Source organism: Colias philodice, chromosome 1 (genome assembly GCF_061535455.1).
Source record: "Colias philodice isolate Cphi_HAF_F1 chromosome 1, ilColPhil1 Martin Lab GWU primary, whole genome shotgun sequence".
Taxonomy (NCBI): Eukaryota; Metazoa; Arthropoda; class Insecta; order Lepidoptera; family Pieridae; genus Colias; species Colias philodice.
In genome coordinates this window covers 12,051,043-12,106,767 of record NC_143086.1, presented here as the reverse complement: position 1 = coordinate 12,106,767, position 55,725 = coordinate 12,051,043, and the positions used below count along the sequence as shown (strand labels likewise).

The window sequence follows — 55,725 nt, the reverse complement described above, 5'->3', positions numbered from 1 at the left end:
ATACCTCCCTATATTATCAACATTATCTAGTAGTTATCTACCTACTAATTCATTTTGTGTTTTTTTTAACATTAGAAAAAAAATGAATTAATAATTAATAGCTAGTACAAATGTGAAATCCACTATTAAGTTTACGTTATTATTATTTAGTTTTTAATTTTATTTAAATTCTAATGTGAGATGAATCCCATAGTTACCTTAGTTCACTCTACCAAACTGTTTCAGTCAACTAAAAACTATTTCGCCTAAGTTATATAAACAAATTGTTTGTTACATGAATAGGTACATCTATATTTATTAGATACTAGCGGTCCGCCCCGGCTTCGCCCGTGGTACATATCTACGTTTTCTCTACATAAAAACCATCCTCGTACTTCAAGGAATATAATAAAAAAAGAATTATCGAAATCGGTTCAGCCGTTCTCGAGTTATGCGCTTACCAACACATTTTGCGATTCATTTTTATATATAAGATTAATTAAACAAAGTAGACCTACAAGGCTTCATTGGTCCAACGGACAAGATAAGATTTTGAGCGACTGAGTACCAACTGTTTATTGACAGTTTATAAACTTATACTTAATCTAAAAACAACTTATTTGAACGTGCAAACTTTACCGTGCAATAAAAAACGAACAAAATTGTAAATTAGGTATTATGACATAAATAAAATTCATAGTTGGTGTGTAGATAATTATATGGAACTAAATACCTATTAATAAGTGTAAAGCGATAACATTTTCCAAAAGTAAATATAAAAATTGAGTTTTCATACAGAATCTCAAATGTCGTAATAGAAAGAGTTGATCAGGTATCAGATTTAAGAGAAGGTACTAATATTTGATTCGGTATTGTCATTTAGAAACCAATATGACCATTGACCACATTTGTAGCAAAGCAAACAGAGTTTTGGGCTTTATACTCAGAGTTGCCAAACCATTTCAATGTCCATCTCGCTACAGTTAATAATTATATCGTATAATAAGTGACAGCAAAATATGATGTTGTTAAATTTTGTTTTGTTACATACTGTGTTTTTGCTGAAATAAATAATTTTTCATTTTCATTTTTCATTTTCATCTTCTTGGATTATTCTTTATAACTCTCTTGTAAGAAGCATCCTTGAATACTGTTCGTCGGTATGGTCACCAATATATAATATACATATTGATAGAATTGAGGCAATCCAGCGACGATTTGTAAGATCATTGTGTATTAGATTAGGTTTAAGGAATAGTATTAAGGCGTATGATGACAGACTTTTAAAATTTAGCATGGAAAGTTTGAAGAATCAGAGGATTAACTCCGATATTTGTTATATTCACAGGATTGTCAATGGTGCCCTGCATGAGAATTTATTAGATGAAATAAAATTATAAAAATAATAACGATATTTTCCTATATAATTTGAATCAATTTAGGAATAAAATAAAATAGATATTATCTAATAATTAAAATGATGAATAAATTTCAATTTTTTTTAATCAATTAAAATTATTTTTGTTATTTCAATGAGTACCTACCTAGGTACTTTTTTGTGTGATATGTTGATAAAACATTTGTATTAATAATAAAAGTTGGAATAATGTATATCTACTGTATTCGCTTTTTATTTTATTGTATTGATTTAAATGTTGTACGCAGTTTTAATTGGGATGTAATTAATTAATACCTATTAATTAATTTAGTACCTAAGTTAATGTAAATGTTTTTGGATTATATCCTGTAACTGTGCCTTATATAAATAAAAAAGAGAACGTAAAAATATTCATGATATTTTCTTAATTAACGAAAAGTTAATATTATACCTACTAGCTTTCCGCCCGCGGCTTCACCCGAGTTTTCAAAGAAAAACCCGCATTGTTCCCGTTTTATCCTATTTATTTATTTATGTGTCTATGTGTTAATCCAAGTTCTCTATGTGTGTGCAAAATTTCATTGTAATCAGTAGTAGACCGTATTCCTTACCTAAACTTAAATCTTGATATCATTTTGTCGGCTTCAATTATTTTATTTATGTTCGGATCTAAGGGTTGTCCGGCTTGTATCGTCGCGAATCTTTACTATTTTTGCCCGAATTGAACATTATGTGGAGACAACTAGTTTCTACTAATAAAATCTACATGCGGTATTCTTGCACCCTTGCGTAGGTACCGACATCGAAATCAAAATCTTGTATGTAGGTAAGCCCATCATCTATGAACACGAGGAGAAAATCTTTTTCTTGTGACATGATGCTATGAGACTATTTCAGTCTGTTAATATTCTTAAATATTAACGCTTAATTGATTATGCTTGAGGTCTTCTTAAACCTTTTAACTCTATTTAATAACGATGATAAAAACTTTCTGTGTCAGTGATTCTTTGATTATAATATTCGATTTGTATTCTATTGAACAAGAATCTGTGTGTACTTTGACATCGAGATTTGTCCGAAAATCGTTAAGAAATAAAGAAGCAGACGTCAATCGATTTTTTTTTACTTTAATTTCTCCACGGGTGTCCGTATGCTCAATTGCTCAGTGCACCAATCCCACTTTGCGTCTTTTTGATTTATAAAGGGGCTAAGACTTAAGAAAAGCTAGGAATAATCTTTCTAAAATATCTCGCGAACCTTAACGTTCTTTTGACAATTGTGCAAAGGCAAGAGCCTTTTTTATCTGACGAGGCTACCGTTCGATGTTATGAAACCTAGGTATTCATTTTGAGCAACTTGCATTTGTTCCAATTCAATGAAAACTCTGCGCAAGCGAGACTTTTAATACTCTTCTTAAACAAAAGAACGTAAACTCTTATGATTTTGAAAGCTCGAGAACATCATTGAATATAAAAGAAGAAGCTATGAAGTCACGTAATTTATCTAGTCCTTGGTTACAACAAGGGCATTACGAAACCTCTAAGAGCTAGCGCGCACGAGCAACTTTGTCTCCGCAACTATTTTGTCTCTCCACCCATGGGCTAGTATGAAAGTGCGCGCAGGTAGCGACGCAACTCCCCATACAATTGATGGGAGAGACAAAATAGTTGCGGAGACAAAGTTGCTTGTGCGCGCTAGCTCTAACGTTGAAAGAACTATAGGTTGTACTCGTGTTGTAGGTATTCACAAGTCTTATTTCCATTTCACCAAATTCGTGTTTTACTTTCAATAATGGATCTCACAGGATGAACATCATTAAAATCATTTAAGTAAATCCGTGTTTATAGATTCAAAATTATTGTCCGCAAAAACAAATATTTCTATTTTAAATTCAAGAATATTATCCATAATCTAACTACATCCGGCTCTAGTAAAAACATCTCGACCTGTAACTTCATCCCAGGAAGTACTCGAGAGTCTACAATAACCAAAGCTCATATAATTTGCATCATTAACAGTTATGGGTAATGCTGTACGGGCGAATTGTTCATACAGTGCCAATTCCTGTTACGCGTGTGTATACAAATTCTAGAGGCAGTCATGTTATCAGCTATCCTTTTACAAATGAAAAAAAAACAAACGGACCCGCTTGTAAACACACATTAACGGGGGTATGCGTAGCGACCGTTGCTTTGAAAAACAAATCTCTTCTATATGATCAAATTTATGACAATAAGTGCGTTGTTGTACTATTTCTTAAATATTGAGCGGGCCTTTGCTATTCTTATCGATTAAACTAACTGATTTTGTTTCATAGGCGAGATTTACAGTCACGATTGTAATGACATGTGAACTCACAGTTATAGCACAGAATACATAATAGTAGCTAAACGCTACAGAACGGACACTCTCCGCCTCCCGCCAAAATTAAACTTACCTCACCCCCGCTCGATCAGACATAAAATGGGCCATATTTTTCTGCAAGGACGATACGCAACGAAGATTGACAACATTAATCAAATTGACTTAAAGTAATTTTATTATTTTGGATTTGTGATTATCGTTTTTCGTAGAAAATGCTTAGATATTGTGCTGTTTATTGTTTAGATATTGTGTATTTCATCAGAAAAACGCGAATTTTTTTTACGCTAGTCACAAATGTGCCAACCATAAAGCGTTAACACACACATTTGCAGTCTCTACAGTGTGACTGTCAAAACGATCATTTTGTATGGAGTGTCCGGGGTGTGGTTATAGCAAACAATTTGCAACATGCGACGCATTGAATGATTTGTGCCAAAATGTCTATCAAGATCCACAAAATCAAACGGCGTGTTTCATAATAAATCAGATCATCTGCAATACCTTCTACCACGAATTTACCTTCTACCACGAAACTGGTAATATTAAATAGCTTTTATCAAAATATATTAGAAAATGTAGCAGAATCCATTGTTCAGTTATTTGAGATCTCGATTAAAATATAAGCTTTTCTTGAGGAAGGTAAAATAAAATATATTATGTAGTTTTTACTTATATTTTGATTTAATTTCGTTCATCTTTATATAAGATATTTTATCCTAAGGCTAGAAATAGAATTTAAACAATAAAAAAAAAGAAAATTACTTAACATGTAGAACGATATCAGAAGTATACCTAAGTATATCTAGAAATATTAAACACGAATCCAAACACCAATAGAAACTAATTTTATCACATACATTTAAAACACAGAGTACATTGAATATACGGGTATAGAGTAAACAGTGCTAAAAATGAATGGGCGCCATCTATCGAGCGATGTCCGGACTATTACATATAAATGTATAACTATACCGCCTATAACTATTATTATAGGTAGTTTTATTATATAACGCTATTTTTATCTTTTTCATAAGGATTTCTGAATAAAACAAAATATTATAAGTATTATTATTTTTTATTTCTATTTCTTCTATTACAATACAAAAAAGCTTGTTTTTGAATAGGATCATTATTATTCAGTTCCCGACTGGTACCGTCCAAGATTTTATTTGTACATTTACACCACCTATACGTAAAAAATCGGCTTGAAAAGTCGAACATAAATTCTATCACATCTTTTTTATGATTTGTACACTGAGCAAAGCTTGTATTAATTAATACATACATCAGTGTTTTAATGTAAGCATTTAAGTCGTTAATTTCACTTTTTTTTGATAGAATGTAAAATGTAACATCCTGCATTTCAGAAAAACATCTCTTTAATTTATCGTTGGGATAAGTTAAATATTGTTTATTTTTCTTGTATTCTCTCCTTCTTATATATTTATTAGAATCGGACTTATCAAAAAAATCTTTTACACACGACTCACAATTTTTGAAAATTTTTTTTGCTTTGCTTAATAAGTATCCGGATACGTACTCTAGCTGAGCCTTTATTCTGGGATCCCTTTGCTTAATTTCGTAATCAATTATTATGTTTTCATTCATTAGATCTTCATAATCAATTTCGCATCTTTCGTTATTAATTTCATTTGGTGCAAAAAATATGTCATCAAATGATTGGAACACATTACAAAAATCATCTTCGCAATTCGAACCCGGAGAATAATTGCTACTCAAACTACTAACTAATAAGGAGGCAAAAGCTACTTCAAAGTTAGCACACGTAGGCGAGTTGCTTCGAATTCCATGACTACGTATGTTGCCAAAAAAATTTTCAAGGGGATCTTGATTGAAATGTCTGCACCAAATTGATTTGACATTATATTCACTGAAAAGTTTTTCTCGCAGTAGTTCCATATTTTCTAAGGTATGTATCCAATTATTAATGGATGGAACGGTACCAGTTTTTCCATTTACGCTTATAAATTTCATTGTTTTTAAAATTCTTTTGGCTTCAGTCCACAGTTCTTTGTGGGCTGAATTTGGTGTCACACTGGTCAGCAGGTTTTTGCCACTTCGATTTTTTGCATTTTTATTGCTTCCATTCATGGAGTCAAATAAGTTATCAATAAAAATAATAAAATCTGCAGTATTTTTCGATTCTTCAGACAGTATCCCAATTTCTGTAACAAAAAATAAGGTTTTGTTTAAAATGACATTTTTGACTAATGATGAAGTACATCAAAAATTCTGTAATCCAATCAGATAGCCAGCTTGCTTATCTATTGGTAATTTTTTTCTATTTAATTTACTCTAATTGCTCTGTAATTGTGAAAGTGAAAAGACTAACTTTCGTATTTATCCTTAGGCCGGTTGCAGAGCTTCACCGACCATCAGTGCGTACGTCAGTCGCGCTTGTCATAATATGTATGGAAATTCATAAAACCGTTCATAGCTAGACCGACCATAGGGCGTATTCAGAAAGAAAGCTTGAAACTTATAAGCGCTTATCGGCGCTTATAAGCGCTGATCGGCGCCGACAAGTTTGTTGAAACTTGTTGGAACTTGTCGGCGCCTATCAGCGCTTATAAGCGCATGTTCATATATTTTCCTGCGCGGGTTACCAGCGCTTATAAGCGCCGATAAGCGCTTATAAGCGCTTATAAGTTTCAAGCTTTCTTTCTGAATACGCCCATACGCACGCATATTCCATACATATGACAAGCGCGACTGACGTACGCACTGATGGTCGGTGAAGCTCTGCAACCGGCCTTAATGATAATATAATAACTTAATGATAAAACCATGGGGGAAATTAAATTACTTTTTCGTATGAATATATGTATGTACCTAGTGGTTCATATTTATAGGGGTGTTTATATGTCTCATTAAATGAGTTAAGCATCAAGGGCATAGTGATTTTTCGGATCAAAGGCCAATTTTGTATGGGAGCACCAATTTTTTTTTCATATCAGAAAAGTAGATCAGTTTCATGGGCTCATCAACTCTTCTTAAGTACTGCTTGAGAATTTTGTTACACCCTGTATACACATGCTACTCTTTTTAGCGAGAAAACGTCTTATTGCTATGAGAAAATATTTAAACCTCACGGCGGAAAGCTAGCATAAACAAAAAAATAATTAGTTTATAAACTTACCAGCTAAATAGCCCATTGTTTTCCCAACAGTTTGACTGAAGAGTTGAGCAGCGTACTTAACTTTCATTTTCGGTATTTTTTCTTTCAAGCAATGGCTTTCTGTCAAATTTTTTATAATTTTTAAACCTTTATATGTAGGATTATTGTGGTAGAGTTCCACAATATGTTCCCACTTGGCAACTTTACTTTCTCCATTTATTACATATTGTAAATTTTTAGTGAGCAAGTTGTTTCGTAAACCTTTCAACATGTGTGGGACATCATACAATGGGATAACTACTTGACCATCAACTGTAAATACTTTCTCTCTTAAAACTTGATTTCTCCTCAAATGCTCTTCTCTATTTGCTTCTATAAGGCTATTAATTGCAGCAGTGTTTGAGGTGCCTTGGTCACAAACAGTCGCAACAACGACAAATCCAATAAAATGAAGCTTTTTTATTATAAGTTCTATTTGCGCTGCTAAAACCTGTTTCGGTGTACTACTTGAGCAGAATGAATAATAAATTGGCTGCTTGTAGTTTCTGACTACTCCTCGTATCATGTACACTAGAACATGGTCAGCAATCTGTTTCTTCGGTTCCCCCACGTAGTTTACAAAGCCAGTAACTTTATCCTTTTTTCTGTTGTAATCAAAATGTGGGGTGAGAGCCATTTCATCAAAAATAAGGGTGCATAATTTTTCACTATCCTTCATTTTTTGCACTTTTTTTTTTAATTGATCAAATATTTTTTCATTAATGCCCGGTCTCAAAGCAGCTCTTGAAATCATTCTACTTAAAGTCATTGGGGAAGGCAGAATAAACATCTTGCTGAGCCATTTGTAGCATTTTGGTCCACGCTTATAAACAGAAAGCGCCATTATTTTCTCCTCTTTAGTAAATCGTCGCCCCATTTTAGGCTTCATAATTTCACGAAACTGCATAATAGTAAAAATAGCAGCCAATCTTTTGAATTTGCTGAGTGCATTTTGAAATGCTGTATTATTGTAAAGATTGTTAGCATTTTTAAGTCTCTGCTTGTATGAATTGTTTTTTTTCTGTAGTTTCTGTATCTCCTTGTACAAACGTGGCCCATCATTTGTTGTATGTTTCTTAGTGCTTCCTGGAAAAAAAAAGTTTTGAATTAATATGAGAAGAAAGGAGAGATTTAAGATTTTTGCCAAAGATAAAGTGTTCAGAGGCCACCACCACACACGTGTAGAAAAAAGCCTTTAGTAATTTTTTTTTTAAAGTTGAAGCATCATGGTGTAATGTTAATAAGCAGCTAATGAGCAAACACTTTCTATGTATGTAGTTGTATCATAAGAGGAATATGGTATTGATACAACATCTCAATACAAAGTTCTAATAAATTGTGATTTTTTGGCTAAAGGATGATAATTTGAGTAAACAGCTAAATAAAAGTAAAATTATGAAAAAAAATTCGCATACAAAAGTTTTTAAATAAGTTCTTAAACTTTGAAAATTACATTTCATATTAATAGGGAATGGAAAATAACCTAACACTAAAATTATGATAAGTTTCCCTTAAAAAGTAGTGTTTGTTTTACTTAAATAAAAAAAATCTTTTTACTAAAGTTACCATAAATATGAATGAATGAATGAATGAATGAAATATGAAATAGTGTTATATTATAACATAAGTCAATGTGACCTGATTTCACCACTTCTGCCGTAAATACATTTATCTAGGATAGATATTATGTATGTAAGTAAATAAATTCCAAGAAAACTTACTTTTCGGAGTTTGGATGTTCAATTTAGTTCTGGCTTCAATTTGAGATGATTGCTGTTTTCCTGTAGTTAAAGAAATGTTGGTTAGTTTATAAATAAAACTTTGTTTTATTATCAGGAATAAATTGTTATACCATATCACATGTTGTATGAGAAAATTTCTCCATACAAAGTTAAAAAATTGTGATTTTTAAAGTGAAACTTTTATTACATCGTCTCAAACTTTTTGGTCTGTGTAGCGCATGTCGCGTGTATCGCGGCTGCCGAGTAGGTATACCTACTCGGCACGCGACATGCGCTACACAAAGCAGTGTTCGGAACCGTTCGAACAGTTTCACTTTTACCGTGGTTTCATAAAACCACACAACATTTTTTTTTCTAAGGTCGGAATAAATACCTTTCTAAGGTTTAAGAGTTCTTAAGGGTAAACAATTACATTCCATAATAATAGGGAAAGGAAAATAACCTATCTAACACTTGTAATATTGTGATAAGTTTCCCTCAAAACATACAGAAATGGTGGGATATAAACTAAACTTTATTTTATTCTCAAAAATAAATTGTTATTCCTTCAACTTATTGATATTAAATGTTACAATAATTAAATAATTATTAATTAACGACAGTTTATAAATATTAACTATGCATAGCAATTATCTATCATTTCAAATATAGTTAAAAAATGTTAACAATAATATGACATATTTCACAGATAACATCGCATGTTGTATGAGAACATTTTTTTTGAAAATTCATAAGAAGTAATTCTTCAGATTTGTTTAGTTTAAGTGTACCTAGATCAGTCCATTGAAAATTCATAAGAAGTAATTCTTCAGATTTGTTTAGTTTAAGTGTACCTAGATCAGTCCATTGAAAATTCATAAGAAGTAATTCTTCAGATTTGTTTAGTTTAAGTGTACCTAGATCAGTCCATTGAAAATTCATAAGAAGTAATTCTTCAGATTTGTTTAGTTTAAGTGTACCTAGATCAGTCCATTTTAAGTATTAGTTGTCTATTTTAAACCAACGTCAAAAAAATGAGAAGGAGGTTCTCAATTCAGCTGGTACCTATATTTTTTTTGTTACTCGGATCACAAGACTTTCAGGATTGATTACTTTATTACTTTACTCAATATTTTAAATAAATTATGATTAGTAATAAAAATACAACAGCTGACATACCTGATGATGAAGGCAATGCTGCTGAAATTTCTTCAGTACAGCAATGAGAATCTTTGGCAGTTGTAACATCAGCCAATGGAACTGTTTTTGTAAAACCTGTAAAAGATTTTAGTACCTATATTACCTATGACGTAGTAAAAATAAATGATAAAATACATTGCAATTACAAGATAAGCCATTATGTATTAATGAAGCAAGAAATTAATTCATCAAAAGAAGTTCAAACTTTTACAATTTCTCAATATGTTTTGGAAATTGATGTAATTTACTACCTACTTATTGTTTTAGGTACAAAGTAGTACAAAAACTATTTTTGTATATTACTTAAAAATTGGGGGCCCCGAGAGTTTATAATGGTCAAAGTTTATGGCTACTTTAAGGCACCTTGTTTCATGTTTGTTTTCTCTGTTTTCCATGGCACAAGATATGCTTAGTATGATATAACAGGACTTGATGCGGATTGAGTACCTAATTATTTTTAAAAATAAATTATAAATAATAAAACAGCTGACTAACCTGATGTTGAAGGCAATGCTGATGAAATTCCTTCAGTATAGCTATAAGCAGCTGCAACATTTGTAACATCGGCCAATGGAAGGCTTTTTTTAAAACCTGCAAAAAAGTTATAAGTTAATAAGGTACATACATATATTATGAAGTAAGATATTATATATGATGAAATACAGTGCAGTAATATGATAAACTGTTATATTATGTACTAATGATGCAAAAAATAAATTCATCAACAGAAGTTCAAAATGTTATAACTGACTATTATTCAATATTTTTTTGGAAATTTATGTACCTACTTACCTACTTATGTTAACTCAATAATTATTTTTTCTCTTTTACTTCAAAATCAGGGGCTCTGACATTATTGGTCAAAGTTAGCCGATAAATAGTTTTATAGAGATTTATTCTGTGCAAAAGATTCGCTCATAATAAAATAAGTTACATGTCAAAATAAAATAAGATCGTCAAAAATATAAAATAACAAAAGAATTAATAAAGTATATAGGTAAACCACCCTATTATTGGCACTCTACCAATTTATTGGCATGCTCCAGTTTTTTTAAGAAAATTAAGATTTTTTTGTAGCCAGTATAAATTTTGTAGTTGAAATTAATAAGTAGCGTATCATTCTTTACTCAACTAGCTAACAATGTTTTTTATTTCTTAAAACATTGCGGCGTATCAACCATCTGTTTGACAAGCCGGGACTTGTGTGGCAAAAATATTCAAAATATTCGTTTTTTACTAAGGTAAGAGCTATCATGAACTTAAAAGAAATTGCAATTCCGTTATGTTTTTCTTATGCATATTCATTTTGTCTTATTATTGAATGTATGAACTGCCTTTTTTAAACATTATTTTAAAATTTAACAGCCAACTTTTAGTTATTTGTGGTATGCCAACAATTGGACTGTTTAAAATCTGTTTATCCATTTTATTGGCACACAAAAATGTTAATTGAAACTTAAAAATTACTTATGATGTCATTCAATCAGAACTGTGATTTAATCGTAAGCTAAAATTGTTCTATGTTTTATTTAAGTAGGTTTTTTGGTTGTCTAAAACCATATTTAAAAAATAAGCGTTCCAACTGAAATGGTATGTTCCTCTACAAATAAATGTGACACTTCTTTTAACAAAGTCTTTTATTTTGTTTATTTCAAAATTAATTTCTGTTAATTTATGAATGGTAAAAATTAACTTTAAGATGTCATAGTACACACTTTGAAAGCCCTACTTAAGATCTAGTAAATATTTTTCAGTCTTGAATAGTGACAATAATTGGAAACAATCACTGCCAATAAAAGGTTTGACTATGCCAGCAACTGGTATTTTTGGTTTTTCTTTTAAAGATTCACTATATTAAATAAAGAGATTTAATTTAAAATTGAAAAGTACTTTATAATATTCTCCATAGATTAGAATACCAGTATAAATGTTTTTTTCTTAATTAAAACATAATTGTACATGCAAATTTCACCGGTTTTGTGAAGTAGCTGCTTAAAGTGCCAATAATTGGGTGGTTTACCCTACTTAACAAAAATAATTATAAAACTTTTTCTAAATGTTTAGTCACCTGGCAAATACAATGAAGGGACAGCATTAGGACTAAGCATTTTGCTTCTGGTGTGATACTGAATTTCAAAATGTTGATGACAAATTTTGCGATATTTATAAATATATGCATTATCCAAAGCCAAAATTTCGCCTCCAATTCTATAAAGCCATATCCGGAAACGTTCCATGTCTTTATCTGGATTTGGAAACTTGTGAAGTATTTGTGTATCCGAACCTGAAAGTATAATTTGATGCATTATTATTAGAACTAGTAGCAATGTAAAGGCAATAATATATTATAATACCTAATAAATATTTAATTTATCATACTTAGTGTAATTTTTGTGCAATAACCGAGAAAAGTTTAGTACTAACAAGTGCTGATTTTATAAATGATGAATTTTATAGTTGAATAAAAAACATCAAATTATTCTTATACCTATATTACTTTTCAAATGATTCAAGAACTAAACTCGAAAACACTAGATTCACATTCAATTTTGAAATAGATAAGTAGGTACCTGTAATCATTTAAATTAGTTTTGTGTGAGATTGAGCATGAGTATTATCAATTTGCCAAATTAATAGTAACATTTCAAAGGCTTAGGGTTAAGGCATATAAAATGTACATATGGAAAATAGAAATAAAAGTAGAAATATAAGTTATTAGTGAAAATGTTTCAATGTAGGTAATTTTTGTAATTTTTTGCCTTTTTACCATGCCAAAATAGGGTTTGTTTACTCGCTGAGCGTTCTGATTGGCTAATAAAGGTTAGTCGACCAATCAAAACTCCCGCTACTTAACGAAATATGCACGATTGGTGAAAAAGGCTAAAATATGCACTAACGCCGTAATTAGAGAGATTTATGCATTTGCATATGCAAATAATTTGGAAAATCCAAAAGTGCACGCCTCATAATTTTTTTTTAATAAATATTTATTAATTATTATTTTTGTTTATTTAATAACAATTAAACCACATCGAATCAGACCCTGAAAAATGAAAGGGTTCTATTCCTGAGCATACTCAAGCGTTAGAGAAAAAAAAAGACTCGATTAGTAAAGTATTTCGGTCGCTATCGTGTTAACAAGAAAAAGGATCCGCACATACAGACACACGGACGTCCAAGACAGAACTTTTTTAAACTGTTTTTTAACTAGTTTAAATAACAAAAATGACATCAAACATATCATGAACGTTAAAAATAGTGTTTTTTCTTAATATGTGTGTGTATGTATTATCTTACAAGTGCAATGTATGATACATAAAGACATTTTAAGTTTGAAAAATCAGATGTTTTGCGCGAAGTGACAGTAGTACCCACCTCAACGCTTCGCTTATGAGGCGTGCAATATGCAAATGCATATAATCCGATGTCTAGTCATAATGTATTGCATAACAATGTGCTAGACATTAAGTACATCAAATAGCACTTTTTAAGGTAAATGCTTTGATTTTACGCTGATTATAAGTATAAGTTCTATTACTTTTGGCTAGGATGATAAAAGTAGAACATCTTGACAAACATAAACTAACCTAACTATCAGCCCGTGAGTAGCAAAGCCTAAACAGCAATGTATTTATTTGAGCTACTTATTTTGGCAAATCCAAATAAATAACACGATTATAGACTTACCACAGGTCGGCACACAGCACTTTTTCTCGGCAGCCATAGTGATCAGAAATGAAGTTGAGATCAAATCCAAAACGAAAGAATCAAAGTCCGGAGTCAAGCCTGGGGTCACGATTTTCAACAGATACATAAAAGTCCATAAACACGCCAATTCGTGGGGATAAATCCGAATAAACATAAAAAACACCATGAACGATTCCAATGCGCAAACGCCACGCAAACGCCGGTAAACGGAGTGAGGGAGTGAGGGGGCGAGGGGCAATAAACATAAAACAAACATGTGTCAACTGTCAACTGTCATCTGTCAAAAGAATTTGTAAGGCTGACATCTGTTGAGCTATGTCCGAACTAAAATGAACCAACATAAATGTACTGAGAGTGAAATGTTCTAGCTGAAAAGACCCTGATTTAAAATCTATAAATGTTTCAAGTGTATTGGTTAGAAACATATCTTTGAGGTAACTCTTAAACATTGCATGAAATTTGATTTTAAAATTCCAATTTAAAATTAAATTTACCTTAGAGTTAGACGAAATAAAACAACAGCACATTCACAGGAATGAACATTTAATTACAATATCCACATCGAACGAAGTAATTGACAAATATAAACTAGTCTATAGAAACAAGACAGCGATATTCCTCGACAACGTACGAACTTCCCGACTTCACTTACACTAACAATTTCACATCCATTTTACGCCGCTACTATTTTAGATATACAATATAAAATCAACCGGCAATATTGTTATTCATCCAAAATTATATTCTGTGGTAAATAACGGCGATGTCACCGGTCGTTTCACAAAATGCCTTCAATTGTTCTTAGTACACATATTTCAATATAGTACGAAATATAACGTTGACGTTAAACAAATGCAAAATATAAACATTATTATTGAATAAACAATCTTGAATGAAAATATATTTTATTGCAAATAGTTATGTAGCGGTAGTAGAGATGGTATGTTATTGCATTATTGCTTTATATAACTGTAAATGTAATGTATAAAATATGTAAAAAAATATTTTAGTGACCTTATTGCAATATTGATATTTTTATGATATATCTGCTTTTTAAAATATAGATTTTAATATATACTATAAGAATAATCCGATAGTAGGTAACTATTAATCTATATATTAGACATAATATTATAAATAGCTTATTAAAATATGACTTTGTTGCAAGACTTTTATATAATTAAAAGTCTTGCAACAAAGTATATAAAAGTATAAGTATATATTTCTAATTTGTTTTTCATATAATAGCAACTTTTTGATCCCATAAGTATTAAATACATCAGAGAAATGTTTCTTTTATACAAATTTTCCCAATAATTAATGATAAATAAGTATATGAAAGAGCTGCATTCAAAACACTATATTCATGCAATCATTCATAATAGATCTTGTTTAAATACAATTATTGATTACTATATTTAATATGTTTTACTACATCTTTTACATACATAAAATGTCTATGTATTAATATTCGTTTTTTTAAATATATACCAAAGGTATAATGATTTATCGAATATAAAACATATTAATATATTTCATTAACTCTACACATATACTATATTTAATACTATTATAAACATACACATAACATATTCTATACTATAAAAACATACAATTGTACATTTAAAATGTTACTTTTATGTTTACAATAAAACAATCGATGTAAATAAATAAACATTCATTGTAACGTTATAACAAAAATATACGTCAGATTTTACGTTCATTTTATATTAGGAAAATATTTCTTCGCAAAAAAATACTCCAAAGAAGAATAATAAAGTATATCATTTAAACAACAGAAACAAAACATGTGATAAATAAATTGATCTTATCAAATTATTTAAAATTTAAAAACTTTGCGCAAAAATTACCTTTTAGTTGACAGGATTTCATTAATGCCCAAATAAAAACATTGCAATTATATTTTAATTAGGCGATAATCTGTATCACAGACGTTAAAGTCCTTTTTCCAGAAGATTCTCCAGTAACACCATTGAGATAATATTAATAATGGAGCAGACACCACGAACAAAATCTGTGCGCCAAGATGGCGGCGCGGGGCGCGCGAATGACGGCTAGACAGTCATAGATTATGCGATGTCACTGACTCACCGCTATAGAGGCGACACTTTGTTTCTTTCTGTCTATTTTATTGGGTGCCACTCCTTACATGCACGTTGACTTGAAATTTTCTTTGTACTTACTTAATATTTATTTCAGATATAAACTGACTTTACTACGCGGGGCTAACAATATCTGGCATATAATATAGGATGAGGAGGTTCAATATGGGCTATGGGAAGTTTCATTCCTTACAAATTGAGCCTTTTTTAGAAAAAAAATAAAAGCCGTGTAAAAATTGTGTTTATTTATATTTAGTTCATCATCCTCAGAACATGTTCCCGGCTCAGAAATTGCTTGTATTGTTCCAGTACTATTGTAGCACACCTTCGGCTAAAATAAATATAATAATAATAATGTTAGTGATGGCTAAAATAATATTTTATTTGTTATACAAATCCGTAAAATTTTATTATTATTACTAACATCAATACAAGGAACAGCAGACTTCTTTAGAATACGCCTTCCCGCTTTTGTGGTATATTTATCCTCATCGCGAAAATGCAATGAACAGATGCTAGTTCTATCGGATGGTAACCAGGTTTCTTCACTGCGGTTGTTTTGGACAAATTTTACCCATTTTTCCCTTTCTTCACGACCCAGACATGGAAACCTTGAATAGAAAAAATATTAATCTCTGAACTAGCGGTCCGCCCCGGCTTCGCCCGTGGTACATATTTCGCAATAAAAAGTAGCCTAGCCTATGTTTTTTCTCAGGGTCTAAAGATTGTCTGTGCCAAATTTCATCAAAATCGGTCCAATAGTTTATGAGCCTATTTATTACAATCAAACAAACAAACAAAATTTTTCCTCTTTATAATATTAGTGCAGATAAATAAATAATAATAAAGTCAGTAGCTTATACAATATCAATTAAAATTGATTAAAATCAATTAACAAAAAAAAAATTGGTGATTAAGTAATTGATTTTCATATTTCATGATTTCACCTTTTTTCAATTAACAACCAGTCTATGCTTTTCTAAATATGTAAAATTATTATTTTATACTATAAAAATATACGCCAGCAAATATTACTAACAACACTTATTTCATGCCCAATGTCATATCTTAAATTTTTAATCTATGACAAATGACGCAAAATGTCGCCCGCCAAAAATTTTGTTCTAACTAAGTTTTAAAAATTATTATCTAATTACTTACTGATTGAAAAGTTATTCCTTTGCACTTTTCCGTATTATTTGTATTATTTGTGCAATATCGTAACACACACGTAGGCATATTTGATGCGTTTCACTTTAAAACAAATAAAAAATGAGCGTGACGTTCGCGCCAATGAGCGAGCAAGCGACTGAGTGCAGTTACGCCACATGACGTATGTTGAGTGGAACATAAGTGGTGTAGGCGGTATCGACTCCATATTAATATTATCTCAATGAGTAACACTTCCATATTAATTTATCTAAAGGGTGAGAAATAAAAAATGAGAAATTATATTATACTATCATTCTTTTCTACAAATATTGGCTCAGTCGAACTGAGACAACGCTATTATGAATCCCTACCTTTAAATAAATATTAAACATTTAATATTTAATCTTAATAAATATATATTTGAAACGTGTGTAAGTAGTAATTACACAAAATATATTTTATATGAAATTGGAAGTGGTAATAAAAAACTTACTAGCTACGTTAAGCTTAATATATCATTTGGCTTAAAAATAGACACACAAATGATTATTGTCTTTCGTCCTCATAATTATATAGTTCTATTCACGTGGCGTGTTCGTGTTAGGTTTGTTGAAAACAAAATGGCGGCATTATGAAGTGGACGAGCTTGCGTTGTCTTCTGGCGACGGGAGAGGTGCATCTTCCTCGTAAATCATCACTAGTTTACTGTATTCGCGCTTTCTCCGGCGACACTGGAAATGTTACACTCTGTTATTCTATACTAATATTATAAAGCTGAAGAGTTTGTTTGTTTGTTTGAACGCGCTAATCTCGGGAACTACTGGTCCGATTTGAAAAATTCTTTCGGTGTTAGATAGCCCATTTATCGAGGAAGGTTATAGGGTATATATCATCACGCTACGACTAACAGGAGTGGAGCCACGGGGGTGAAACCGCGCGGAGCAGCTAGTTTAGGATAAATATGGTTGAAGGTCGAAGGTTGCCCGGCAGAAATGGTTTAGAACCATAAGGCCGCCATTTGTACATTAACAACATTTCAATCTACCATTCAAAGATATCATGTAAAGTAAATAATATTATTATTGTTGAATGCATAGAGCATGTAGCTCCCTCAATAAAACACGAGTCGTATAAATGTGACAACCACGTTTTAAATTATTCGTTGCCACATTTAATCCATCAGGCCCCGGAATCACAGACACAATAGAAAATCTATTGTGTCGCGGTCGGATCTGGCCTCTCGGTGGTTGAGAGGTTAAACGACAGCTATAATATTTAGATCTCCTTTGTTAAGGGAGCATTAGGATTTTAAGATTGGACAACTTTGGTGGGTGACATACCTGGACCTTAGGGCTCCTGGCGAAGTTCTCTTCCCCAGAACTGCTGGAGCTGGTGAGCCCTTCCTCGAGCGTGAGCCGCGCGGCCACGCCCTCCAACTGAAGGTCCAGGTACAACTGACCCAACTGCTCGTTCACTAGTGTTGGCTGGGAGAGGAAAATCGATATAATACAAGAAATAACTGATGAGAACTTGCAATTTTACTTTTAAAAAAAGACGGGTTGCACTCCGGGAGTGCCGGCAGAAGTGAAAACTTGATTATTAACGTTCAGTATGTTTGATATTTTGGAATCGTATCCGTCTTACGCATGGAATATAAGGGCTAAAAAAAAATCCGTCTTACGCTTTTTCGATCAGGCCACGTGTCCTGACGCGAGTTTAAGATTTTATACCCAACGCCGCTAAAGAAGTTTTCACTTCAAAATTTTTACTCTAAAACTTGTACTTTAAAGGAACGAGCAATTGCTCGTTCCTGGTAAATCCTTGTCTCCACAAGGTTATTTGGGAATATTGCATTATTGTCTACAATCTTATAAATTGAAATGAAAAGAATGCGACGTATATTAAGACAAATAATATAGTTATTTGAAAATAAATAATAATATTTTAATATTTCCGCTATCTTTTTACCTTCACTCCCAAAAAATGTGCTTAAATAACTCATATCATAAGTGTTAAAAATATAAACTCACTTGTTCTAAAGTCTCTAGCCTCTTCTTATCGCAAGATAAAACCTCTTCCATTGGCTTGGGTAGCACTTGATATTTGTATATCAGCTCTGATGTCACACATACCTGAAACAATCAAGAAAAAATTGTTTAGTATAATTATAAATAAATAACACTATTTAAAAAGTATTGGCTGGACGAATCTTATTATTTGTATATCAAAAAGAAATTATAATATATTAAATTATACAACTTACATGTTCCATCCATGGCGGATCCATTTTCCTTCGGGCTACCTTTTTGGCTTGCTGACTTTCATAAGGTGGAATGGGATCCATCGACCGCTGTTGTAAAAAAAAAAACTATTATAAAGATTTCCATAAAAATCTATAGAAGAACAATATTAAGTATTTTTAAATATTAATCTATCATTACAATACTTGTTTGTGGTTAACCTAAATCTTCTTAGTGGCAAACCGGAATTATTAAAATTTAAAAATCTCTTTATTCATTGCAATCATAACCATGCCAAATACCAATATTGCCTACCTTCTTAACATCACTTTCTTCAGCGCTGCCAGATTCGCTCTTAAAGAAGTTAGAATAGAATGAGGAGTAGCTGGATTCCTCGTCAGTCTTGTCGATTGTGGCGTCGCTGTTGCCGAGACGCTCTTTGCCCTTGCTTTGGTTCTCTGTAGCTGCATTTGCACTCTGTTGATAAACACACATTTAGTACCGAAATTTCCCGACTTAACACTAACACCCAGTGACACAACATTAACTCTTACAGTTATACCTCTTACGAAGATGCAACGCTGCTGAACCTTCAAATCAATATAATTAACTTATTCTAAATCTGTTATAACGTACATACAAGATACACAATATGATTAGAAGTAACAAATTATACTTGCGTCCAGACAGTGTACCCAAAACCACTTCACCTTAGTGTCACCTAGACAAAACAATACTTGTAATATTGGGCTGTAGTGAAAAGTGCACTTTATAAATAACTTATCTATGTATATATAGAAAAAGTATAAACATTTTTTTAAGTTGTGTTATAATTTATGTATAATTATTATCAACTTATTTGCGCATTCATCGAACTTTTATTCAAATAACTTAACTAAGCAGTAACATTAGGTAAACTTAACATTTTACTCATTTAAAAAATAATACACTCTTAGAAAATAATTAAACGTCTATTATCTATTGAATTAATCTTTTCAAATCAAGTTTCACTCTTTGATCCAAGTATAAGCAAAGCTGAAAAAAGATTATAGTGTATTTGTATCATATATTCAAACGAAACCAGCTAGCACACAGGATATTACTTCACCATGGCATTTCGCCGACGTACCTTTTAATGAGGATAATTATTACTATTATATATTTTAATGAATGCATGCGTTTTTCACAAACAATCATAATTAATTTTGGTAGCGGCAGGGCGGCTGTTATTATAAAATTATTGTTATTTTTTTTAATAGCCATTATTTATGGTTTTTATTTAAGGTTTTATTTCTTCAGAGCGCATTACTATTGATTACTACAAAATAGCAATTTCAAATAGCACACAATCACATTGTCAAAACAAGAACTAGCATTCGAATCCTTTTGTGAATTGTAGTCTAATTCCAAGTCGATTCCTTAATCCTTATCATTGATCATATTCATATTTTGTCAAACTACCAAATCTTCTATTATAGCACCAAATAAATCACCAAAAGACATGGATATTTAAAAGAGAACTGATTTAAATGACAAAATACGTTACACAACCAACTTCACTACGGAATAGGCAAATGGTAATCTGCATCTACCTATAGGTCGAATGAGCTACACAAGCCCTTTGTTTTGTCGGTCACAATCCATCAAAATACGTTCAAAGACATACCAGATTAGAAACGGCAGCCGACGAGTTACTCGTGCCGCTGCTTTTATATTTATTAGCCGCGACCGCTAGCTGTTCCGCCCGTTTCTCTCGCCAGGTGTCCGAAGGAACCAACTTGCTCTTCGTTGGGAAAGTGAGTTTACAAGCCTGCGATGCATTGCAATTGTGAATTTCACGCTATGCACCCGTTCCGTACCACAAATAGGATATGCAAGGATAAGCGTTACATGCGAGTAGCCAACGAACAGTCTGTATGCAGCTTTAATAAGAAGGTGTTATTTGCACAGCTTCAAACGCGTATTAGTCAATAGATTAGTGGGTTTAAAAAAACAATACATCTGCATTTCATACCATGCTGGTTAAATAGGCGGCGGTTACGTCCATTGTTTCGCACTAAAAGCGTAATAGGAAAAGTAATGTTCAATGAACCCACTTCAGACAAATACTGGTACGTTTATATTATATTATGTTAACATTTAGGCATAACAATTTCTATGCAAACAGCCATAGCTAAGTTATCCTTAAGACAGAAATAATGTCATTATTTCATTAAGCAGTAAATGGCCCATTGCATTCATTTTACAAAATTAGTCAATTCTAAGACAAATAAAACGAAAACCACACCGGCAGAGTACCAATAAAAACAGACGAAACCCTTGCATGATCGTAAAATTTCGTATCACAGACACGTTCGTCAACTACCACCACTGTAAAATTGTTTAGAGAAACGCAAGCAAAGCCAATGATAATAATTAATGGATGATGGTATGCAGTGAGTTATGGACATGTCATAGTATACTTCTCTACTACTATGTGCTCTTTAGGTGGATCCCCTTTGGTCACAAATTGTCACTATATTTGCCGCATCTTATACCTAACCGATGATTATTGTATATTTTTTTATTCGGTTTATTTATTTTTTATTACATGTTTTTTTTTTCTTTTTTTAAGGCATTTGGCGATGTTAGTTTGCCAGTATCAAATTAAAGATACTTATTGCGTTTTTTTTATTATTATTGGCACATAGCATGCGTATATGTCCAAAACATTGGTTCATCCATTGACCATCGTTCTGAAATCCTTCTTTAATTAAAGATAGGATAATCAGTTTCAGGCTTTAAACGCTTATACATAATTAACACTAATATGTTCACCCTTAAATAAAACGTACTTAAAAATAAGCATATGCTCAGCAACAAAAAAAAACATAGCATATGAAGTCGACCTAAATTCTAGACATGTACGCGTCGCTTTACGTAAGCTGTGATATGTATGAAGTTTGTGCCCTTACAACTATTATACGCGGCGAATCTTGTGAGGGATTTAAAACCAGGCTCGGGCGAATGTGTAAAATGTATTTACAATTATAATATATAAATACTATAATTATTCCAGTTATATGCCAATGTAAATATGCAATATATATGTAATTTTAAAATAACTACCATAAAGTTCAAACGGAAATAATCTGCATTTTCTGTAGCTCTAACCCCTCTAAGTTCAAACGAAAATAATAAACCAAATAAATCCATTTCTTTTGGCGTTGAAATGTTTGTGAGGTACAATAGCGGACATGTCTTTATTGAAAATCTAATAATTTAGTCACTTTCATTTCCCGTTTAATATCCGAAGATATCGCCACAACGAGTCCAAATTCCTCACAAAACCGCCGCGTAGGGTGCTCATAAACTAGAGCATTTATTTGTAACAGAACATCGAGCATTAACCATTCAATGTTATCAAAATACTTATCAAAAATTTCTTCTTTATTGTTCTTTCGGATCCTCGATGTTATCTTACAATCTGAGTAAAAAAACCAATCAGCGTATTGCGGTAACATTTTACTGAGCAAATGTGAACGCAAGGTACCTACTGCGAAATATTACAATTTAATGTACACTCGCTGCGAGCACTATATCGAAACGGTCAAACATAGTTAAGAATGTTACATTATATATAAATTGATAAAATGCTCTAGTATATACCCGACGTTGTACTGCAAGTAACAAAAAGAGCCTCACCTCCTGGTAGTTCCCGCTGGACAATCCCAGTGGGTGCATCGCCGCGTTCATGCCTTGCGCGACGAAACCCGGCTGCATCGGGTATTGCATACCCATTTGAGCGTTTATCGGCGAATACATGAACGGCGATCCATATACCGGTTGACCGTACATTACATAGGGCACTGAAAGTTACATGGACAATCTTAACGATACCATACCACTTTATTTAACTCAAACTTATATATTTTATAAATAATTTATTTAAAAGTAACAAGCGCCAAATAGAACACAATCAACAAATAAAAAACACATACATGTCACTAGAATTACAATTGAAACATGTTTACGATAAGATTATAATATTACGCTATTTGTGGTATGAATTCTAGAATGTTTACTTCAATAATCGGCAGTTTTAAACACGTGTAAATGAGTTTTTAATGAATAAGCAATTATTTTTTTATTAATTATGTTTATTAGCTATTAGTTAAAATTCATGTCGGTGTTATATAACATCGCCAATATAATAAATGCTAAAAGCTACTTTATGACCGATATCATAGACTAGCTGTGCCCTGCGGTTTTACCCGCAGTGCTCCACTCCTGTTAGACTTAGCGTGATCATATAATATAGCGTATAGTATACCTTCCTCGATAAATGGGCTATCTAACATCGAAAGAATTTTTCGTATCGGACCATTAGTTCCTGAGATTAGCGCGTTCAAACAAACAAACAAACTCTTCAGCTTTATAATATTAGTATAGTTTTAAAAAAGTACGTTACTTTTTTTAGATTAAAATGTAAATAAATAACTTACTGGTAAACGGATGATTGCTAGTTGACGGTTGCTGGTTTGGCATTTCCGTATCATTTTGCATCATTTGCTGGGATGATGCAGGCATAGTATAGCATATCGGGAACATACCTGAACAAAAACATTCATTGTTTATATTTGCCCTTTTATTTATACAAATATGACAAATAGGTCATGGTAATATTTTTTACTACAAAAAAAATTGAATGCCCTAGATTAAATGTCGTGAGTAAAATACTAATTTAATTACAAAACTACAATTGAAATACAGAAAACCTATACTTACATTACAAAATTGAAATTTGATGATTGAAAAATAGATGAAAAATATAAATGAAAATGATGATGGTGTATTGAAAAGTAATGGATAAAAGATAACAAAAGTGTTTTAAAAGGTTTCCTTACCAGGCATCGCAGCCACTGGGCTCATCATCGACATCTGTTGAGGAATACTAACTCCGAGGAAGAAAGTATTCATGTTGTTCATTGAATTTGACGGCATTGGGGATGATACTGAAAAAAGCAGTTATATAAAAATAATTGTATTCCAACCATAGTTCAAATTGAATTGATTTGCAACTATAGAGCATTAAATTATACAATTTCATACTCTCCCAAACGCAAGAGATTAAAAAACTTGACTATAAAAAGCTATTCTTGTTTCGGTATAACTTTGACATTCACTATATATTTTAGCGATGTTACGTTAAATAAAAAAGTAATCCTTTTTAGTGGAAATTCTTTATGCGTGTTGAGAGTAAAATTTCGAGGTCGGGTCATGGCAATACCGTCACGTACGGCACACACGATCTTTTTTATATTATTTAAATGAAATGTACAAGTCAGAATTTCGTTTGATCTATAAACTAATGATACAATATTGTGTTCCTTACCAAGAGTATTAGTGAGTGTGGTTGATGGATGCGCAGGCACAGCGCTTGTGCTCTGTTTACGTCTGGGCAATTTGGCCGTAGAGTAACGGTATTTATAGCCCGTTTCAGAGTCTTCGGAGTGCCTCGATGACCGCTTTAAACCATGAGGCTGAAATAATTTAAAAATTATGTATTTTTTTTTTTTTAATTTATGACAAGTTGTAGGTGGTTAATATCGTTGAGTGACCACTGCGGGTAAAACCGCAGGGCAAAATATAATTAATCTAATAAATAAATTATTAATAAACTTATCAATTAAAAGTTTTCAATTAAAACCAATCAATGTAACAAAAAAAATTGATACGTAGTAACACTGACACACAGAAGCCTCATTTAATGTCATAGTTTCTATTTGAAATGAATGTTATTTATTTTTAAATAATGTTTATTGCGGTTTACTTTTCACATTTGTGTTGTAAATTATAATATTTCCTATGTAATAATTTTAAAACTTAACATTCATCGTTAGTTTAAACTCGTTAAAGTATTTTTTGAAGTGTTGAATAAAACTGTTTTATTTTTACTGTCGCGAACTGCGGCTTATTTACATAAAAACTTTAATCATATCTAAAAGTACTATCATCAAGCTTTAAATTGAGCTATATAATTGAGCTATCTTGACACAATAAGTTTGTTTATTTGTTAATAATTTTGCTCGAACCAAGTTTTAAAAATGATTATCTAATTAATTACCAATGAAAAGTTATTTCTTTGCACTTTGCCGCATTACTTGAATTATAAGTGCAATATCGCAACACACTCGATATATTTGATGAGTTTCTTGGTTTTTTGCTTTAAAACAAACAAGACATGAACGCGACCATCGCGCTAAAGCGACTGAGTGCAGTGAGGCCGGTTGACCTATGTTATCGTCTCCATACGTAGTAATAGTATCTCAATGATTTCTATTTTTTATACATTTTTTTTACTTATCCCTACAAATTTATTACAATAAACTTACTTGAGAATCAACAGTAGATAATCCAACCGACGTAGGCAAGAAAGATGCATTGCAACGGGCAAGATGTTCCTTCTTCTTCTGCCTAGATTCTTTTGATGCCTTCTTTCTGTCGTCTTTGGTACCGGTTTTGATTTCACGGTGTAGTTTCATTAATTCTTTCTCCATAACTGTGTTGTGTCTGTAATTATTATTATAATTATTATAAACTAAGTAAATTGGCCCGACGAAGTATAATAACTAATATCAATGAAAATAGTTTACACAAAATTAAACACAAGCTTGAACTCATTAATGATTGCATTGTCACCAATCCTTGGTAAGTGCACTTAATTTGAATGAAATCTGTCTGTGAGTCAAAATCGAGTCTTAAGGATAAATATTACATTATTCGGTATTCGGTTACATAAAAAGTAAAAACATACAGGTGAAGGTAATTAAAGCGTGTTAAATAACACAACATATGATCATAGACATTTTTAATGCTAAAAATAAGGTATAATCAACTCACTTGGTCAAAGCAGACTCAGTTAGCCTTATGGGTTGATAATAATCACCCATAGGAGTAGAATTAGAGAGAGCGAGTGCGCTGGAGTCACATGAGCTTGTCATGTCACTTATATCACCAGAGTTTTGGGCCATCGGTGACATACTAAAATTTTTTTGTAAATTTTAATATGCAAAAAACTTTACAGCAATAGCAATTGAAATTTACTTTAGTTTATGAAAAAATTATAATAATTAAATATTTTTATTCGATCAATGGGAAGCTTTTTCAGTGAATAATGATGATTTGGAAAATAATATATCTAAATATAAAATAATAAATTAATGAAAAAAATAGCATACCCGCTATTATTCGTTTTTATGTTCTTATTGTCGGCCGGCCTATCAGACGGAGAATCAGAGTTGTTCTCTTCGGAAAATAGTAAATGGCTGTCGAAATACCTGAAAATATATAATTCATTTATTATTAAGTACATCATAATCATGTTTGAATAAAATAATTCTTTATCAAAGTTTAAATATCAATAAATAAATAACTATTATATTGAAATATCAAAGCAGATGCTTATTATTTATCTTGCTCGAACAACATGTTTTTTTTTTTTTCAAATTTAAATTACAATTTTAAGTATTACATGTCTTACATGTAACTCCTCTTTAAAAACTTTTTCTTCGATTTAAGACACATAAAATGATGAAAACCTTTTAAATAATATAAAAAATATAATCGAAGAGAACACGCGCTTACAAAAATAAAAAATTATTTGTCCAATGAGTTTACATTTAGATTTATAAATATATATAGAAATTTATAAATATACATAGATGTTTGCTCTGTGTCTGGGTGTTAATTATCTATATAAGTATTTTAGTTAGGGAGCCAGGTGCAAATTGGGTTCATTATTTCCTCTCAAGAGATAATTCGTCAGAAGCATCAGAGTATAGTATTATAAAGCCTCGTGAACGTCAGCTGGCGCTCGGTTGGGGGGGTGAGCGGTTGTAGCCTCCCACGCACGTAGGAAAAAAAAATACATTCATTCATTTCCTCTCAGCTAAAAATTTGTCAAATTGTAGCTAACCCAATATCTCAACGAAAAAAAATAATCAGCTGGTTACAGCATGGTGTATTATACGTCAGCTGGTGGCTCGAACATGAAAAAAAAAATATTATTTTCCGTGATTTCCTCTCAAACAAAAATTTACCTGATGATAGCTTATATGTAACTGTGGATAAATATATAAGTCAGCTGGCTGTATCTTGGTGGAAAAACCGTCAGCTGATACTTTGAAACTTATTACATAGGAGTTAGACAGAAGCATCTATTGCCAATTTATATGCATCAGCTGACTAGATTTTCCTCAACTTATTGCTAGCTGATTCTTTTATTTATCGCATCAATATATTTTTAACACTCTCACTCACAAATTTTCATCTGAGAGGAAATGACGATATCTTTAATTATTCGACATTACACTTCAATATAAGAGTTGAGTTGAAATAAACATTCAGTATCAATATTTTTGAAACGAATAAGTATGTAATCAAATAATTTTATATATTTAAATAATTAAATAATCAATTAGCAATAAATGAACTAGTTACTCGATAAAAAAAACAATATAATAAACTCTGCTCTTTTACGCATATCCAATTGGTTCACTGCTAATAATTTATTATTAAATGCAAAAAAAAAAAACAAATTGTGTAGAATTTATCCTTCCAAATGTAAAAAAGGTGAAAAGGGATATTATTTTAAACGGGGAGGTATTATACCCTGTGGATTCCACTGTTTTTCTTGTGATTGGTTTGACACTAGATGAGAAGCTACAATGGGGGGCCCATGTTGCCACCACCGCTGCTAAGCTTAGTTCAGCTGCATATGCAGTTCGAAGAATAAGGCATCTCACCGATGAAGACACGGCTAGATTGGTTTATTTTAGCTACTTTCATAGCATTATGTCCTATGGAATTCTGCTATGGGGCAGGGCTGCAGATATAGAAACTATATTTATATTACAGAAAAGAGCCATACGCTCTATATATTATAATTTACGTGCTAGGGACTCACTAAGAGATCTCTTTAAGAATACTGGTATCCTCACTGTACCATCACAGTATATATTTAATAATATTTTATATGTACACAAAAACGCAGACTTACACACAAGAGTAGGAGATAAGACACTGTTATGGCACAAGGAACAGAAATAAAATTGAAATGCCATTTTACCGGTTAGCTAAAGTTAAAAATTAATTTATGGGCCAAGGTATACTTTTTTACAACAGAATTCCTCATAGTATTAAAGAGTTTAGTAGTGCTAAATTTAAAAATTATGTAAAAAACGTATGAGTTCAGAGAGCCTATTACAGCATTAAGGAATATATGGAAGATAAAAACCCATGGAGGGTTGTCAGAGCGAAAACGAATAAATCTCATTATAATTTTTTATCAAGTTTATATAATAAATATTATTTATCGAGTAACTAGTTCATTTATTGCTAATTGATTATTTAATTATTTAAATATATAAAATTATTTGATTACATACTTATTCGTTTCAAAAATATTGATACTGAATGTTTATTTCAACTCAACTCTTATATTGAAGCGTAATGTCGAATAATTAAACTCAAACTCAAACATTTATTTATTCAATTAGACTTCTTCCAGAAGCACTTTTGAATCGTCATTACATTCTTTAAATTTACCACCGATTCGGAAAGCAGTATCTATGGAGAAGAACCGGCAAGAAACTCCATAAAGATATCGTCATTTCCTCTCAGATGAAAATTTGTGAGTGAGAGTGTTAAAAATATATTGATGCGATAAATAAAAGAATCAGCTAGCAATAAGCTGAGGAAAATCTAGTCAGCTGATGCATATAAATTGGCAATAGATGCTTCTGTCTAACTCCTATGTAATAAGTTTCAAAGTATCAGCTGACGGTTTTTCCACCAAGATACAGCCAGCTGACTTATATATTTATCCACAGTTACATATAAGCTATCATCAGGTAAATTTTTGTTTGAGAGGAAATCACGGAAAATAATATTTTTTTTTTCATGTTCGAGCCACCAGCTGATGTATAATACACCATGCTGTAACCAGCTGATTATTTTTTTTCGTTGAGATATTGGGTTAGCTACAATTTGACAAATTTTTAGCTGAGAGGAAATGAATGAATGTATTTTTTTTTCCTACGTGCGTGGGAGGCTACAGCCGCTCATCCCCCCAACCGAGCTCCAGCTGACGTTCACGAGGCTTTATAATACTATACTCTGATGCATTTTACTAATTACCGCTTGAGAGGAACTTGGTCATAAAATCTGCTTCTGGCTCCCTAACCATTTATTTAAAAATTATATATGTATGTTTATCAGCCACCTGGTTTCCATAACACAAGCGAAAGCTTAGTATGGGATCAGATTGTGCCGTGTGTGAAAATTGTCCCAAAAATATTTATTTATTTATTTACATATTTTTTTAAACTTACCGTTGCAGTGTTTCATTATAATTAAGTTGATTGTAGCTTATTTTTGTCTCAGTACTAGACTTGCTGTCATTGCAGTCGTGGTGTGGGGATATACCACCAAGCATTACTGAATCTCTATCCTGTATTGAAATATTATAAGTTAATATTATTTGTTTCAATATAGCTTGATTGAGCAAATTGAAGAGCTTAGTAAACTTAAAACTAAGCATCATGTGTATAAGCATTTTTCAAATGGTTGTTAAATTATTATCAATTAAGTAAGTATAATATTATGGTTGAACATAATGATACTATTTCGTATATTGAGAGCTAATTAGAAATATAGATGTGACTAGAGCGATTACTATTAGTATGGGAAAATTAATTTATTCAGATCGAATAATTCGTGTAGTTTTGAAAGTTGCTACAGTTATTCCTAAAGATGTCCCGATGAATATACTAAAAGCCCCCGAGGGAGGGACACAAGCCGGCGGCGGGGGAGGGGGGGAAAGGTCTCTTTTTCAAGGTTTTTGCTTGTAACTCGAAATTTTTTTCATAATATCTCTTTAGTGACTTCTACATTAATTATCTACATTAAATTTCCTATAAATTACGTCTCAACATTTTTACTGTACGATCAATACTTTAGGAGATACAGAGTATTAAAGGTAAGAAAAATAAGAAACAACATAGTTTTACAAATTTTAATTATAAAAAGAAATAACATCTTTTTTTGCACGAGTATGCCGACTTATTAGTCAAATTGTGTTTCATCTTCGTCATCTTTATCACTAACATCGATAGGGGGTCCATTAGTACAAGCTCCTAGGCAGCCGTTACAGATAAGACTACACATAATGCCCGCTTTTCGGCAACTGCATTTTCCGGAACATCCACTTTTACATCGGCAAAAAATTGAATTTAACAACGCTTCAGGAGCAGGAGGATCCAAGGTCGTGATTGGTTCTAAGTATCCATCGACTCTTCGCTTCCAACCCCATATTTCAGGAGGCAGTTGGTTCCCAAGTCACTCCTGTACTTGATGGAATACTCTGTAGGCGTGATATTTTGCTGACCCTTTGGTAGGGGGGAGGGAAGAAGTAGTTTCAGTGGGTGTGATACAACCTCAGCTATTTACAGGAAGGGAAAAACATCAATTATCAAGATTTTTGATCAAAAGCCGTCACTAAAGGAAACAGCAACTGTATTTTATGACCCAACGTCAACTCAGGAGGTTATAGCAGAAGCCGGAGAAAAAATGTTTCTTGCAGTATACCGAGCGCCCTGTACTCAGTCTGAGATCAACAGACATCGATTTTCTGAAATCTTGTACCAAGCCCAAACCGGATCTTTCTTCCCTCCCCCCTACCAAAGGGTCAGCAAAATATCACGCCTACAGAGTATTCCATCAAGTACAGGAGTGGCTTGGGAACCAACTGCCTCCTGAAATATGGGGTTGGAAGCGAAGAGTCGATGGATACTTAGAACCGATCACGACCTTGGATCCTCCTGCTCCTGAAGCGTTGTTAAATTCAATTTTTTGCCGATGTAAAAGTGGATGTTCCGGAAAATGCAGTTGCCGAAAAGCGGGTATTATGTGTAGTCTTATCTGTAACGGCTGCCTAGGAGCTTGTACTAATGGACCCCCTATCGATGTTAGTGATAAAGATGACGAAGATGAAACACAATTTGACTAATAAGTCGGCATACTCGTGCAAAAAAAGATGTTATTTCTTTTTATAATTAAAATTTGTAAAACTATGTTGTTTCTTATTTTTCTTACCTTTAATACTCTGTATCTCCTAAAGTATTGATCGTACAGTAAAAATGTGGAGACGTAATTTTTAGGAAATTTAATGTAGATAATTAATGTAGAAGTCACTAAAGAGATATTATGAAAAAAATTTCGAGTTACAAGCAAAAACCTTGAAAAAGAGATCCCCCCCTCCCCCGCCGCCGGCTTGTGTCCCTCCCTCGGGGGCTTTTAGTATATTCATCGGGACACCTTTAGGAATAACTGTAGTAACTTTCAAAACTACACGAATTATTCGATCTGATCGACGATTCTGAATCTAATTTGCTGTGGCTATATCTACTATCAATTGAAATAAGCTGACGTGACCAAAATTCGATGAGTACCATACCAAATGATATATTTTTTTAATGTAAATTTGCACAAATATTTCTTTTCTCTCCCGTATAGATACTTACATAATACCCATTATCAGGTTCCTTGATATCTAGCCACATTTCATCGTCAGTCTTAGGGGCTTCCTCCATGAGACTTTCCATGAAGGTGGCGAGATCTTGGCAACGCTTGGTCATCTGTTGTTTCGCTGCTTCGGCCGGTTTTGTTAATAGCTGGAATGAATCGCAAAATGTGTTGGTAAGCGCATAACTCGAGAACGGCTGAACCGATTTCGATAATTCTTTTTTTATTATATTCCTTGAAGTACGAGGCTGGTTCTTATGTAGAGAAAACGTAAACATGTACCACGGGTGAAGCCGGGGCGGACCACTAGTTTATAATATAAATAATGAGTATCAAGTTGGACATAATATATAAAAGGTGGTAACAGATAAACATAAACACAATAGATAATGTATTACAGCGGTTAGCATCCTTACCTCATTCATAATCCTCACAATACTCTCCCTGAGAGTTTGAGCTTTATTTTTTTCTTCTTCAGAGAACTTAATAGAATTTTCTATGTCTGCAGATTGGAATACATCTGGATTATTTGGTCCCTAAAAATATAATATAAAATTATACAAATATAACTAACTCCATATAATTTCCAATTAGAGTATGTATAACAATCTGATTAGTAGTTAATAGAATATTCTCACTTCAATCAACAAATGTTTTCCAATAACGAATTCCAGTTTCCTCGACCATGGATTAATGAACGAAGACCACTCCGTCTCTAATTTGACATAGTCGCCATTTTGAGCCATCATCCTGTAAAAATAAATTACAGTTGCAAACTCGTCCACGTATATCGATCTCAACGACAAGGCGTGACTACTAAATCGTTACCAAAAAGATAAAAATACCCAAAAATGAGGGGGAAATATAAGGCACCATGTAAATCGGTAGAGTAAACATGCAAATAAAACTATAGTCTTCGTTAAACGCATGCCAAATGATATTGGTTAATGTGTTTTATATGCCATTAAGCATATTATTATGACAGACTATATTGTTGGTGAGTAGCAAAACGTGACTAAAGAAACATTTGGAACTTACCTCTAGGTTAGGTCGGGGACTTAAATTTCACAGACTTGTCTGAAAAAGCTGCTCAAAGAAGCTAATATCGACATACCCTATATTACGTATAGGCAATAACTGAATCTTGTCAAAAGTTAATTAGATAGTTAATTTGCAAGATAAAATCCATAAGATTAAAAAAAATATAAATAAAAATAATTATCAAGTTTAAATACCTGGCAATATTGAGACTATTCCTTTTTATATAAACTACTAAATAATATATCATAACTGTAGGGTTACAAAGTATATGTACTTATATGTAAGATTTTGTATGAAATATTAAAAAAATTGAACCTTATTAAACTTATTACTTTTTATAACCTTTCGCTTGTTTTTAATATAAACAATAATAATTTCTTATACCAAAATTTATATATATCGCATATATACGAATTATATTTGTCTGTACTAAATGACAAATATGTATATGGGAATACCATCATATCCTTCATTGCTATCACATCAACATGTTTCACGCGGCAAAATGAGTTGTTAATTCAAACATGTAATATAATATAAATATGTATATGCACACTAAATAATCCTTACGAGACTTACCTATAAGGTTTTGTGCGTGGTACTCCCCCCTCTTTCACAATAGTTTCATAAACTTGTCTCAAATACGCCAAGTCGTGAGGATGGTATAAATGTAGGGCGTCTTTATTGACTATGTCTTGTGGCGAATAGCCCAGATAAGGCACAGACTCTGGATCAATGTACTTAATATCACCGTTCGCTGCATGTCTTATTACGAATGGCACAGCTTTCGATACTAACTCGTTGGGTGCTGAAAATAATAAAAATTGTTGTGAAATAAATAAAAATTAAATAAAAAGTAATCTTAGAAAACGTGTCTTCTATTTCTTATTTTACAATACTGACCGACATTAAAAAAAATGAAAAAATTGCAAATCCCAAAACCAAAAAGCTAGTTACTAAACTGTACATCAAAAAATAAATTAATTGGAAATCATAATTGAAAATAAGTAGAAAAAACTTACATTTAAACGCTGAAAAGAACGGTGTCGCCTGCACTAACAGGTATATAACCTCGCCTTCCTCATCGCATATGTTTCTAAAGGACAATTTCAGTAGAAACGGCATGAACGTCACGATTCTTTCCTTTATCCCGAAGCCTGAAGTCATACCTCTGTACCGGCGAATACGAGCCACCATCGTTGATACTGTATTACCTTTGGAATAAGTAACTAATTACAGTCTTTTTTTTTTCATTTTTTTGTAATTTTTAACAATTTTTTGTAATGCAATGCCAGCTTTGAGTGCAAAAGCTACATTCATATAATTGTGGATTTATGAAATCTAAGCGGGGTGCATAATATGCGGCAACCTACTTATGTAAGTACCTTCTTATACGAACATTCATACACTTGGCTATAATATCAATTTTGATGCGTATCAAAATTGTTAATATATATATGTATTTACGGACAACAAAAAAATTATAAAAATAGAAAATCAGCAATCCAGACATTTAAGTATAAAAGCAAAAATAAACCTGAAATAAGCTACAAGAACGAGTGAATGCCAGTAGAAGTTACCCTTAAAACTGTTTAAAATTACTGTGTACAGTAAGCTTTTGTGTGAACTGCTCAAATACGTTGTACTTTTTTGCTTATAATTAATATCAATTTGACTAGCATTCACTTTACTCATCCATGTGCCAACCAGATAGATCTTTGTTAATTAAAGTCTTTTTTCCTTTACTGTTAAATAATTACTCATCTAATCTCTACTGGCAGGACTTTCCAGGGCTTGGTCAGATTCAATTACCATTTACACACTTACACATGTTATAAGATGAATGTCATAGAGTACGAAGTTCATCTCATAAAGTAGACTTATTGATGTCACATAGTGACATGTATGAATAAAACATATGCCATTTTAACTCATATGCAATGTACGATTAAAAAGAATGTCCATCACACTCAAACAAACATGGGCCAGTCTATGGAACCCTTTAGTATTATTATTCTAAATACACTGTTGAACTGCGAAGGCGGGCGACTACTACGCTTAATCTATTGACACAACTATTTCTGTGAATACACAAAAAACGTATATCCGAAATAAAAAAAAAATCAATAACCATTACTTTGGAAATCTATAAAATTTTATTTAGATTCTTAAGTAACTAATACTGTACTTAATTAATAACTTTAACTGCGTTTAACAAAGAACGTTATAATTTGTGTATAATATTATAATTTTTAGTTATAATGATATTTTGAAAAAAAATGGCTTATTATAGTAACTAGTAGATAACGATCTAAGTAGACAAAAAATATTCTTAATCGCAACTATTAAACTTGTACCAAATCAAAGAGAGAATTTTTTAATAGTCTTCTTAACTCAATTCAATCTGGATACAATAAAAAAATTAACAATAAAATAAATAAATAAATGAAAAATCTATAACCCAATTCAATGTTCAAAAACTAACAAAACAAAAAGTTAACATCAAAAAATGCCAACCAAACATTCAAACAATGAAATAAATCACTTGTGTATCACAGCATAACACAATGTATATGCATTTGTATATGTATATTATACGACTCAAACGTGTATCAATAGGTACATGCAGTGGCCATACACCAAGCGCAGAACAATCGTATTGGCACAATGGATTGTCACAAAGAGAAATTACCTTTGTTTTGCGTACCATTAACAATTTTCGGCGCCGCCAAGCCGTTCGTTATAAGGGACGCGAATGTGTTGCGGTCCTGTGGAATTATATTGAATAAATAATTGTATAGAGATGAACAACTATTAATAGAGCAGGGTAATTGCGAATGTGGAAAAAGTAAAGAAAAATATCCGCTTCAAAGGGTTGTCCGATTTAGGAATTTTATCGTTATATTGCAAATACAGTAGAACCTCGATAAGTTAAAGTCCAAGGGAAACACAAAATATTTTAAGTTATAGAGGTTTTAAGTTATCAAGGGTCTATCCATTTTTCACTGCTTCTATAGCTTTTAATTTATCGGCGTAGGTGAGGGTTGTTAGTTTTCGTTTTGGACTCATTTTAAGCCAGTTTTATCACACAGTAAGTAAAGCGATGTTTCCAGGGCAACTATCAAAAACTTATGATGCAAGTAAGTCGTTGTCATAAAGCTATCCGCCGCAAAGCTTTGAAGAATTTCGATAAAGCAAACAATAGGTAATGTATTGTATACGTTAACAATACATAGTAAACACGTGCAAGCAATAAATACCGAAACCTTTTGTTTTGACACTCTTTCAAAATGACTCATTGACAAATACTTTTATGTTATAGAGGTTGTGGAAACATTTCTTTAAGTTACTGAGGGCCAATAGAGAGATTATTTATTTAAGTTATAGAGGTTGCGTATTTTAAGTTAAAGAGGTTTTGGGCTCTGATGGGAAAGGAACATATAATTTTTTGAAGTTACAGAGGTTTTTACGTTATCGAGGTTTAAGTTATCGAGGTTCTACTGTATTAATAGTTGATAATCGCGCGCATCTCTATTAAAACAAAGTCCAGCCATGTAGAAATTTAAATTTATTTGAATTAATCCACTATCCGCTATTATCCAAACACATCATAAATGATTTGAACAAATTTAAAACATTAATAAATTAAGACAAATTCAAACCCTGTCTATAATAAAATAAATTAATTTTAATTCAAAAACCATTTTAGGGAACCTCCCCTTAGGCTTCTCAAAACCGTCTAAGCCAAGAAGGTTTTATAAGTTCTACGTAAATACCGCAAAACCACGTGCTTGTGTTTACAGACTTTACAGTACTAATCTTCTCTTCGAAAAGTCCAAGTGAATTCTTAGAAACTCGATATAATTCTCGCTAAAAGAAGTAAACAAAACGCCGTCACGAGCGAGCTTCACAAAACGTGACACTGAAAAGGTCGTCTGATTTCCTTTCGGGCTTCATCTACAAGCGTTGTCTGGAATTAAGGGTTTACCTAAATCTGAAATACGCTAAGCAATACTAGTTTCCGATCCAACGTTTTACTTTTGAATATTGATAGCATCAAACTCTATTAGTCTTCATTTAATTGATAAATGACAATAGTTTATTGTTCTGTTCCAAAAATTTTAATCAAATTAAAAACGTCGTAGGAGCGAACAAGAAATGCTAACTACAGATTGCGACATGAAAACGTGATAATTAGGTTTTTACTCAATTTAAATCCCGACATTTAAAGCTAAATGAGAAACCCTATTAACCATGAGTATACTTTTTAAACAATATTGTAATTTCAGTCTGGGAAATTTCTAACAGTACAATGTGTATTAAAAATTACGAAATTTTTTACGGGGTCCTACTCCCGAATGTATACCGTATAACTACCCAAGAAAAAATACAATTTAAGTTTTACTAAACAAACTCACCCTTGGATGAACGAAGTCGATAAACGACCGGCCAATCCACATGTCCTTTGGAAAACCGAGCGTGTTGGTGAGAGACGACGTCGTATACATCACGACTCCATCTTGCATGGAGATCACACACGAGAATCCGTCCTGGAAGATAAATAGAAAGTTATATGAATAGTTTTACCAAAAAGTGATATTAAAGATATTAACCCGGAACCTTAATACAAAAGGAATGTTCGATTTATTAATATTTTGTGATACGGAAACACAAAACTTTTTTTTTTACATATTATAGTGTGAACAGAATAGAAACTTAAGTTATAGGTACTAGCAATGGAAAGAAATCAATGTTGTGTACCACCTTTACATGCTTTTACCAGCGATCTAGAAAATATTATGTACCAAAAATTTGTAACATATACCCGATTTTACTAGAGGATAATAAATTATAAATAGGATCTGTAAAGACTAAATTAAAAAAATGCATTTTGTCAAATATCTAGGTACTGGCTTTCCGCCCGCGGCTTCGCCCGCGTTGGCTGAAACCTAATATAATAATATAGATTATATACTAAAACCTTCCTCTTGAATCACTCTAACAGTTGAAAAAAACTGCATCAAAATCCGTTGCTTAGTTTTAAAGATTTAAGCATACATAGGTGCAGAGAAAGTGACTTTGTTTTATACTATGTAGACTTTGTTTTATACTATGTATGTCATTTAAAGCGGTATTCAAGTGTTTGTTAATCAACTAATTATAGTCAAGCCAATTTAATAGGCAACATTTGACGTCTATCAATTTTATCTTCGAAGAGAGGTAACCTGCTTAAAAACATCGATTAAAGTAAATTAATCGATACGGACTTGAAACATTTGTCAATCGAACTTGAAACACATGCCAATTTTAAAATTCATCAGGCGAATCCCTGTCCCAGTAATATACTTTCTTTCGTAAAAGGGAACAAAATAAGACAAGTATAATACATTATTAAAAAAACACAACGCATTTATTAAGTTATGGTGATTTTTATTCGGTTCTAGATGTCAGATTTCGATTTTTAGAGTAACGTCTCTGGTATTTAAAAAGAAAAAAGGTTTATTGACACAAAATTGTAGCGACGTCAGTTCTTTAAATCAGAAATTGTTTATTATGTTGAGAATGGTTTATCAGTAAAATCAAATCTTAAAATTACTTGTATTGCTCATTATTATTATAAATATGTAATCGTAATTGAAAAAAGTTAAGCAAATGTGCAGTTCTATCAAAACGAAATATCATGTTATTCTATCTCGTCGTTACTAGGTTACGTTGTTGAATTTTGTTGAACTGTCAAATGTTGCCTATTAAAGCTTCACGCGTCCTACGTACATTATTTGCTCGTAACTAAATCAGTATGTTATAGTAGGACGCGTGAGAGATTAAAATGGCTCTACTATAGGCAATGTATAACCTAGGGTAATCTACAGGGTTACAGGTTAAGTCGACCTATTCCTGTTAAGAGCGTGTAGTAGGGGTCAAAACAAACTGATTTGATCTTATAATACCATATCCAAAAGTTAGCCGTTGAAGAGTTATTGCAATTTTAATTTTTTTCTTGAAAATGCCACTTTATCTTCGCATTTATCGTTTAATTTTTTATTTTACTTATTTGGTCTGGGTTTTTTTGAGTTTTTATGTAAAGGTTGAGTTAAACAATAATTCTCAGCAATAGAAATCCATATCGCTGCAAACAATTCAAAGAAATGGCTTTTAAACTAAAAATAATAACATTAAAGTAATTAAGTTAACTCGTTTTAAACAAAGATATTGAAAAAAATCTCTACGAAAATGTGTCTGCAGATGTTTTTAAAAACATGTGCATGTTCTTAGCTATGTAAAAAGGTATGATAACCTCAGGTAGCATTCGTAGATTCCAAGAAATCGGGGATAAACATGGGACAGTGTTAGTAAAGTACAACATCAGAATAAATTTTGTCATAATTTATTTTTCTTAAAAACTTTACAGTTCCTGCTCAACATGTCTTCCTCTATTGCGAACACATATTCGAAACCTTTTCCGCAGAGAACTCTTGACTACCCCAGTTGTTAATTGGTTCCTCATCTTATTGGCTGCATCGATAATTTTTTGTCGTAAAATATCAACAGATGGAATCGGGTTCGGCTCATCGTACACCAGACTCTTCATATGCCCCCATACGTAAAAGTCCATGGGGGTTAGGTCTGGACTTCTAGCCGGCCATGGTATGGGCCCACCTCTTCCGATCCATCTGTTTGGATAGTTGATGTCTAACCATTCTCTAACACTTCTTCTGTAATGTGCAGGGCAGCCATCATGTTGGAACCACATGTCTCTTATCAAAGTCAGGGGTATGTCTTCAAGTAGGTCGCTTAAATGTTGGCGCAGAAAGGTCTCATAATTTTCACCATTTAGGTTGTCCGGAAGGAAGAATGGTCCAATTAATTTATTTGAAATTATCCCCATCCACACATTAAGACTGAATCGTCTTTGTGATCGTCTTTGTGAAAAACAAATTTTTAATATAAGATGTGAAGAAGATATTAAGTCCCTGATTCAAACCGAAGAAACACAAGTCGAGTAATTAGCAACGTAATACTGTATTATTCTATTATTTACCGTTACTGTGTTAAGGCTCATACATACAGTATTAAAATATATTTTATAATCTTTTATGGATACTTCACTTGACAATTTGGATGATGGAATACAATATACTCGATACAATGATACGAAAGATTGGAGCAAATATTTTAAAGGCAAACAAAAACAATTAGATATAGTACACCTAAATATAAGATCATTAAGAAAACACTATAGTGAATTTATGGTCTTACTACAACTTTGCGATGAAAAAATAGATATAATAATACTATCGGAAGTAAATGTAAAAAAAGAAGAATTATCGTTTTATAAAATACCGCAATACAACTTGCATGCAAATACAAGAGAAAATAAAAGGGGAGGGGGCTTATTGATATACTCTAAGAACTCATTGAATTTTTACGCAGACATAAAAGAAACTTCAGCCTCGGAAATACTAGTTGGAAAATTAAAAACAGACAAAAACATAGTTCACATAATTGCAACGTACCGACCGCCGAACTCCAATAGATTGCAATTTTTGAGTGAGTGTGATCTTCTACTTAAGCAGATATTACCATCAGATGATATATTATTCATAGGTGACGTAAACTTGGACTTGTTAAACAACAGACTGAATAACACAATTTTACAATATAAGAATATGATGTGTGAATACGGCTTAAGATGTGCAATACCGGCGAGTGAGATTACGCGCGAGGCGATCGTTGACGGCGTCGTGCAGTCGTCGTGCATTGACCATGTGTGGGTGCGTACGCGCAACGCGGCGAGCGTCTCTGCACACATGCTCACCTGTAAGCTGTCAGATCATCACCTGATAGGAACGCGCTTAGATCTCGTGCCAAACGTTTGTGAACCGTATGTACCGACATTAAAGTATACTTTGTGTAATAAATTAGTTAAAAGTAAATTAGATAATGTTGATTGGTCGGAATTGTTGACATTAAATTGCCCATTGATGTTGTATGAAACATTGAGTTCGTTGTTTGGCAGCATTTATAATTCTTCTAAAGTGGCAATTGTACAAAATTCTCATAGGGAAACACAACCATGGGTAACTAAAAAAATTAAGGGAATGATTGAGCGAAGAGATGAACTATTCAGAACTTGGAAAAAATATCCTAAAAATATGAATAAGAGGTTAGAATATACTAGGTATAGAAATAAAACAAATAAAATTATAAATGCTGCCAAAAATAAATATAAGCAGGGGGAACTACAGAAATGTGAAGGGGATTTTAGAAAAATATGGTGTAAAATTAATGAATGGCTGGGACGTAGCAAAAATAATGTAGATGCGACAATAATGAAATATTTGGGCGAGAATGAGAACATTGAGAGTATATGTAATAATTTTTCAAAAACATTTACACAAGAAATTGTAAGTATAAAACATAAATGTAATCAAAAATTTTTAGATCGTAATGAATATGTTAAAACGAGTAATGTTTCTTTTAGATTTTTAAAAGTGAGCAAAGAGAAGGTTGAGAAGGTTATTGACAAATTAAGCTGTGATAAAGCCCCAGGCATAGACAAGATTAGGGTTCAAGATTTAAAATATGTTAAAGAAAAAGTCAGTCCCGTTTTGGCAAATTTTATAAATATGTGTATAACAAATGGAAAATACCCAACAGAATTAAAGAAATCTCTAATAAGGCCAATATATAAACATGGTAGTCATTTGGATTATTCTAATTACAGACCTATAGTCATCTTGTGCGTAATTAATAAAATTGTAGAAAAAATAATTATTCAACAAATAAGTTCTTTTTTGGAAAGTAATAATGTATTGTCTCAAACACAGCATGGTTTCCGGAAGGGTCGTAGTACTGCGTCGGCTTTAACTGACTTTTCAGATTATGTAAACACAGGGCTTGGCGGTGGGCAGCGGGTCCTGGCACTGTTTATAGATTATAAAAAAGCATTCGACACGCTGGGCCACGAGCAGCTTTTACAGGCTATGGACGAATGTGGGGTAAGGGGACCAATTAACCAATGGTTCCGAGAATATTTGGCGAATAGAACTTTACGTACCGTCATCAATGGAACGACTGGAGCTGAGATACCTGTGGAGTTAGGAGTCCCGACCGGCTCCGTTTTCGGCCCGGTTGGTTATATTATGCACGTGAACAGCGTGTCGAATGTGGTCAAGAACTGTAGGGTTTGTATGTATGCAGATGACATGTGCCTGCTGCTCGCCGGCAACGACACAGCAGTCATGGTGGACAGAGTACAGAGGGATTTCGAGAACGTGTGTAAGTGGGCACATGACAATGGTATAATTCTCAATATACAAAAAACAAAATGTCTATATATTTATTCACCACACAATAAAAATGCTAAAAATTCAGCTTTTCAAATTAATTTAATAGGCCACACATATGAATGTTTTCATAATAATAAAACTAACTGTGTATGTAGTAAGTTGGATGTCGTTGACAATATTAAATATTTGGGGTTGACAATTGATAAACACTTTAATTGGAAATTACATGTAAATTATGTGTGTAATCGTTTGAGATCAGTCTTGGGACAGTTTTACTACCTAAGTCGGATTTTAAATAAACATACTCTGTACGTTGTTTACTATGCACTTGCTGACTCAATAATAAGTTATGGACTGAGTTGTTATGGCCTAACTTTTAAAACATACTTAGATCAAATAAAGAACCTACAAGTAAGATTACTTAAGTATTTAGTTCATAAGAAAGTTCGAAAGAAATTTAAAAATAATTATGACAAATTATTTCCCCATTGTAACATCTTACCTGTAAATTATAAGGCTATATATTTAAATGCAATAGACACGTACTATAGTAATGAATTTAAGATTGTTAAACAGTTTAGATTTAATACAAGAGCGTCAAAAGTAAGAAAATTTTATGTACCAATAACAAAAAATTGTTACGACCAGCGAACTAGAAAATATTATATACCAAAAATTTGTAACATGTACCCGATTTTACTAGACGATAATAAATTAAAAATAGGATCTGTAAAGAGTAAATTAAAAAAATACATTTTGTCAAATATCTAGTATTAGCTTTCCGCCCGCGGCTTCGCCCGCGTTGGCTGAAACTTAACATAATATAGATTATTTATATTATACTGAAGCCTTCATCTTGTCAAATCACTCTAACAGAAAAAAAAAAAAAAAAAAAAAAAAAAACTGCATCAAAATCAGTTGCTTAGTTTTGTAGATTTAAGCATACATAGGTACAGAGAAATGTGACTTTGTTTTATACTATGTAAACTTTGTTTTATACTATGTATGTCATTTATAGCGGTATTTAAGTGTTTGTTTATCAACTAACTAATTTGGCAATGTATAACCTAGAGGTACAGAGAAATGTGACTTTGTTTTATACTATGTAAACTTTGTTTTATACTATGTATGTCATTTATAGCGGTATTTAAGTGTTTGTTTATCAACTAACTAATTTGGCAATGTATAACCTAGGTTAATCTATAATAAGTAGGAGCGCAACGCCAACAAACTGTTTTACAGTTTGGCGAAAATTTGTAAAGGTTATATAGTGTTACTAAATGGTAAATTAATAAAATAAAAAAAAAAAAAAAATTTTTTTTGTTAGGATTGCCACGTGCTTTCGGAGCCCATTAGTGAGCGTTATGGTAGTTTGTGATACCGTCTTGATCAAATTTGGACTCATCTGTCCATAAATTTTTTTTGAAAAACGAGGGGTTTTCCAGATCCGCATTCAACATGAATCTACAAAAATCTAGTCTTCTTAAAGGATCTCCTTCTTCCATCACGTGCACGGGCGTGTAGTGATATGGGTAATATCCTGAAGTGTTCATTGTGAACCATACTTTCCACTGAGACAGACCAAGTTCTCGGGCAACAATGTTTGTTGATGTCGTGGGATCCATTCGAAAAAATCGCTTAATTTCATTTTCCTCTTCGTCTTCCTCATCCCGGACAGATGGCCGACCGACGTCTGTTCGTCGTCTTAGAATCGAACCAGTTTCTCTAAGGCGACGATATGTCCCTTCGAAGACACTAACATCTGGTGCACGACGGTCAGGATAGCGGGTCATGTATTCCGCACGAGCATGTGCAGATACACCTTGACAAAACCCGTAACACATCAAAATGTCAGCATATTCTTCGTTAGTATACGAACTCATCTTGAAAATTCAAATCGCAAGCAAAAATCAAAGTCCAGTTTCGAGCCACGGTCACAGAATCGGAAGAAAATCAGTCCAAAAAGAAAGCCAAGTCGCGTTGTCAATACACAGAGGAGCACAGAAATCGCATCTACTACGGACGAATCACATAAGCAGACTAAAAAATACAAAGCGGCATCCTTCGCCCCATACAGCTTCGTCCATCACCTTGCTTGCTCTCTCCAGTAGGTGGAAGCGAGATAGTTGCAGCGTGTGAGTGAGACATCATAATCACGCGGCACAACCCTTTATTGTTCGCATAGGCAGATAATAACTAGACCGATGTTAATGAGCTATTCTGAATTATTTCCCCATACCAAGTTTATCCCCGATTTCTTGGAATCTACGAATGCTACCTGAGGTTATCATACCTTTTTACATAGCTAAGAACATGCACATGTTTTTAAAAACATCTGCAGACACATTTTCATAGAGATTTTTTTCAATATCTTTGTTTAAAACGAGTTAACTTAATTACTTTAATGTTATTATTTTTAGTTTAAAAGCCATTTCTTTGAATTGTTTGCAGCGATATGGATTTTTATTGCTGAGAATTATTGTTTAACTCAACCTTTACATAAAAACTCAAAAAAACCCAGACCAAATAAGTAAAATAAAAAATTAAACGATAAATGCGAAGATAAAGTGGCATTTTCAAGAAAAAAATTAAAATTGCAATAACTCTTCAACGGCTAACTTTTGGATATGGTATTATACGATCAAATCAGTTTGTTTTGACCCCTACTACACGCTCTTAACAGGAATAGGTCGACTTAACCTGTAACCCTGTATAATATAGGTAAACCAGAATCTGATGGCAATTAGAGAAATCAAAATTTTGATTGTACAACCCTAGGGAAAATGGACTGAACGATCTTGATACTGCTTATTTTTTATTTTGTCTTCAATATCATTAGTCACATTATATAAGTGGACAATACTGTACTTAATGATGAGATATCCACTTAATATTATGTTGGCATATACTTACATGTATAATATACATATTACTTTTATATAGGTAATACATATTATTATATACACATACCTATATTTGTATATTCATTATCATTATGCCATTTGAAAATATGGATGTAATGATAATGCAGATCAAATCTAGATTGCTTATAATTTTTTAAAATAAAATAAAACTGTTTATTTTCGTAAGTATTAACAGATACACACATTATAAAATTGACTTGGACAGCTTGGACTTGACGAATAGCCGTATTAGAAACTTCTGTACCTAATACTTAAGTTTACATAAAATTATATTGTAAACAACAAACAATATTATAGTTACCTACATAAGTATAATATTTTTAATTTAAAGTATCAAAACAGGTAAGTCCAATTTACCAATAAAATATTTAAACTTGAAAATTGTGATGTGTTTGACCCTTCTTCATCGAATGTTTTTCTATACACATTATAAACAACACCTCTTGCTTGTGATCGCAGCGGCATTTTCGACATTTTCGAAGATTTTTTAGACAAAATCCTTAAAATTATTCATCAATTGCAAAGAAGACAAATAATTTGACAATCAATTTGATAGTTGTCAAATAAAGTTACCACATGAAAATCTTTTATTTCTTAAATATAAATATGCCATCAGATTCTGGTAGACCTATATATAGGAGCGCATCGCCAACAAACTGTTTTACAGTTTTGCGAAAATTTGTTAAGGTTATATAGTGTTAATAAAGTGTAAATTTATAAATAAAAAAAAAATAATGTTAAACTTACAGCAATATTCGCAAAAGGCCTGTTGGGTGTGTTGACCGGGAAGTTACACGTGCTCGACTACAAAGCAAAAATAAACTCTCATAAATTCAAAAAAAGGGAAAACAAAAAAAGTCAACTTCCTTGTAAAAGGCAAAAAGTATCCATTGAATATAGACATTGAAATGGCTTTCGACCTGTAAACTTTATTTTGGAGGACAAACTCGAAAAGTTTCGCAACAAGAAAGTTATCATTATATTGAGATCAAAAACATTGGACATCACATGGTTACTCGACGGTATATTTCTTGTAAATTTTTAAACAATAGAAAAAGTTCGATCACGAGGCGGGATTCAAACACGCGACTTTCATCTGAATAATTATTTTTCTTTTACTGGACAGTCTATTAAACCTACCAAAGAAAGAGTTTAAAACTTTATCACCATGCCAAAAAATTTGTAATTATTTTTTTTTAACAAACAATCATTTAAAAATTTTAGAGCTTTACTTTAAATCGAGGGCACTACTGCTTCAAAACACTACATCTCCCAAATACATCCTACACCTACTAGTCTATCTATTATCTAGTCTCAATCTTACCTTATCCTTAACGCTGCTTCGTTCCGGCGTGGATATGTCCATGCTCTCAACGCACGACTCTTCACCTGCCTGCGCGGGCGAGCTGGCGGCTGTGCAACAATATATCAGACTGAACTAACCATACTTACGCTAACTTAACACGTGCGTGTAGCGTACCAAATACTTGCAAAAAAATTGTAAAAATTATACATTTTTTGTATTTTTTTTTGTTTTGACTTTTTGAACGATTTGAAAAATGGTTTGACACACAGCATGGAAAAATTTTGGTCTCTTATAAGCATTGAAATATCAACTTAGCTAATATTTTATATTTAATAGTTGTAATAAAAAGTTGCTTATCAAGGGGCGTCACAAAAATAATTACCAACCAGAATTCTCCCAAAAACAGATTGAGAGAATATCATGCCAATCCATGCGCTGTGAGTAGTGTTCTCCAAACATTTGAACCTTATTTCAACTATATCTATATATTAGTTTTTATTATGTAGGTACATAATAAAAACTAATAAGTATAATAAATTGAAATAAATTATATTATTTGATTTCAACTAAAATATTCATAAAATTGGATATGAAACTCAAGAAAAAAAGGAAAATTAACAAAACAATATAAAACGTGACAGTAAAGAGAGAAACTCCAAATAACAAAAACTTCAAAAACTCTGTTCATATACTGTTTTACTTCGGAGATTCGTTGAAATTTTGTATTGAATATTATTTTCAAAGTCATAAGGAAATAAAATAAAATTTAATAAAAATTATAACCAATTTCAAAGTATATTTTATTGACTTCAATTATTTCATTTCTTTGTAATTATCAACAAAGCTGTTTATCCAGCTGGGTTGATACCACAGTTACAGTACAGAGATATTAGTAATTTAGTTCACATTTTTATAATCGTGCCTCCAACATTACTGGCAAAGACAATAGACACGTATATAAAATTTCACTGATCTCGAGAGTTAAGAGTTTCTCATTATTTTACCCTCAACTAGAAAAATGATTTTTTTTTCTTTTATTTATATAATATTTTATAGTGCCATGCAATGTATATACTACGTGCGATGGCACCCACGCAATAGTTACGATAAGATTTTACGAGTGCCAACGTAATTCATGCTAAGTACACTTTGCATTTTATTCAAAAAAATAATAATTTTTATTATTTTTTATCTATAACTTCATTTTATTATCAGGTAACTCACCATCAACGCATTCTTCCTCCGCCGACTTCACCTCGGGCTCCGGCTCGGGTGGGCTCGGCTCCTCCTCCCGCACCTCGATGGTCTCCTCCGGCTGCTTCTTCTTCTTTTTAACTTTACACCGGAGCTCCACAGGCGGCTGGCTGACATTGTTGTTGCTGTGTATCGTAGTGGTATTTTAGTATCGCATACTTTTGGGAAGGGATTGTGTTTTTATCAAATAAAATAGAAATTAAAGATTTTAACGCGATTTATTCATTATATTATTATTATCCCGACGTTTTACTCACTTTCCATCTTAACATCAATCTCCCTTTGACCATACGCTCGCTAAAAAGGGTGCGAAAGGTCGGGATAATAATATACTGAAAAAATCGCGTAGTTAAGGAAAGTCTGCATAGATCCAGTTTTGGTAGGTTTTTCGGGACAAAAATTATCCTTCTCTGGTTTCAAATCGGTTCAGTGGTTTGGGCATGACGAATAAATAGATATACAGAGTGTGGCTTGAAGGCATGCTATGCAATAGCTTTACCGCGGCAGTCCCCGAGTGCCACACGTCTTTTTTTAATAAATGAAGGTGATTTTTATGTGATCTACACTTAGAGTAGATTACACTACAACTTACTTCACGACATTTTCAATGCCTTACTTTTACCAAAGATACATGATACATAGTCGAGAGCATTTTCTTTTAATAAGTTACTACTTAACTACTTACGTAACTATATTTTTCTCTACATATATATATATATATATATCAATTTCATTTTCAATAAATAATAACAATCCATTGCAAACACCAGCGAGCTTACTTAAATTATGTGGCACAGTAATTCACGTCATTATAAGGCTAAAAGCGAACGGTTACGAAGTAAGATCACGCAATCACTTGCGTCGACGAAACAAACGCCAAATTTGTCATCCCGTATTATTTCCGAACTTTTTCAACACCAATTATAACTTATTGAGGTTTATTTTCAAAGACAAAAGAATGATTCGAATTCTTAACTTTTTTATCCTATTGCAAATTGAGCTTTAGCTATGCTCAGACTTTTAATGTTGTACCTATTTCGTATCATTCATTTATATAATCAGAATATTTTGGTTTTAAAGAGGGATATAGAGTCACTCAACAAACGGGACTTCGTTCTATTGATACATTTAGTAATAATAGGCGGGTCCCCACAAAGCGAGCACGCTCACGCAGCAATTGCTTGATAAGCAGCTCGGAGCCTTGGTCAGTGTCGACTTGGCTTGACTGAGAAAATTACTTGTGCTGACATTTGAGATGCTGGAGCTCTAGACATATGGTACGGTAGAAACTCTATATAAAGAAAAGATTCCGCTATCGATACTTATTGACATCTTATCACGTCACACTAAACCAAAGCAATTTTTTTTTATTGTTCAAGATATGCATAACATATTTAAACTTCCCGTCACATCAGGATTTTCTCGATTTCCAAAAGACGACTCAAAAGTCACCGTCATACAATGCACAGTGCACACGGTTCTTGAATCACTTGACACCTAAATAGGTCTGAAGCGATTTTATAAAAAACTTATCTATTATTTATTACGAATTGTCCTCAAAAAGACTTTTTAATTTCAAATATCAGTGGATTCACGGTAAATATTATCTAGTATTTTCTTTTTAGCTTAGCTTTAGCTTTAGCTTTAGCTTTTATGCTTTGAACAATTTCACCAATTTTCAGCTGATATGATTTTATTTCTAAATTTTGCAGGTTCTGGGTGGCCGGACAATGGTCCGTCGTCGTCAACTAATGAGTCGTATACAAAACGAACATATGACAAACGTTTTGCCATTTATCTAGCCCCTAGTGATAACTAATAGCCGAAATAAAATACAATTCATTCACTCTCAAGTAAATGAAGATAACAACATTCCATAATCGATACAAATTAATATACTATAGTACATCCATATTATAACAGTTCTCGGAAATCGTTATCGAGAATAGATAATATTTCTTCCAATATTTAAACGTGATCCGACAAACAACCCCAACTATAGTAACTAGAGCAGATGTTAGGAAAACGTGATCAGTACAAGGGCTCATGCTATTTATTGAATTGACTACTTGATACGAAACGCCCGTTAAATAATTTATGCAGGCACCAATTGAGTGCAAGTACCAAACTAATAACTTTTTATGCTATGACGCTTTAAACCCCTGAGCAATTATTAAACTTATAAGTTATAAGCAACTTTGAAAATACAATCATCAATACGACCCGCATAATTCATTAGGTAATGCTATATTTTTAGACCGAACAACAACTTTGTATCCGTGCCAGCGAAGTGTTCGGAAGAAATGGACAAATTTTGTAAAGTGTATTATTGTATTCTGTCTAGTAGTATAATAAACGCAAGTATCTGTTCGCCCTCTCAAATGTAGATCAACAGTTTGATTGAACAGTTCCTGTCCCACTCAAAACGACTACATAATGCAATTAAATTATAAGGCGAACCTAAATGTACCTACAAAACGTGCACTTATATAAGTTTAGTTACGCTTCCCACCTATTAAATGTAAAAGGATTCTTATTAAAACGTCACAGACCCTTCACGGGCAGGGTAATCCGGGCGCGGGGAGCAGCGGAACAATTCACTAATACCGTCACGTGTTTGAAGCGCTACGACCGACGCAAACTTTGTTTTCACGTGTCGAATAAAATGACAAAGTATTCACGTTGTTCGAACAATCGACGGCGTTGACATTTAAGTATTCCGAGCGGTCATTTTATATTAAACTTTGTGTTAGTAGATTTATTTATATCTATACTAGCGGTCCGCCCCGGCTTCGCCCGTGTTACCTACATGTTTAAACTATCCTATCTCTCAAGTTGGATCGAACTACATAATAATATGGTGTGCGAATTTTATTATAATCGGTTAAAGTGGTTTAGGAGTCCATTGAGGACAAACATTGTGACACGAGATTTATATATGTCGTTGCCATATCGTAGATTTGCTCATTTCATGAAATGGCCAATTTAGTTTGGCCAGATCGTTAAATCGTCAACGGTTCACGATTTGGTCATCCACATTTGGCCAGATCGACCGATCTGGCCAAACGTGGATGGCCATTTCACGAAATGCGACCAAATTTGTTTCTTTTTTAAAAAGCGATTCGCTTCTGGCACTCGCCGGCCGCTGCCGCGGCACGCTCGCTTTGCTCGCTCGGCTCGTGCGTTGTTTATTAAAGTCTAACCTAACCCAACCTAACTGTTTTCTATTTAAAAAACCATTCGCTTCTGGAATTCGCCGGCGCTACCGCGGCACTAACTTAAATGACAATAAACAAGTTCTTAAAATATTCTGAATTTTTTAATGTTTTATGGACTCTCTAAGATATTTTATACGATCTGGCCAAATGTCGATGATCAAATCTTGAAACGTTGACGATTTAACAATCTGATCAAACTATGTTTGCCATTTCATGAAATGATCATATCTACGATATGGCCACGACATATATATTAAGATGTACCTACATATTATAATAAAACCGTAGGAAAGTCAAGAATAATTTTTATAGAATACTTGGAACATGATTTACAATCGATATGAAAGACAAGAATATTCGTTTTTAGAATTTTTGTCTGTTTGTCTTTGTCTGTGCTAAACTCAAAAAGAACTGCATGGATTTACTTCAAATTTGGTACAGAGATGGCTTGAGACTTGTCTTGAGACGAATCTTCGTGGCGAATCCGAAACAAATCTCATGTTTACTAAGCGTAGGTGTGTTATGATATATTCAGAATTACAACTAGATGGTTTCGAATGATTTATTGCACAATAAAGGAAAACATAACGGCAGAATAAAACAAAACATGGTAGTTTTGGTTAGGTTACAGACACAATTTCCAATAAACGGTTCTTAAAAGATTCCAGTAAGAAACCCTTAATGCTTTTTTTATATGGGATAATTAAAATTAGCCTGGAAAGCAATCAAATTTATCCTGTCATGAATGCTGAACGTTATGTGAGTAATAATGGTACGAGAGCTAGTAACGTTTTAAAAAAAAGTCATTTTAGTATAGTTGGGTTTTTGAAATACTGTTTCTCTTGCTATTTCGGTTAGAGTCCGGGCTGTCTGGCTGGCGGTAGTGGTTGCGTTTATTAGTGCGCACAGGAAAATATACTTAACTTTAAAGTCATTTATTAACGCGTAATGTTTAATCTTTTGTCTTTAGACCATCAGACATAAATTATTTATTGCAAGACGTTTTTTTCGTTGTTAAATAGGTACCAAACGCAATCTGTCATCAAAATAAGTGAAATTCCATCAACATTAAATTACTTTATATTACGGATATTTTCCTGTGCAAATAAGATGCGCACTAATAAACGCAACCACTGCGGCCAGCCAGACAGCCCGGACTCTAACCGAAATAGGAAGAGAAACAGTACATCAAAGAACCAACTATACTAAAATTCTCTCTTGTCAATGTTGCTAGCTCCTATACGATAACAACCTAAATGAAATATGACACTGGAAAAAATGAAGTGAAGTGGTTATCATGAAAATTAGATAAAAAAACAATAACATACCTGTATTCAGATGTGGATGGCTTTCCGCCATATCCACTACTACCGCTGGAGTGGCTCCCCGAATGCGTAGAGTGTGAACTACGGCTGTAAACATTTATTCATTTCATTATATAATCCCTTTCAAAGTCACCCTCACACCAATAATTTCAAACAACTTTCCCAAATTACCAATCTTCTATTTAAAGAACATCCCTGTATAATTTTCCTGTTAAGACTGTTATGACTGTTCATACTTGTACATGCAATGGTCTACTTACATTGTAGCAGTAAATCGTCCATATCTATACTAGTAATAAAGTTGAAATTTTTTTTGTTTGTTTGCTTGCTTGAACGCACTAATCTCAGGAACTATGGATCTAATTTGAAAAACTATTTCACTGTTAGATATTCCATTTATTAAGGAAGGCTTTATATACACTTAGAAGACCAATAGCAATGTATCTAGTGTAAAAATAAAATTGAACATCACAATATGGACTTTGTACTTACAAAAATACGCTGATAATTAAATGTTAAAAATAAACTCATAATCAATAAGTAAGAGGCATTATATCCTAATTCCTAACTCATCAAATTATTCAGAAATACTGCATTTGTATATTGATAGCCAACCTCATTTCTCTGATGCCTCAGTGTAATTTAATATGTATACAAATATCACCTGTTTTCCATTGATTTCGTTTAAAGTGAAACTTTTATTACATCGTCTCAAACTTTTTGGTCTGTGTAGCGCATGTCGCGTGTATCGCGGCTGCCGAGTAGGTATACCTACTCGGCAGCCGACCGTCACGCGACATGAGCTACATAAAGCAGTGTTCGGAACCGTTCGAACAGTTTCACTTTTACCGTGGTTTCATAAAACCACACAACATTTTTTTTTTTATTATCATTAAGTATTATGCTACATACTATATTTTTTGTTTTTTCATCAAATATCAATAGCTATGATTTGACTCCTATGTTTCCAATTTTTTAGTGCTGCCTTAGGAATCTGCTACCAAATCACTAATCAGTCTAACATTTTGCATAATACGCAAATAAACAAGTATAATGAATTCAAGGCAGATAGCTCAATTGCCCAGTTTGATCAAGGTGACCCGCTATAACCAAAGAGAAATAGAATTGAAGTAACCTTCTTGCTTGGCTGTTGCTACAGCTGTTGGAATATGCTGAGTCAGAAATTTTCGCATTTATGTCCGAGTCATCCATAGTATCTATATTTATGTTGGTATTACTTGCTGCTCCTGAAATCATTCATAAATTGAGAACAACTGTCACATTTTAAGGTTATTATTAGCAATGCTGATGTGTGAAATTGTAAACATATTTATGTAATTCGCAGTCATATCTAATAATGATATTGATTGAGAACAGTAACTGTTAATTACTAACAGACTGAATAATGATAAAATTATAACAGAATTTTATATAAACAATTTTTTTTGCCTTATTGGAAATTCCCTTTTTAATTTTATTTTTACAAACTACTAGACTACATTCTTTTGTTTGGTGATATAACAGTTAAAGCTCATCAGGTATATTTTAAAATATTAATATTTATTTACACAAGGATGATTGTTTTCATAACTATGTATTTGAGGATTATACCAGTGAATATCCTATACTCTATAGTATATCTCTATATCCTATCTCTATAGTATACTTTATTCTGTATTAAAACAGGTCTACAAGTCAAATGTTCCACTTAGTTCCCACATCAAACTGCAAACTGTTTAAATCTGTGGTTTAAATTTATACAAAAACAATAATGCCAATGATGATATAAATTGGAAATAGTTTTATCACAGTACATAGTCAATATTTTTGCATACAAACGCTACATATAAATATTTTTTCGCATTGCTTGTCAGTTATTGTTAATATTATAAAGCTGAAGAGTTTGTTTGTTTGTTTGAATGCGCTAATAACAGAAAATATGAATCAGCTCTCAACCATGTAGCTTCAAAATAATTGTTTGATTTTTAATTTGTCATCAAACCAGACTGATAATTAAAAACAAATAGTTTTGGACTTAGGTTTTGGATTACTTTGTGGAAATATATGTGAGCATGACAACATTGGCTTGAAGAAATGTCATGTATAGATGACAAGAAAATATTAAAAAATATATTTTTAGCAAATAAATGATAGAAAAAATTTATATTTCTTTTCCCAATTGCCCAGACTTTTATAACCTTTGACCTCAATATTTTTTTATCTAAGAGGTTATAATGATGAGACGACTCAGTCTTACAGTGCTTACTTGTCTCAATACAAACAAACAATTAAGTGAGCAACACAATATTTACTCGAACAAACTATAAACAAAATGGTGTAATTCAGCACTTTCTATTTTCATGGTTTTGATATATAAAATTTTATTTTTATTTAAACCTGAAAAGTGAGACTCTGATAAAAAATGTTGTCTGTTCAGTGAAATGACCCACTTATTTCAACAAGTCATTATCAATTCGCTAGAGCATATTGAGAAAAACTTAATTCAAAACAAATAATTCCAGTACACACAATTTGAAATCTATCGCAGAGAAATTGCAACTTAACATTCAACAGCATTTTAGCCGTTCACTAGACAAATAATATATTATAATTTGGTGAAAATCTGGATCAACAAACATAGTAAATGGTCCAGATTTTCACCAAATTAGTTCATTGTGAAATTGATTTGAATGATTTTGTATTGACAACAATTATTTAGTATAAGCGCACCTGCAATTCATGAATGTGGAAAGCATATTTAAAAAATATTGGATATAGTATTATATGAATTATGATACACCTTTAAAATGAACATACATCAATCTCTAAAATATCAAGAATGTAATTATGATTATAATTAAAACTAAATAATTACCTTCACTCATATTGAATGCCATCTTTATATAGTTGAATACTTTGATATATTTTATTATGTCTCTATGCACAATATATTTATGATTATCACTGTATTCAAACACATTGTCATTGTATTTTAATTAAAATAATTTAGTCTTATAGTATATGTTAGTAGTTTTTATTGTTATTAAAAGAATTTAACACTTCACTGTCTTGAGAATATATTTATTTATATATAATGTATTTCAAAAGCACAACTTTTACAAACAAATAGCGTCATAAATCTAGTAAGAAATTGTGTATAATTGCATACACCCCACATGGGAAATAACTTATTAAAGTAGCTAATTAGTTAAAATCAACGTTTCTTAAAACATATAACTCAATCAAAGTTTGAATATTTTTCGTATTTAAACAAATAAATCCAGAAATTGAAGTTACGAAGAATCGTTCTAACTTTTCAGAAGGTAATGTCTAGTGTCTACGTTTTGATTCGCAGGATTCGCTAGTCGGTAAGTGTCTCGGTTCGGTAATCGGTTGTAACTTCTCGTCTGATAAATCGGATACGGGCAACTCGAATATTCGGTAGTGATGTACGAAACTTCAATGTTGATAAAAAAATGTGTGCGTGTACTAGAGTACACACGTAAGAAGTGAAACTTCTTTATGACCTTATTTTTCAAAAAATAATTTATATGTATACTCCTAAAATGTTTTCTAAGAAACAATACTGTACTTACATTGTCGGCAAGTTCTTAAAGGCGGTAACTTATTTTTGTTCGAACAATAGAGGTAATAAATATAAATTCCTAATGTCGAAATCTTGAAACAGTCAGAAATTAATGACGCACATAGTATATACATATTATGACAGAGGTTAAGCTTAAATAACTTGAAAAATAAA

At 32.3% G+C, this 55,725-nt stretch overlaps 1 protein-coding gene and 1 long non-coding RNA gene across 4 annotated transcripts; both read right to left on the bottom strand.

The window, feature by feature from the left end:
* Window positions 1-15,885: 15,885 nt before the first annotated feature.
* On the bottom strand, window positions 15,886-16,343 carry LOC149491384 (uncharacterized). Its single transcript, XR_016316003.1, has 2 exons — window positions 16,076-16,343; window positions 15,886-15,982 (listed from the first exon to the last, which is right to left on the bottom strand). It is a non-coding gene; the product is annotated as an uncharacterized LOC149491384 (long non-coding RNA).
* A 710-nt stretch (window positions 16,344-17,053) lies between these two features.
* per (period circadian regulator) lies at window positions 17,054-54,979 on the bottom strand. 3 transcript variants are annotated; one of them, XM_089697178.1, is made up of 27 exons: window positions 54,841-54,979; window positions 53,101-53,212; window positions 51,969-52,052; window positions 47,393-47,547; window positions 46,187-46,275; window positions 45,610-45,666; window positions 37,067-37,198; window positions 35,341-35,416; window positions 33,671-33,862; window positions 33,228-33,456; window positions 32,246-32,357; window positions 32,024-32,143; window positions 31,607-31,756; window positions 29,417-29,535; window positions 26,264-26,362; window positions 25,926-26,066; window positions 25,418-25,595; window positions 24,418-24,565; window positions 23,930-24,037; window positions 23,528-23,635; window positions 22,728-22,891; window positions 20,710-20,853; window positions 19,359-19,520; window positions 19,067-19,153; window positions 18,834-18,935; window positions 18,144-18,287; window positions 17,054-17,534 (listed from the first exon to the last, which is right to left on the bottom strand). In XM_089697178.1, exons 1-27 carry the CDS (start codon window positions 54,860-54,862, stop codon window positions 17,433-17,435), a joined length of 3,336 nt encoding a protein of 1,111 aa, XP_089553304.1. In that variant the 5' UTR covers window positions 54,863-54,979; the 3' UTR covers window positions 17,054-17,432. The 3 variants fall into 3 exon arrangements, with proteins under 3 accessions (XP_089553304.1, XP_089553310.1, XP_089553320.1); XM_089697184.1 differs by having other exon boundaries at window positions 35,356-35,416; XM_089697194.1 differs by lacking the exon at window positions 20,710-20,853.
* Window positions 54,980-55,725: the final 746 nt, after the last annotated feature.

Bases quoted from the DNA above. Each gene is read 5' to 3' on its own strand.
- per (XM_089697178.1), bottom strand. From the start codon at position 54,862: ATGGCATTCAATATGAGTGAAG. The intron at 53,213-54,840 runs GTAATTATTTAG...GAATGATTTCAG, and splicing joins GGCATTCAATATGAGTGAAG to GAGCAGCAAGTAATACCAAC. The intron at 19,521-20,709 runs GTATGTCTTTGA...GTTTATCAACAG, and splicing joins CGGCTGCCGTTTCTAATCTG to AGTGCAAATGCAGCTACAGA.